The 72089-nt window shown below is 39.6% G+C and overlaps 1 protein-coding gene and 1 pseudogene across 2 annotated transcripts; both read left to right on the top strand.

Annotated features, from left to right (window-relative positions):
* The first annotated feature begins 13073 nt into the window (after positions 1-13073).
* Positions 13074-31149, top strand: LOC114454517 (early nodulin-75-like). 2 transcript variants are annotated; one of them, XM_028435066.1, is made up of 8 exons: positions 13074-13687; positions 28839-28910; positions 29020-29163; positions 29264-29340; positions 29431-30411; positions 30498-30648; positions 30753-30860; positions 30955-31149. In XM_028435066.1, exons 2-8 carry the CDS (start codon positions 28842-28844, stop codon positions 31147-31149), a joined length of 1725 nt encoding a protein of 574 aa, XP_028290867.1. In that variant the 5' UTR covers positions 13074-13687; positions 28839-28841. The 2 variants fall into 2 exon arrangements, with proteins under 2 accessions (XP_028290867.1, XP_028290865.1); XM_028435064.1 differs by lacking the exon at positions 13074-13687 and having other exon boundaries at positions 28426-28910.
* A 32280-nt stretch (positions 31150-63429) lies between these two features.
* LOC114454608 (uncharacterized) lies at positions 63430-63546 on the top strand (annotated as a pseudogene).
* Positions 63547-72089: the final 8543 nt, after the last annotated feature.

The following is a 72089-nucleotide window of genomic DNA, read 5'->3' as shown; positions in this document are numbered from 1 at the left end:
CTTCCGGTCACCAAGTTCCTTTGCAGCAATTTGGTGTGACCATTGATAAGTATTTTTAAAGAACATTTGACCACTTAGAAACGCCGGTAATGCTCTGAAAGTATTTAATATACTTGTGGTAAACTGCCGCTCTTGTGTTGAAACTATTAAACTTGTTTACGCAAAGATATTCATGACTAAGTGCATGCTAACATTAGCCACCAAAGCTACAGCTAACCCTGCTAACAAGCTTCAATGTGCATGCTGACTTTTAAACGAATTGACGTTGTTGTAACTCAGTGAAGTACAAGTGAACAATATTCGATTAATTTTTGGAATCGATAATTAAAACATTATTGATTAATTTTCAGCCTGAAGGCTTTTAAATCATTTTTCTGGGAAGAAATCCCTAAGCCCTAACACAGAGATCACTCTCTCATTACTCCTCGCTTATAAAAGCCATTGAAATAAATAGATGAATTAAGTTTAATCATTTAAACATTTTTCAGAATTTTACATTGGTAATTTTAAATTGTTAAGTCAATTTTATCAGTTAAAACACGTGTGTTATAAATATTAAAATAATATTTAACACCAACTGAAGCAAAAGACAAAACTCACAATAGAATCAAATAAAAACTTTATTCTTAGTCGAATAAACTTGATCATTTTTATTTGAAATCTTTTAAGGTCAAATTTCTAACTGAGCCAGATAAAATCAACAAGAATGTTTTTCAGCTAGAACAGCTACTGGTCTATATTTTAAAGATTAACTTTGTTAATTAAAATAAATTAAGACCTTAATAATTTTTCTTTGTGCTTTGACACAAATAGAAACTTAAATAACTGCTTTGAAATTAATCTCCCTCAAAGTGGAATAGATTTTAACCTTATCTGAAGTGTAAGAACATAAACTTAACTTTGTATGGGAATTTTTCAATATCTTTTAATAAGATCAATTACATAAAGACAGATTAACCATCTGAACTGTTCTTTGAAACTAATGAGTGAACTAACCCTGTACGTCACATTGTGAACTGCATGTGTTTGTCAAAACATTTAAAGATAAACTTAATTAGGTTCACAGAAAATAACCTGATTGTAATCTTTAATTGTGTAAATCAAAAATCTTCCTAGATAAACTGATAAATAAAGCTTCTAAAATTAAAATTGTTCTATTGAAACACCGAACAACATCGTTGAACAGACTGTATTTACTTTAGTCACTCAAACTATTTGCAAATACAAGTCTTAACCACTTTGGATACAACTAAAAGCCAAGATTGTGTTCACCTCTTAAACTCTCGAAGTTTAACTAAACTAAACACCTCTATCACAGAGATTGTTATCGCAGATAAATAAATTCTCAGAAACAGTCAGCTGTAACCTGAATAATTTATTAATCACTGACCTTTTGCGACCCGTTTGCGTTTAACTCCAAGGTTTAACCCACACAGGCACACACACTCATTATATTGGGCCAAGCTTACACACATCAACACTAATCAAAATGGATTCCCTTTCTCCTAGCAGTCCAAACCTGGACACCAACCTCCTTTCACAGCTGGAAGCTGCCCTCAGGGGGGCACTCCAAACTTCTAGCTCATCCCCAGAGCCGATAAGTAGTACACCAACGTCTACCGAACTCAGCTCGCTTTTAAATCTCATGTTTTCCTCTGATTTCAACAGGTCTAATGCAGACCTGACTCTTGCTTTTGGTAAGTTGGCACTCTTAATGACGTCACAGCTGAAACTGGCCCAGGAGCAGAACCAGATGCTTCAAAACGAGCTTCAGAACAAGTCTGACAGGCTTCAAAGCAACCCAAAGACCAGCGATGATGAGTCTTTATCCTCAGAACAGGATAAAAGTGAAAATCTGCTCCATGAGAACCAGATTTTGAAAGGTGAAAATGATGCACTCAGACACGAGGTAAGATACATCAAGGAAGATTTCACCGATGTAAATAATCTCTTAAAAGAGCAAACACTGAAACATGAGGCAAATGTTCAGACACTTTCAATCAGCAATCGTGAATTGACAGCTCTTAAAGATGAGAACAGCATGCTAACACATATCAGAGAAAATTATTTATTACGAATTGACTCTCTTGAACGACAGATACGGAATGCGGAAACCGAATGCAGACATGCTAGACTGCTTCAGCATCAAGCTGAGATGGAATCAGCAACAGCACGGCAGGAACTGCATCTTTTCTCTTCACAGCAGGGAGGTGAACCGAAAGAGCCGAAACCACCTGACCCTGTAAAGCTGTGGGATGACACGTTTCATCCAAAACCCAAAGATCTGGATCGAATAGCACGGAACCTCTCAAGGTTCGAGCCAAATCTCGATGATCCAGGTGAAATTCATGCTTATCTCAATGACTTGAAATTTTTCTTGGAACGTTTTCCAAACACTTCTTCACGTGACAAAATCTACGTGATAAAAGCCTCTTCAAGCAAGCAAGTCAGTCTGTTCATCGACAGACAGCCACTTGACATTCGTGATGATTTCGAAGCCTTATGCAAAATTCTGATCGAAGAATATTGTAATAAAAATGAATTCGAAACCGGCTACTTTGCTGCACATTCAATCACCCAAGCAGCCAATGAAAGACCAGGGCAATACTACAACAGATTGCTAAAGGTTTATTTCGGGACGAAAAATGAGCCCATGATGGAAGAAGAACAGTTTTTCAAAGAACTTTTCTTTAAAAACCTGCACAGTTCCACCAGCAGACATTTACATGCAGCAGTGGATCCAAAGAAATTATCCAGCCGTGAGCTGCGTTCCTTTGCCTCCCGTGCTTTCATGCTTAATGACCAATCTCACAGGGAATTGGTCCATCAGGAAGTGTACGCATTTGACACCAGGCCACCCGACGATGACCTGATAAATGATAACAAAACAAGTTCACCTTTTGTTCTTTCAGAAAAGGATCCGCAGCTCGTGCTTCACGGAGGTCACAAACTTCAGGGCACCCGAGAGCATGCAAAACCACGGATCCACGAACACCGCAAACGTTCACGTCTGAAATGCGCGGAACATGGTAGGAATACCACAATAATGACCCAAAATCTGTCTAATCCCAACAGACACGCCTACCAAAATGACAGGGACAGTTGCAGTGACACATGATGATATGCAACACAGAGCCCAAATAGATCCGGCACCGCTGCTGGATCCCACTCCAATCACACCTACAGGTGATGAAAATCCACCCTTCAAACGCATTTTAGGTGAGCTTAGCTTGGGAAATAACAACAGACTTTATGTCGACACTTACCTCAACAACGCCGTTAATTATGAAGCATTAGTCGATTCTGGAGCCACCGTCTCCATCATGCCACGTGAACTTTTCTATCTTATCTGCAACATGTCAAACCCAGCAGATGTTAAAGTTGAAAACTGTCATCTAGAGATCATGTCATATGATCAGACACCTGTCACTGTGAGAAAAAGAATGTTGGTGAACGTCAACTTTGGACAAACAGCCGTTGTTCATCCTGTGTGCATTTCACCTGATCATTCCAGCTCATTTGTTATAGGAAGGGATGTACTGGAACGCTTTGACGCCTTTGTAGATCTCCAGAGACTTGAGCTTTACTCACAACGGGAAACACCCAAACCACTTGAGCTTCAGCCTGATGTCAGCAGAGGCAACTATCCGGTGTTTAAAATAGCCCGACCAGAGCCCGACCAACAGTCGGAACATAGCCTGATAAAATACAGCCAGACTGACAGCAGCCCAACACACGCAAAGCCTCACTGTGAAATACCACCGCTCAGACCCCAGCCACCACCCACTTCGTCTGTACATGCGTACAGCGACATTGAGCATTTGTCTTACAGCTCTCATCACAAGCAAACACCCACACAGCCTTCTCTTGCTGTTTGTGACTCGAAATTCTTCCAAGAGGACGATCCAGCAATTCAATTTATGATTGATTTCCTTTCAGGCTTCATAGACCGTGAGCCATCAGCTCATGAATTCAACTCGTACCCAGATCTTCAAGATCTCTTCGAAGCAAAAGATCACCTGCGTGTTGTTGATGACGTTCTACTTCATACTCATGACAGAACCACTACCTTCACGCTTGTGCTTCCTTACTCGTACAGGGGGGAATTTATGGCGAACGCACACAACACAAGCGATCAACACAGAGACACAAAATCCACAAAACGAGAACTTCAAAAGATCGCTTACTGGCCAAAAATGGGCCTCGACACGGCAGAATTTGTGAAAACATGCAAAGTTTGCTCTAAAAACAAAAGTTAAATTGTCAACTCAGAACTTTGGTATTCAGCTAAAATTTTAAATGGATAAAGTAACCAAGTTTATCCCATTAAGTCAACAAACTTTGAAACCTAAAATGTTAACTTTGAAGACTCACCAATGTTTCTTTGCTGTGCATGTTCTACTAACTGTAACAGGCCAACACCAACACTAGGAGCAGTTTAAAACAGAGCATCGCCAGCGTTGACGCCCACATTCAAACAAAGGGGGGTGAAAAAAGTGAAACAGTTTTTAAACTCTTGTACAAATACACGTCTAACCCCTGTGCTTTGTTTAAGCAGTGCTCGCATCAATGAACAGCTAGCGGTGCCATAGCTAAACCCAACATGTCCTCACAACCCCCAATAAACAATGGGAGGTACCAAAACATAAGGTAACACAAAAATCTGTCTGAAAAGAAATTACTTAACACTTCAAAATGTTTGTGTCATATTAAATAGCAACATGACCTTTACTCAACGATACTATAAGGGTTAAACCATAGTATCTGTTCCCACTGTTAAAAAGCTACAAAAGCATCAACAAAATTATACTCCAGCAGTAAAATCTGATTATGAAAGAAATAATTCAGAACATATCCCAGCATTAACATTGGCACTATAGATACTGGTATTACATAATATATGCGTCTGAACGCAGTCGCTACTATAAGTCTTCCCATGAAGCACGAATTTACAATACACCCATATGCTTTTGTTATTCATTTAAAGTGATAAAATCTCACTTACTGACGAACATCACAAGTTCTCTCCTCGAGTTCTTGTCAATTTAGTTCAATCTTGTAATTTGTCCCAAACAATAGGATCGTTTTGTTCTCAAAATTATCAACCAGTTAGAAACTCATGTCAGACCTTTAGAGTCCTAACAATTCAGACTATCATCAATTGAGACATCGTATCCAACGTAGTAAAACATGATTAATGTGTTAACACACTGTCACGGCCGGTATTCAGAGGCTCAATTGCAGGACAACAAGACACGACAACCAATGATCCTTTGCAGTATTTAATTCAACTCAGATATAAACTCACAAACAGAACTGGGGAATAAAGCTGGCGGTTTGGGTGATGGAGAGATGGTGACAGAGGATCGGGAAACAGGCTGACTGAGGTAGTGGAGGATGATGGCTGAGCAGAGCCGAGTGAGGAAATCCAGTCCAGAGGAGAAGCAGAGGCAGATGGTGGAGTTGATCCTGGGAGATTTGAAGCAGTGGTTACTCTGGCAGATGATCTTGCAGTTTCCAGGCAAGTGGGTAGAGAAACAAAACTGGAGACACAGAGAATGAGGTGAGAGGCTGGCAGCAGAAAGCGGCATGGCAGAACAGCAATCGTACTGACTCTATAGTTGTTAACAGTCTGACACCAGAAAACACACTGCCTGCAGCTTTTATGTGAGGACCAATGACTCCTGCTGCAGCTCACTCCCAGGTGTGTCTCATCCACTGATTAAGGATCTGCAGCAGCCAAGGTAAACGCCCACCTAAGGAGAAGGGAGGGGAAAAAAAAGGAAGAGGGGGAAAAGTACTGCCACTACTTGGTGCTCCCTCTAGTGGCTGTGATAGTACCTCCCCTCCTAGATGCACCACCTGGTGCACAAGGCATCCGGTCCGGCCGACGGCGGTGGAAGTCTCTAACAAGAGTGTCATCCAGAATGGACCGTCGCGGTACCCAGCTGCGTTCCTCCGGACCATACCCTTCCCAGTCGACCAGATATTGGAGGCCACGTCCCCGCCGACGAACGTCAATCAGACATCGGACAGTGTACACCGGGGCCTCATCCACCATCCTTGAAGGAGGAGGGGGACGGACTGGGGGGGCCAAGGGACTCTCCCTAGTAGGCTTTATCTGTGACACGTGAAAAGTAGGGTGGATCCTCATAGAGGAGGGAAGATTAAGACGGACGGCACTGGGACCAACTAAACGTTCAATAGAAAAGGGTCCAACAAAACGGGGAGCCAACTTCCTAGATTCAACCCTTAAAGGCAGGTCCTTAGCCCGAAGCCAAACTCTCTGACCTGGTACGTAGACTGGGGCAGGAGAGCGATGGCGATTGGCCTGTTGTGCCATTCTACGACCAGCCTTCAATAAAGAGGTTCTCGCTCTCTTCCAGGTCCTCTCACAGCGTCTCAGGAAGGATTGCAAAGCAGGGATGGCAATCTCCCCTTCCTGAGATGGGAACAAGGGTGGTTGGTAGCCCAGGGAACACTGAAAAGGAGAGAGGCCGGAAGAAGAATTAGTCAGGGAGTTATGCGCATATTCGACCCAGGGCAAGACGTTACTCCATGCAGTGGGGTTGTCAGAGGTCATGCATCTTAGATAGGTCTCCAGGGACTGATTAGCCCTCTCCGTCTGGCCATTGGTCTGGGGATGGAATCCAGAGGAGAGACTGACCTTAACTCCCAACGCAGAACAGAATGACCGCCAAACCTCCGAAGTAAACTGGGGCCCACGATCCAAAACAATATCCACTGGAATGCCATGGAGTCTGAAGACATGCAGGATGAGGAGATCCGCTGTCTCCCTAGCAGAGGGAAGCTTGGGGATGGCAACAAAATGAGCAGCCTTTGAAAATCGATCGACAATTGTAAGAATGGTCGTGTTACCTTGGGACGGTGGTAGACCAGTAACAAAGTCAATGGCGATATGGGACCAGGGCCGATGAGGCACAGGCAGGGGCTGGAGCAACCCCGCTGTAGGTTCATTGGAGGTTTTATTAGCAGAACAAACAGAGCAGGCGGCAACAAACTCACGGGTGTCTTTGTCCAAGGACGGCCACCAGAACTTCTTTTTCAACACCTCCAGAGTGCGTGCGGTACCAGGGTGACATGTAAGCCGAGAGGAATGGGCCCAGACGAGAACCTGAGAACGAACAGAGTCAGGTACGTACAGTAGATTTGGTGGTCCGTTACCTGGATCAGGGTGAAGCTCCAGCGCCTCTTGCACCCTTGACTCAATCTCCCATGTCCAGGATGCCACCACACAATACTTGGGGAGAATCGGCTCGGGTTCACCAGCAGATTCCCCTGCCGCAAACTGTCGGGACAGGGCATCCGGCTTGATATTTCTGGATCCAGGACGGTATGACAGAGTAAACTTAAACCTTCCAAAGAAGAGAGTCCAGCGGGCTTGACGGGCGTTGAGTCTCTTAGTGGAGCGAATGTACTCTAAATTTCTGTGGTCAGTCCAAACGATGAATGGTTGTTCTGCTCCTTCCAACCAGTGCCGCCATTCTTCAAGAGCCAGTTTCACTGCCAGCAATTCACGGTTAGCCACGTCATAATTTCTTTCCACAGAGGAGAGGCGACGGGAGAAAAATGCACAGGGGTGTAGCTTTTGGTCCACAGGGGACCGCTGGGACAGAACTGCTCCAACTCCCGTATCAGATGCATCCACCTCTACCACAAACTGCAAACTGGGGTCAGGTTGGATCAGAATGGGTGCAGAGACAAAACGTTGCTTTAGATCCAGAAAAGCACGATCCGCCTCAGGGGTCCACGAGAATGGCCTATTGACAGATGTGAGAGAGGTTAATGGAACAGCAATCTTGCTATAATTTCTAATGAACTTGCGATAGAAATTAGCAAAACCTAAGAACCGCTGCAACTGCTTCCTATCCTCGGGTGTGGGCCAGTATTCGACAGCAGAAACCTTCTTCGGGTCCATCTTTACCTCCCCCGGGGCAATGATAAAACCGAGGAAAGAAACTGTGGAAGCGTGGAACTCACATTTTTCGGCTTTGACGAACAGACGATTCTTCAGGAGGCGTTCCAAAACCTGACGAACATGGCGAGTATGTTCCACCTCATTCCTGGAATAGATTAGAATGTCATCGATATAAACAAAGACGAACCGATTAATCATATCCCGAAGAACATCGTTGATGAGATGTTGGAAAACCGCTGGGGCGTTGGTAAGGCCAAAGGGCATGACAAGATACTCAAAATGTCCTAAGGGGGTATTAAAAGCCGTCTTCCACTCATCTCCCTGATGGATGCGGATGAGGTAATAGGCATTCCGAAGATCCAACTTGGTGAAGATGGTGGCATCATGAAGTGCAGTAAAAGCAGAGTTGATCAGTGGCAGAGGGTGAGAGTTCTTAATGGTGATATCATTCATTCTGCGGAAGTCAATGCATGGACGGAGAGTCTTGTCCTTCTTGTCCACGAAGAAAAAACCAGCTGCAACGGGTGAAGATGATGGTCTGATGATCCCTGCGGCCAAGGAGTCTCTAATGTAGGACTCCATAGCCACTTGTTCTGGTCTGGTGAGATTATAAAGGCGACTGGAAGGAAGAGTGGCACCGGGAATGAGATCAATTGCGCTGTCGTATGGACGATGTGGGGGCAGGGACAAAGCATCTTCCTTACTGAATACAGGTGCCAGGTCATGATATTCTCGTGGAACTAACCTAAGGTCGATGAACGGGGCCGGGCTGGTTGGAGAGGGACTTGAAGGAGTCAAGGCGGAATGCAGACAGGTTTCATGACAGACAGGATCCCAGGAGAGAATCTCCTTCTTCTTCCAATCCAACCGGGGGTTATGACGCTGGAGCCAGGAGAAGCCAAGGACCAAAGGAGGATTCGAGTGGTTCATGATGTAGAAGGAGGTGGTCTCACGGTGATTACCAGCTAGAATCAATGTTACAGGAACAGTTCTATGACAGACTTGAGAAAACAGTAACCCATTAAGGGCACATACCTTAAGAGGGGTCTTCAGTAGAACCAATGGAATCTTTAACTGCTGGGCTAACCGGCTGTCCAGAAAATTTTCCTCAGCTTCTGAATCAATGAGGGTCTGGATGGAGCTAGATTGCCAGCAAAGAGAAGCAGAGACTTGCAGACGAGGAGGACTTCCTAAAGATGTGGCTTGGCTCATCAGTACCTTCCCTACTACTGGTGAGCCTGGTCCTTTCCCTGACTTCACTGGGCAGGCTGCAATGAAGTGTCCTGGTTTACCACAATACATGCACTTGTTGGTGTCCCGTTGATGTTGTCTCTCCTGAAGGGAGAGCAGGGTGCGGCCAAGCTGCATGGGTTCTGGTTCAGGTAAAAGATGGGGCAGAGCTGGGGGGTCCTGACGTCCCCCAAGAACGGATCGGACCGATTCGGGTCGAGAGCCCTTCTCTCTGTGGCGTTCTCTCATTCTGTTGTCTATCCGGATGGCAAGAGCGATGGTCTCATCCAGACTGCGGGTTTCGTCGCGTGTGGCTAACTCATCCTTAATGGAGTCCTGGAGCGCCGTATAGAATGCTCCCTGAAGGGCCTCACCATTCCAACCACTAGCTGCCGCCAAGGTGCGGAACTCCACAGAGAACTCTGACACGCTTTGGTTACCCTGGCGGATAGACAATAGCCGGTGACCTGCATCCCTTCCCTGAACTGGGTGGTCAAAAACCTTCTTCATCTCCTCTACAAATGCCGAGTATGCGTTGCAGACAGGCTCCTGTCGGCTCCACACGGCCGTTCCCCATTCTCGTGCTGGACCAGAAAGCAGACTAATTAGGAATGCTACCCTAGCCCTTTCTGAAGAGTACGAGAGTGGTTGTAGGTCAAAAATGAGAGATACTTGCGTTAGAAAGGCCTGACATGAGCTACCATCGCCGTTATAACGTTCCGGTAATGGAACGTGAGGTTCGCGTACTGGCTGGGGCAAGGCAGGGTCAATGTTGGCCAAAATACTTGCAGCAGGACTAGAAACAGCCGCTGCTGCGGCAGGCGAAGCAATTGAAGTGGCTATTTGATTAGCTTTGCTGGTTAAAGAGGAAACTTGTCTCAGTAAGGCATTATTACTCTCCACTAGACTTTGTAGCAATGCTGCGTGTTGTTCCAGAGTAGAACCTTGATTAACAACGGCTTGTTGCAAAGAAATTTCACCTGGCGCTGAATTGATGCCGGTCTCATTGCCTGCTGAGCTCATGTTGGTCAGACTGTGCTGTCACGGCCGGTATTCAGAGGCTCAAGTGCAGGACAACAAGACACGACAACCAATGATCCTTTGCAGTATTTAATTCAACTCAGATATAAACTCACAAACAGAACTGGGGAATAAAGCTGGCGGTTTGGGTGATGGAGAGATAGTGACAGAGGATCGGGAAACAGGCTGACTGAGGTAGTGGAGGATGATGGCTGAGCAGAGCCGAGTGAGGAAATCCAGTCCAGAGGAGAAGCAGAGGCAGATGGTGGAGTTGATCCTGGGAGATTTGAAGCAGTGGTTACTCTGGCAGATGATCTTGCAGTTTCCAGGCAAGTGGGTAGAGAAACAAAACTGGAGACACAGAGAATGAGGTGAGAGGCTGGCAGCAGAAAGCGGCATGGCAGAACAGCAATCGTACTGACTCTATAGTTGTAAACAGTCTGACACCAGAAAACATACTGCCTGCAGCTTTTATGTGAGGACCAATGACTCCTGCTGCAGCTCACTCCCAGGTGTGTCTCATCCACTGATTAAGGATCTGCAGCAGCCAAGGTAAACGCCCACCTAAGGAGAAGGGAGGGGAAGGGAAAAAAAAGGAAGAGGGGGAAAAGTACTGCCACTACTTGGTGCTCCCTGTAGTGGCTGTGACACACACTATTATCATGTATTTTTCTTTCTTTTGTGGAATCCCACGTTATCTCGTAACCACGCTAGGAACGTCAGAAAATTCTACAATCTGAACACGCAGTCAGCTAATAACAAATAAAGCCACCCAGAGCCAGATTGTTGTGCTGTGTTGTTTTTACCTGTCATCACCAGAGTCCACTAAGTTTCCCGGACAACGCCGAAATGACGCTGGATTTCACCGTTACCCGGAAAAGGGGGGAATGTAGGAACCCTGGTCGATGGTCAAAAGGCGGTAAAAACACTGTCGCACGTTTGGAATTTTATTACACTTTTAGGACTCAAAAACAGACAATGGAAAAATGGACCAAGGAACATTTCTTCAAATCCCAGCCCTTCTCCCTGCAGACTCTTTGCTGACACCCATCCTCCCCAAAGAACAGACACCCCACAGAGATAACAGGGATGTAACCTGACACCCTACACCAGAGACATCCTTTCCAACATGAAGATTAAAAGGAAGAAATAAAAATAAAACCTATACACCATCTGATGCTTTAAAGGCAGGACTGTGATTTAAACAAATTTCAGACATGGGACCTCGATTTTAACCATTTGTCTACAGGAAAGAGACTCATCGTGTGCCTCCATCTGACATATTTAAGCACTAATGCAATCACATTTCAAGGGAAATGTTTATAACTTCATATTCCATGATCATTGATCAAAAGTGTATTTGTCCTCCTTTGTTATGCTTAAAGCTAGAAATAATTCAAATCAGTCATTTAAGGGATAATCAATTGAAAGTCATTTTTCAAGGGTTCATGCAATTGGCACACACCCATGCTCCATTTTAGACCTAACATGGTAACACCCTATCTAGTTTTATGACTCTTTGTTTAAGAAGCACATGTGGGAGAGCCCCACCATTTTGTCTTCTTTACAGGAAAGTTAAGCCTCCCGCTTCTTTCTGCCAGCCAATCAGGTTTCACTCATTCCCACACTGCAGATGTGTTTTGACCAATCAGATAACCTCTTGACATGTTTATAAAAGGTCTCGCTCCCCATTTTCTCTTACGCTTCTCTCTTACTTCTCTCTTATGTCTCGCTCTTACGTCTTGCTCTTACCTCTCTCTAGTCCTCCTCTTTGCATCTGACTTAACAGTTAGATGTTATTCAGTTTAGTGATGCTGAATTTTTGAGATATTGATTGAACTTCTCTCCAGTCAGGGAGTGGCTACCAGCCATTCCCACAATGACTAACTTTAAGTTTTATCTCCATTTTTTAAATTAACCAAGCAGTTTTTAATTTTTGGAACAAATCAATTTTTATAGCCTCCCATGAGTAAGCTTTAACGAACTCTAGCATCTTTGATTTGAGAACATGTTAGTTAAACTACCCATCGGCGTCCAGGAGTGGTGCCGTGTAGGAGAACCAGAACCTCAGCCAGGCCGACAGTATCCCGCGGGCCCGTACAGTGAATGAGCGGAAAACGTCTTCGGAAAAACGCAGGAAAAGCTTTTTCCCCACACACTGCTGGTTACGCAGAAGGAGCTGTCATCATCACGCCTGTTCGAAGGAGGGTTAAACTGCACGCACACACAATTCTGGCAAAAAGGTGGTTTATAACTTAACAAATTCTCTCAATCAAAAATTCTAGATTCAAAGTCCATATTTTTCATTTTGGTAAAGTTTTATTAATTTCATTACTTTAACTTTCCATTTTCCTTCTTCCTCTTCCTCAGAGCGTTAGGAAATCCCTATAAATCCCAAATTCACGCAAACATCTAAAACACTCAGAATGTGTAGATACCATACAGCTGTGTTAAAATGTACATTTTGTGTGATACCAATGAGTCAAAATAACTGTGAATGATTGTGAAACTGCCTAATCTATCATCGTGGTAATAGCCTGTAAAATAAACATGTACATATTGTAAACGCTGTGTTTTTATTGACATTTAAACCTTTATTAAACCTCTATTCTGACGTCAAGAACCCACTACAAAAACAGGGAACTGTAACAATTAATTAAAATAAAGTGATCTAGGACACTTAAAACTCAATTCTAGATGGCACCTCTGGCAACGAACATATTAAAAATTAATAATTAATATTTTTGAATATTAATCATCCTTTGTTCCCCTACACAGGTGTCCGGTGGCCTCCCATGAGGCGGCGTTGGCAAAGGGAACTCCCTTGGCCAGACAGACGTGGCCCACTCCAGCGAGACCTCCTCTGGCATGAGAGACGAGAAAACCACCGGCGGGCAGGGCGAGGAGGGCTCAGGCGAGACAGACGGGAAGACCTCCGGCAGGCTGGGCGAAGAGGGCTCAGGAGGGACGGACAGGAAGACCTCCGGCAGACCTCCGGAAAAAACCACTGAAAAATATACAAAATACCAAAAACACAGGACAACTACTAATAGTACAAAAAAATACTGACAAAAAATGACTAAACACCAAACACACACAAGATATATACAGATATACAAAAATATACAAAACAACACCAAAGGTACACAGTGGACGTCAGTGGATGACCTGTGACCCAAGGCTACTAAATCACTTCAAAGTCATTGACATGAAAGGATTTCATAGCAACCCGCATAAACAAACTATTTTATGACTTCAAAGTGGTCACCATAGAAACCAACCATCACTATTAAGGACTGTGTTCCATAGAACTTGCATAAACATACCAACTTTTAACTGAAGAGCAGCAAAACATTGATCTCCAGCGTATATAACCATCTTTCTTCAGTCCATTTGCTTTAGCTTTTCAAAAAGAAAATCACCCTTTTAAGTGTTAATCGCTCGCTGATAGTTAAAAACATTTTTTTTCAAGTTGAAAAAAATTCCAGTCAACTCAAAGTAAGTGCTTTTAAAGAATATGTTTCCAAACGTATTGTGACAGTGACATGATTGTTATGGTTTCTATATAATTATCATAAGTGCTATCAAATATACATAATTTATTATTAACTAAATAATCAATACAAAGAAATGCAATGTAACAGTGTTATGGATGGGATGTCGTTTGATTTGATCATATTATTGAGATTTGGTTAGTTTAAATTATTACACTACAATAGATCACAGTTTGTGTGTAACAATGTTTGTTTCAGAATAAGTGCATTAAAAAAAAAACTTTCTGGTGGTTGAGGTCGGTATCGGCCGCTGGGTAGGTCTGTCCTGCTATCTGCAGGCTTGCGGGTAGGTGGATTCTGCGCCTTTGGCTGGGGGCTGCTGCTCTGCATTGGTTGTGTGCCATTGGGGTGCCTCTCTCCCGCGGTGGCGGCCGCCGGTCGCCGGGAGGGCATTGCCCCGTGGATTGTGCTGTCCGGTGGGGGGCGGGGCCTGGGCTGCTGTTCTTGAGCCGTCTGGGGCTGTGCGGTCTTGCTGGGTTGTGGCCGATTCGTGGGCTGGGGTGGGTGGGCGCCCCCCACGAGGGTTTGGCCCGGGGGCTCGCCCTTGGGGGTCCCTTGTCCTGCAGTGGTGCCCTTGGGGTCCGGCGGGGTGGTTGCGGGCCTTGCCCTACCATGCCTGCGGGTGCGGCACCGGGTGGCCCAGGCTTGGGCGTCACCCTGCGAGCCGGGCTCTGCGGTGTGGCTGGACCATTTGTTGGGGGGGGGGCTGTCTAGGGCTCATCCCACCGGTGGCATCAAGGAAAGGAGATCTGGCACGCTCTGGGGTGCTCGGTCGGTGCGCCTGGGGGCCGGCGGGGTGACTTGCGAATCCCCTTGGTGCCCTCGGCGACTATGGGCGTGGTTGTCGTCCCTGGGAGCGCCGCTCTCGGTGCCGCTTCTGTTCCGGGTCCTTCTGGCCTGGGGTCCGGTCCCTGCTGGCTCTGGGCCCACCGACGGGCGTCCGCCGACTGCCCGTTCGGCGCGGCTCTGGCCGTCTGCTGGGCGTGGACCTTGGCTCCTTTGCTGGGGGTCTCGGGCGAGGGGCTCTCTGGGGAGTCCCCTCGGGGGATTGTGTGCTTGGGTGTCGGCGGGTGGGGGGGTGGGATGCTGGCAGGGGGCCTTGGGGTTGGGGGTTGGGGTCGGTGGCGGGATGCGCTGGGTGCTTGGCTGCTTGGGGATTCCTCAGATGTGTGTGTGGGGAGCGGTGTCTGCCTCTCGGCCTGGGATCTTGGGGGCGTCTGGGGGGCTGCTCGGCCGTTCGGGGGTGGCCTGGGGCTCCTTGGCCCCTGCTCTTTCTGCTGGCCTGGCTGCATCTGCGGGCTCGGGGCAGTTCCTGGGTTTGCGGTAGCGATTTTTGCACATATACTGGTCTACGATGCACTGGCACGCCTTGAGATGTGGGATAGAATTCATACCGGGGCTAAACTTTAGACACGTTAATCCCACATACCTGCTTTAGGTATTACCACTCACTCAATCCCCTTGTCCACAGCCACCAACTTTATAGCTAAGCTTCACACTTGTCACTATACTGGCTTGCTTACACAACATAATAAGCACAATATGTTCTACAACTTCACATCTCACCATCACTGTAAAACAATCTATTCCTCCCCACCGTTTCTATTTCATACCTTAAGTCTCTCCTCACTGCTCCCTTTCCCCTCTACCCCCTTCCACCTAGGTGTAACACTGCTCTCCCTTTTTATATCCTCCCTATAGTAAAAAATGTCTTACCCTTCCTTAGGGAGGGCTGGTGATGGTCAAAATTAAGCAATAAAATAAACCAATGTATTTTATTGCAATAACAAAACATGCATCTGGGGCATGTCTCATAACAATTGCACTTCTTGTAGTTTTGACTTTTGACAGCAGGTGCGGACAAGATTAAAAAAAAAAAACTTTACCCTTTGTTAATATATATATATATATGTTACTGATCTGCTCACTAAACCTATTTTCCTCCCTCAGAGTATGGAGGATATTTATTGTTTTAATGATGAGCCGATGTGAGCCGGAGAAATATACAAAATTAATTTATTAATTAAATTATCAATACAAAGAAATGCAATGTAACAGTGATATGAATGACAACCCCCATCCCCGCTGACAATACCTCGTTTTTTACGTGACCCTCAGATTGCATCACAAGTTAAAGAAAAAAAAATCCTAAATTGTTAAATTGTGCAGTGATATTATGATTATTTTTTTAATGAATTGTTTTCTTAACAATGTAATTATTTTTGTTAATTTAATTTTTGTCTTTTTTTATTATATTTGATTAATTTTAGGGTAGACTGTGCATTGAAACCCTTAGTGTACCGAGGCACTTGACATAAAAGGATTCCATAGCAACCTGCATAAACACAATATTACTTCCATGACTTGAAAGTGGTCACCACAGAAACCATTATCTGTGTTCCATAGAACTTGCATAAACAAACCAACTTTTAACTGAAGAGCAGCAAAACATTGATCTCCAGCGTTGATAACCATCTTTCTTCAGTCCATTTGCTTTAGCTTTTCAAAAAGAAAATCACCCTTTTAAGTGTTAATCGCTCGCTGATATTTAAAAACTTTTTTTTCAAGTTGAAAAAAATTCCAGTCAACTCAAAGTAAGTGCTTTTAAGGAAAATGTTTCCAAACGTATTGTGACAGTGACATGATTGTTATGGTTTCTATATAATTATCTAAAGTGCTATCAAATATACATCATTTATTTATTAACTAATTAATCAATACAAAGAAATGCAATGTAACAGTGTTTTGGATGGGATGTCGTTTGATTTGATCATATTATTGAGATTTGGTTAGTTTAAATTATTACACTACAATAGATTACAGTTAGTGTGTAACAATGTTTGTTTCAGAATAAGCGCGTTAAAAAAAAAACTTTTTTTTAACCTTAAGTCTCTCCTCACTGCTCCCTTTCCCCTCTACCCCCCTTCCACCTAGGTGTAACACTGCTCTCCCTTTTTATATCCTCCCTATAGTAAAAAATGTCTTACCCTTCCTTAGGGAGGGCTGGTGATGGTCACAATTAAGCAATAAAATAAACCAATGTATTTTATTGCAATAACAAAACATGCATCTGGGGCATGTCTCATAACAATTGCACTTCTTGTAGTGTTGACCTTTGGCAGCAGGTGCGGACAAGATTAAAAAAAAAAAACTTTACCCTTTGTTAATATATATATATATGTTACTGATCTGCTCACTAAACCTATTTTCCTCCCTCAGAGTATGGAGGATATTTATTGTTTTAATGATGAGCCGATGTGAGCCGGACAAATATACATAATTAATTTATTAATTAAATTATCAATACAAAGAAATGCAATGTAACAGTGATATGAATGACAACCCCCATCCCCGCTGACAATACCTCGTTTTTTACGTGACCCTCAGATTGCATCACAAGTTAAAGAAAAAAAATTCCTAAATTGTTATATTGTGCAGTGATATTATGATATTTTTTTTCATGAATTGTTTTCTTAACAATGTAATTATTTTTGTTAATTTAATTTTTGTCTTTTTTTTATTATATTTGATTAATTTTAGGGTAGACACTGTGCATTGAAACCCTTAGGGTACCGAGGCACTTGACATAAAAGGATTCCATAGCAACCTGCATAAACACAATATTACTTTTATGACTTGAAAGTGGTCACCACAGAAACCATTATCTGTGTTCCATAGAACTTGCATAAACAAACCAACTTTTAACTGAAGAGCAGCAAACCATTGATCTCCAGCGTAGATAACCATCTTTCTTCAGTCCATTTGCTTTAGCTTTTCAAAAAGAAAATCACCCTTTTAAGTGTTAATCGCTCGCTGATATTTAAAAACTTTTTTTTCAAGTTGAAAAAAATTCCAGTCAACTCAAAGTAAGTGCTTTTAAGGAAAATGTTTCCAAACGTATTGTGACAGTGACATGATTGTTATGGTTTCTATATAATTATCTAAAGTGCTATCAAATATACATCATTTATTTATTAACTAATTAATCATTACAAAGAAATGCAATGTAACAGTGTTATGGATGGGATGTCGTTTGATTTGATCATATTATTGAGATTTGGTTAGTTTAAATTATTACACTACAATAGATTACAGTTAGTGTCTATCAATGTTTGTTTCAGAAGAAGCGCGTTAAAAAAAAAACTTTTTTTTAACCTTAAGTCTCTCCTCACTGCTCCCTTTCCCCTCTACCCCCTTTCCACCTAGGTGTAACACTGCTCTCCCTTTTTATATCCTCCCTATAGTAAAAAATGTCTTAGCATTCCTTAGGGAGGGCTGGTGATGGTCACAATTAAGCAATAAAATAAACCAAAGTATTTTATTGCAATAACAAAACATGCATCTGGGGCATGTCTCATAACAATTGCACTTCTTGTAGTGTTGACCTTTGACAGCATGTGCGGACAAGATTAAAAAAAAAAAAACTTTACCCTTTGTTAATATATATATGTTACTGATCTGCTCACTAAACCTATTTTCCTCCCTCAGAGTATGGAGGATATTGATTGTTTTAATGATGAGCCGATGTGGGCCGGAGAAATATACATAATTAATTTATTAATTAAATTATTAATACAAAGAAATGCAATGTAACAGTGATATGAATGACAACCCCCATCCCTGCTGTCAGTACCTCGTTTTTTACGTGACCCTCAGATTGTATCACAAGTTAAAAAAAAAAAATCCTAAATTGTTATATTGTGCAGTGATATTATGAATATTTTTTTCATGAATTGTTTTCTTAACAATGTTTTTGTTAATTTAGTTTTTGTCTATTTTTATTATATTTGATATATTTTAGGGTAGACACTGTGCATTGAAACCCTTAGGGTACCGAGGCACTTGACATAAAAGAATTCCATAGCAACCTGCATAAACAAATTATTACTTTTATGACTTGAAAGTGGTCATCACAGAAACCATTATCTGTGTTCCATAGAACTTGCATAAACAAACCAACTTTTAACTGAAGAGCAGCAAAACATTGATCTCCAGCGTAGATAACCATCTTTCTTCAGTCCATTTGCTTTAACATTTCAAAAAGAAAATCACCCTTTTAAGTGTTAATCGCTCGCTGATATTTAAAAACTTTTTTTTTCAAGTTGAAAAAAATTCCAGTCAACTCAAAGTAAGTGCTTTTAAAGAATATGTTTCCAAACGTATTGTGACAGTGACATGATTGTTATGGTTTCTATATAATTATCATAAGTGCTATCAAATATACTTCATTTATTTATTAACTAATTAATCAATACAAAGAAATGCAATGTAACAGTGTTTTGGATGGGATGTCGTTTGATTTGATCATATTATTGAGATTTGGTTAGTTTAAATTATTACACTACAATAGATTACAGTTAGTGTGTAACAATATTTGTTTCAGAATAAGCGCGTTAAAAAAAAACTTTTTTTTAACCTTAAGTCTCTCCTCACTGCTCCCTTTCCCCTCTACCCCCTTCCACCTAGGTGTAACACTGCTCTCCCTTTTTATATCCTCCCTATAGTAAAAAATGTCTTACCCTTCCTTAGGGAGGGCTGGTGATGGTCAAAATTAAGCAATAAAATAAACCAATGTATTTTATTGCAATAACAAAACATGCATCTGGGGCATGTCTCATAACAATTGCACTTCTTGTAGTGTTGACCTTTGACAGCAGGTGCGGACAAGATTAAAAAAAAAAAAACTTTAAAACTTTACCCTTTGTTAATATATATATATATGTTACTGATCTGCTCACTAAACCTATTTTCCTCCCTCAGAGTATGGAGGATATTTATTGTTTTAATGATGAGCCGATGTGAGCCGGACAAATATACATAATTAATTTATTAATTAAATTATTAATACAAAGAAATGCAATGTAACAGTGATATGAATGACAACCCCCATCCCTGCTGACAGTACCTCGTTTTTTACGTGACCCTCAGATTGCATCACAAGTTAAAAAAAAAATCCTAAATTGTTATATTGTGCAGTGATATTATGAATATTTTTTTCATGAATTGTTTTCTTAACAATGTTTTTGTTAATTTAGTTTTTGTCTATTTTTATTATATTTGATATATTTTAGGGTAGACACTGTGCATTGAAACCCTTAGGGTACCGAGGCACTTGGCATAAAAGGATTCCATAGCAACCTGCATAAACACAATATTACTTTCATGACTTGAAAGTGGTCACCACAGAAACCATTATCTGTGTTCCATAGAACTTGCATAAACAAACCAACTTTTAACTGAAGAGCAGCAAAACATTGATCTCCAGCGTAGATAACCATCTTTCTTCAGTCCATTTGCTTTAGCTTTTCAAAAAGAAAATCACCCTTTTAAGTGTTAATCGCTCGCTGATATTTAAAAACTTTTTTTTCAAGTTGAAAAAAATTCCAGTCAACTCAAAGTAAGTGCTTTTAAGGAAAATGTTTCCAAACGTATTGTGACAGTGACATGATTGTTATGGTTTCTATATAATTATCTAAAGTGCTATCAAATATACATCATTTATTTATTAACTAATTAATCAATACAAAGAAATGCAATGTAACAGTGTTTTGGATAGGATGTCGTTTGATTTGATCATATTATTGAGATTTGGTTAGTTTAAATTATTACACTACAATAGATTACAGTTAGTGTGTAACAATGTTTGTTTCAGAATAAGCGCGTTAAAAAAAAAACTTTTTTTTAACCTTAAGTCTCTCCTCACTGCTCCCTTTCCCCTCTACCCCCCTTCCACCTAGGTGTAACACTGCTCTCCCTTTTTATATCCTCCCTATAGTAAAAAATGTCTTACCCTTCCTTAGGGAGGGCTGGTGATGGTCACAATTAAGCAATAAAATAAACCAATGTATTTTATTGCAATAACAAAACATGCATCTGGGGCATGTCTCATAACAATTGCACTTCTTGTAGTGTTGACCTTTGACAGCAGGTGCGGACAAGATTAAAAAAAAAAAAACTTTAAAACTTTACCCTTTGTTAATATATATATATATGTTACTGATCTGCTCACTAAACCTATTTTCCTCCCTCAGAGTATGGAGGATATTGATTGTTTTAATGATGAGCCGATGTGAGCCGGACAAATATACATAATTAATTTATTAATTAAATTATCAATACAAAGAAATGCAATGTAACAGTGATATGAATGACAACCCCCATCCCCGCTGACAATACCTCGTTTTTTACGTGACCCTCGGATTGCATCACAAGTTAAAGAAAAAAAATTCCTAAATTGTTATATTGTGCAGTGATATTATGATTATTTTTTTCATGAATTGTTTTCTTAACAATGTAATTATTTTTTTAATTTAATTTTTGTCTTTTTTTATTATATTTGATTAATTTTAGGGTAGACACTGTGCATTGAAACCCTTAGGGTACCGAGGCACTTGGCATAAAAGGATTCCATAGCAACCTGCATAAACAAAATATTACTTTTATGACTTGAAAGTGGTCACCACAGAAACCATTATCTGTGTTCCATAGAACTTGCATAAACAAACCAACTTTTAACTGAAGAGCAGCAAAACATTGATCTCCAGCGTAGATAACCATCTTTCTTCAGTCCATTTGCTTTAGCTTTTCAAAAAGAAAATCACCCTTTTAAGTGTTAATCGCTCGCTGATATTTAAAAACATTTTTTTCAAGTTGAAAAAAATTCCAGTCAACTCAAAGTAAGTGCTTTTAAGGAAAATGTTTCCAAACGTATTGTGACAGTGACATGATTGTTATGGTTTCTATATAATTATCTAAAGTGCTATCAAATATACATCATTTATTTATTAACTAATTAATCAATACAAAGAAATGCAATGTAACAGTGTTTTGGATGGGATGTCGTTTGATTTGATCATATTATTGAGATTTGGTTAGTTTAAATTATTACACTACAATAGATTACAGTTAGTGTGTAACAATGTTTGTTTCAGAATAAGCGCGTTAAAAAAAAAAACTTTTTTTTAACCTTAAGTCTCTCCTCACTGCTCCCTTTCCCCTCTACCCCCTTCCACCTAGGTGTAACACTGCTCTCCCTTTTTATATCCTCCCTATAGTAAAAAATGTCTTACCCTTCCTTAGGGAGGGCTGGTGATGGTCAAAATTAAGCAATAAAATAAACCAATGTATTTTATTGCAATAACAAAACATGCATCTGGGGCATGTCTCATAACAATTGCACTTCTTGTAGTGTTGACCTTTGACAGCAGGTGCGGACAAGATTAAAAAAAAAAAAACTTTAAAACTTTACACTTTGTTAATATATATATATATGTTACTGATCTGCTCACTAAACCTATTTTCCTCCCTCAGAGTATGGAGGATATTTATTGTTTTAATGATGAGCCGATGTGAGCCGGACAAATATACATAATTAATTTATTAATTAAATTATTAATACAAAGAAATGCAATGTAACAGTGATATGAATGACAACCCCCATCCCTGCTGACAGTACCTCTTTTTTTACGTGACCCTCAGATTGCATCACAAGTTAAAAAAAAAATCCTAAATTGTTATATTGTGCAGTGATATTATGAATATTTTTTTCATGAATTGTTTTCTTAACAATGTTTTTGTTAATTTAGTTTTTGTCTATTTTTATTATATTTGATATATTTTAGGGTAGACACTGTGCATTGAAACCCTTAGGGTACCGAGGCACTTGACATAAAAGGATTCCATAGCAACCTGCATAAACAAATTATTACTTTTATGACTTGAAAGTGGTCATCACAGAAACCATTATCTGTGTTCCATAGAACTTGCATAAACAAACCAACTTTTAACTGAAGAGCAGCAAAACATTGATCTCCAGCGTAGATAACCATCTTTCTTCAGTCCATTTGCTTTAACATTTCAAAAAGAAAATCACCCTTTTAAGTGTTAATCGCTCGCTGATATTTAAAAACTTTTTTTTTCAAGTTGAAAAAAATTCCAGTCAACTCAAAGTAAGTGCTTTTAAGGAAAATGTTTCCAAACGTATTGTGACAGTGACATGATTGTTATGGTTTCTATATAATTATCATAAGTGCTATCAAATATACTTCATTTATTTATTAACTAATTAATCAATACAAAGAAATGCAATGTAACAGTGTTTTGGATGGGATGTCGTTTGATTTGATCATATTATTGAGATTTGGTTAGTTTAAATTATTACACTACAATAGATTACAGTTAGTGTGTAACAATATTTGTTTCAGAATAAGCGCGTTAAAAAAAAACAACTTTTTTTTAACCTTAAGTCTCTCCTCACTGCTCCCTTTCCCCTCTACCCCCCTTCCACCTAGGTGTAACACTGCTCTCCCTTTTTATATCCTCCCTATAGTAAAAAATGTCTTACCCTTCCTTAGGGAGGGCTGGTGATGGTCACAATTAAGCAATACAATAAACCAATGTATTTTATTGCAATAACAAAACATGCATCTGGGGCATGTCTCATAACAATTGCACTTCTTGTAGTGTTGACCTTTGACAGCAGGTGCGGACAAGATTAAAAAAAAAAAAACTTTAAAACTTTACCCTTTGTTAATATATATATATATGTTACTGATCTGCTCACTAAACCTATTTTCCTCCCTCAGAGTATGGAGGATATTTATTCTTTTAATGATGAGCCGATGTGAGCCGGACAAATATACATAATTAATTTATTAATTAAATTAGCAATACAAAGAAATGCAATGTAACAGTGATATGAATGACAACCCCCATCCTCGCTGACAATACCTCGTTTTTTACGTGACCCTCGGATTGCATCACAAGTTAAAGAAAAAAAATTCCTAAATTGTTATATTGTGCAGTGATATTATGATTATTTTTTTCATGAATTGTTTTCTTAACAATGTAATTATTTTTTTAATTTAATTTTTGTCTTTTTTTATTATATTTGATTAATTTTAGGGTAGACACTGTGCATTGAAACCCTTAGGGTACCGAGGCACTTGGCATAAAAGGATTCCATAGCAACCTGCATAAACAAAATATTACTTTTATGACTTGAAAGTGGTCACCACAGAAACCATTATCTGTGTTCCATAGAACTTGCATAAACAAACCAACTTTTAACTGAAGAGCAGCAAAACATTGATCTCCAGCGTAGATAACCATCTTTCTTCAGTCCATTTGCTTTAGCTTTTCAAAAAGAAAATCACCCTTTTAAGTGTTAATCGCTCGCTGATATTTAAAAACATTTTTTTCAAGTTGAAAAAAATTCCAGTCAACTCAAAGTAAGTGCTTTTAAGGAAAATGTTTCCAAACGTATTGTGACAGTGACATGATTGTTATGGTTTCTATATAATTATCTAAAGTGCTATCAAATATACATCATTTATTTATTAACTAATTAATCAATACAAAGAAATGCAATGTAACAGTGTTTTGGATGGGATGTCGTTTGATTTGATCATATTATTGAGATTTGGTTAGTTTAAATTATTACACTACAATAGATTACAGTTAGTGTGTAACAATGTTTGTTTCAGAATAAGCGCGTTAAAAAAAACAACTTTTTTTTAACCTTAAGTCTCTCCTCACTGCTCCCTTTCCCCTCTACCCCCCTTCCACCTAGGTGTAACACTGCTCTCCCTTTTTATATCCTCCCTATAGTAAAAAATGTCTTACCCTTCCTTAGGGAGGGCTGGTGATGGTCACAATTAAGCAATAAAATAAACCAATGTATTTTATTGCAATAACAAAACATGCATCTGGGGCATGTCTCATAACAATTGCATTTCTTGTAGTGTTGACCTTTGACAGCATGTGCGGACAAGATTAAAAAAAAAAAACTTTACCCTTTGTTAATATATATATGTTACTGATCTGCTCACTAAACCTATTTTCCTCCCTCAGAGTATGGAGGATATTGATTGTTTTAATGATGAGCCGATGTGGGCCGGAGAAATATACATAATTAATTTATTAATTAAATTATTAATACAAAGAAATGCAATGTAACAGTGATATGAATGACAACCCCCATCCCTGCTGACAGTACCTCGTTTTTTACGTGACCCTCAGATTGCATCACAAGTTAAAGAAAAAAAATTCCTAAATTGTTATGTTGTGCATTGACATTATGATTATTTTTTTCATGAATTTTTTTCTTAACAATGTAATTATTTTTGTTAATTTAGTTTTTGTCTATTTTTATTATATTTGATTAATTTTAGGGTAGACTGTGCATTGAAACCCTGAGGGTACAGAGGCACTTGACATAAAAGGATTCCATATCAACCTGCATAAACAAAATATTACTTTTATGACTTGAAAGTGGTCACCACAGAAACCATTATCTGTGTTCCATAGAACCTGCATAAACAAACCAACTTTTAACTGAAGAGCAGCAAAACATTGATCTCCAGCGTAGATAACCATCTTTCTTCAGTCCATTTGCTTTAACATTTCAAAAAGAAAATCACCCTTTTAAGTGTTAATCGCTCGCTGATATTTAAAAACTTTTTTTTTCAAGTTGAAAAAAATTCCAGTTAACTCAAAGTAAGTGCTTTTAAGGAAAATGTTTCCAAACGTATTGTGACAGTGACATGATTGTTATGGTTTCTATATAATTATCATAAGTGCTATCAAATATACTTCATTTATTTATTAACTAATTAATCAATACAAAGAAATGCAATGTAACAGTGTTTTGGATGGGATGTCGTTTGATTTGATCATATTATTGAGATTTGGTTAGTTTAAATTATTACACTACAATAGATTACAGTTAGTGTGTAACAATATTTGTTTCAGAATAAGCGCGTTAAAAAAAAACAACTTTTTTTTAACCTTAAGTCTCTCCTCACTGCTCCCTTTCCCCTCTACCCCCCTTCCACCTAGGTGTAACACTGCTCTCCCTTTTTATATCCTCCCTATAGTAAAAAATGTCTTACCCTTCCTTAGGGAGGGCTGGTGATGGTCACAATTAAGCAATAAAATAAACCAATGTATTTTATTGCAATAACAAAACATGCATCTGGGGCATGTCTCATAACAATTGCATTTCTTGTAGTGTTGACCTTTGGCAGCAGGTGCGGACAAGATTAAAAAAAAAAAACTTTACCCTTTGTTAATATATATATGTTACTGATCTGCTCACTAAACCTATTTTCCTCCCTCAGAGTATGGAGGATATTGATTGTTTTAATGATGAGCCGATGTGGGCCGGAGAAATATACATAATTAATTTATTAATTAAATTATTAATACAAAGAAATGCAATGTAACAGTGATATGAATGACAACCCCCATCCCTGCTGACAGTACCTCGTTTTTTACGTGACCCTCAGATTGCATCACAAGTTAAAGAAAAAAAAATCCTAAATTGTTATGTTGTGCATTGACATTATGATTATTTTTTTCATGAATTTTTTTCTTAACAATGTAATTATTTTTGTTAATTTAGTTTTTGTCTATTTTTATTATATTTGATTAATTTTAGGGTAGACTGTGCATTGAAACCCTTAGGGTACCGAGGCACTTGACATAAAAGGATTCCATAGCAACCTGCATAAACAAATTATTACTTTTATGACTTGAAAGTGGTCATCACAGAAACCATTATCTGTGTTCCATAGAACTTGCATAAACAAACCAACTTTTAACTGAAGAGCAGCAAAACATTGATCTCCAGCGTAGATAACCATCTTTCTTCAGTCCATTTGCTTTAACATTTCAAAAAGAAAATCACCCTTTTAAGTGTTAATCGCTCGCTGATATTTAAAAACTTTTTTTTTCAAGTTGAAAAAAATTCCAGTCAACTCAAAGTAAGTGCTTTTAAGGAAAATGTTTCCAAACGTATTGTGACAGTGACATGATTGTTATGGTTTCTATATAATTATCATAAGTGCTATCAAATATACTTCATTTATTTATTAACTAATTAATCAATACAAAGAAATGCAATGTAACAGTGTTTTGGATGGGATGTCGTTTGATTTGATCATATTATTGAGATTTGGTTAGTTTAAATTATTACACTACAATAGATTACAGTTAGTGTGTAACAATATTTGTTTCAGAATAAGCGCGTTAAAAAAAAAAAAAATTTTTTTAACCTTAAGTCTCTCCTCACTGCTCCCTTTCCCCTCTACCCCCCTTCCACCTAGGGGTAACACTGCTCTCCCTTTTTATATCCTCCCTATAGTAAAAAATGTCTTACCCTTCCTTAGGGAGGGCTGGTGATGGTCACAATTAAGCAATAAAATAAACCAATGTATTTTATTGCAATAACAAAACATGCATCTGGGGCATGTCTCATAACAATTGCACTTCTTGTAGTGTTGACCTTTGACAGCAGGTGCGGACAAGATTAAAAAAAAAAAACTTTACCTTTTGTTAATATATATATGTTACTGATCTGCTCACTAAACCTATTTTCCTCCCTCAGAGTATGGAGGATATTGATTGTTTTAATGATGAGCCGATGTGAGCCGGAGAAATATACATAATTCATTTATTAATTAAATTATTAATACAAAGAAATCCAATGTAACAGTGATATGAATGACAACCCCCATCCCCGCTGACAGTACCTCGTTTTTTTTTTTTTACGTGACCCTCAGATTGCATCACAAGTTAAAGAAAAAAAATTCCTAAATTGTTATATTGTGCATTGACATTATGATTATTTTTTTCATGAATTGTTTTCTTAACAATGTAATTATTTTTGTTAATTTAGTTTTTGTCTATTTTTATTATATTTGATTAATTTTAGGGTAGACTGTGCATTGAAACCCTTAGGGTACCGAGGCACTTGACATAAAAGGATTCCATAGAAACCTGCATAAACACATTATTACTTTTATGACTTGAAAGTGGTCACCACAGAAACCATTATCTGTGTTCCATAGAACCTGCATAAACAAACCTTCTTTTAACTGAAGAGCAGCAAAACATTGATCTCCAGCGTAGATAACCATCTTTCTTCAGTCCATTTGCTTTAGCTTTTCAAAAAGAAAATCACCCTTTTAAGTGTTAATCGCTTGCTGATATTTAAAAACATTTTTTTTCAAGTTGAAAAAAATTCCAGTCAACTCAAAGTAAGTGCTTTTAAAGAATATGTTTCCAAACGTATTGTGACAGTGACATGATTGTTATGGTTTCTACATAATTATCATAAGTGCTATCAAATATACATCATTTATTTATTAACTAAATAATCAATACAGAGAAATGCAATGTAACAGTGATATGAATGACAATCCCCGCTGACAGTACCTCGTTTTTTTGTTTTTTTTACGTGACCCTCAGATTGCATCACAAGTTAAAAAAAAAAATCCTAAATTTTTATATTGTGCAGTGATATTATGATTATTTTTTTCATGAATTGTTTTCTTAACAATGTAATTATTATATTTGATATATATTAGGGTAGACACTGTGCATTGAAACCCTTAGGGTACCGAGGCACTTGACATAAAAGGATTCCATAGCAACCTGCATAAACAAATTATTACTTTTATGACTTGAAAGTGGTCACCACAGAAACCATTATCTGTGTTCCATACAACCTGTATAAACAAACCAATTTTTAACTGAAGAGCAACAAAACATTGATTTCCAGCGTTGATAACCATCTTTCTTCAGTCCATTTGCTTTAGCTTTTCAAAAAAGAAAATAACCCTTTTAAGTGTTAATCGCTCGCTGATATTTAAAAATATTTTTTTTCAAGTTGAAAAAAATTCCAGTCAAATCAAAGTAAATTCTTTTAAAGATTATGTTTCCAAACTTATTGTGACAATAACCTTCTTATGGTTTCTACATAATTATCATAAGTGCTGTCATATATACATAATTTATTTATTAATTAAATTATCAATATAAAGAAATGCATTGTAACAGTGTTATGGATGAGATGATCTTCATCTCTGCTGTGGTTAGCATGTTGTGTGGTCAAATGTTAGCAACTTTGATCATTTGATTTGATCATATTATTGAGATTTGGTTAGTTTTACTTATTACACTACAATAGATCACAGTTAGTGTGGAACAATGTTTGTATCAGAATATGTGAATAAAAAAAAAAAAAAAAAACTTTACCCTATATTACTAATATATGTTACTGATCTACTCACTAAACCTATTTCCTCCCTCAGAGTATGGAAGATATTTATTGCCTTGAAGATGAGCCGATGTGGGCCAGAGAACAACAGGAGTCAGTTCAGCTGGTAAGAACCTGGTCAAGCCCCCTTCATGTTCTTCTGTACAATTCTCTACTTAATGATGTTGATGTGTTATTGATGGTTCCTAAAATATGGATATTCTTCTGCTTTTCAGGAAGAGGTTCCTAGCGTCATTGCCATATTGGATGCTGATTACCAACCCTCACAGGTTCCTGGCTACTCAAACATGCCCCGCATTCCACATTGGACTGAACTCCTAAACGTAACCCCCCCAGCTAATGCTGGACCTGTTTTCATAGTAAGATCTTTGTTTAACACGTCACTTTATATATATTTGCAGATTTCTGTAATGATACCATGACAGGGTGTCTAACTTTCACGTGGTTTTGTGTCTCCAGTATGATAGAATCCCAGTGAAATCTTCGATCCCAGTGTATGCTCCAAGGACGACTACAGTCCCCACCTTTGGGGGAAAGTAAGTAAAGCCAACAAACAGAGGAGAACTACAATAGACGTTACTTCTTATGTGATATAGTTTCTGATCCAGTGTGTTTTCGTCTTTTAGGAAAGAGAATTACTTTGTGCCCCCAGTGCATCGAGCGCGACCAGTGGAAACAGCGCCCCCAGTGCAGGCAGCACCCCCAGCGCATAGAGCACCCCCAGTGAAGACAGCACCCCCAGCGCATAGAGCGCCCCCAGTGCAGACTGCACCCCCAGGGCATAGAGGGCCCCCAGTGCAGAGAGCACCCCCAGGGCATAGAGTTCCCCCTGTGCATCGAGCGCCACCAGTAGAGACAGCACCCCCAGCGCATAGAGCGCCCCGAGTGCAGACAGCACCCCCAGCATATAGAGCGCCCCCAGTGCAGACAGCGACCCCAATGCAGACAGCACCCCCAGCGCATAGAGCACCCCCAGTGCAGACAGCACCCCCAGCACATAGAGCGCTCCCAGTGCAGACTGCACTCCCAGGGCATAGAGGGCCCCCAGTGCAGAGAGCACCCCCAGGGCATAGCGTTCCCCCTGTGCATCGAGCGCGACCAGTGGAAACAGCGCCCCCAGTGCAGGCAGCACCCCCAGCGCATAGAGCACCCCCAGTGCAGACAGCACCCCCAGCGCATAGAGCGCCCCCAGTGCAGACTGCACCCCCAGGGCATAGAGGGTCCCCAGTGCAGAGAGCACCCCCAGGGCATAGAGTTCCCTCAGTGCATCAAGCACCACCAGTAGAGACAGCACCCCCAGCACATAGAGCGCCCCCAGTGCAGACAGCACCCCCAGCATATAGAGCGCCCCCAGTGCAGACAGCGACCCCAGTGCAGACAGCACCCCCAGCACATAGAGCACCCCCAGTGCAGACAGCACCCCCAGCGCATAGAGCGCCCCCAGTGCAGACTGCACCCCCAGGGCATAGAGTTCCCCCTGTGCATCGAGCGCCACCAGTAGAGACAGCACCCCCAGCACATAGAGCGCCCCCAGTGCAGACAGCACCCCCAGCATATAGAGCGACCCCAGTGCAGACAGCGCTCCCAGCGATTGCCCCAGTTTCACGGTGAGTTGTTTTATTCCTACATGTCTTTCTTGAGTCTGACTCTGGATTGTACTCTTACAATGTGTATTTGTGTTTTTTTTCTTCAGAATGGCGAAGAAGCCTAGGGTGGCAGACGGGCCGCACATCAAAAAGCCTCCGAACGCCTTCATGCTCTTTCTGACGGAGCACAGGAAGTCTGCGGAGGAGGAGCTGGGCGTGAGAAGCAGTGCTGCGGTTAACAAATTCCTCAGTGAACGGGTGAGTTAGTTTGTTCGCCTTCATGCTTTTCCAGATGATCTGTCATCTTTAAACTTTCGTCTCCAGTGTGTGTGACTGACACTTTTGTTGTTGTCCATCTACAGTATAAAATGATGTCAGAAAAGGAGAAAGAGAAGTACACTACTAAGGCCAAAGAGCTAACTTCTCTCCACTCCATTGAGAACCCCGGGTGGAGCAACAAAATCAACTACGTAAGTCTACTTTGCAGACATGTTGACAAAGCAACCTCAAAGGTGACGTGAAAGTGTTTGATCAGCTGACACAGTTTCATGTGTTTGTTTTTAGGGAACGAAAAGGAAACGAAATTGGGCAAAAGATGGAAACATGAACACTTCAAAGAAGCGAACTGGGGATGGAAGTGGTCCAGTGGGGTATTCCATAAAGGCGGATAAACAAACTCTGAGTCTATCCATAAACTCTGGGTCAACATACCCCGCGATGGGAAACTCTGGGTATCGGATTCCATTAAAGCTGGTATGAAGTGGGTCAATCAACCCCGAGTATGTAAACCTTGGGTTACTTATGTGCACGCGCGCGATAAAAAGCCATCATCAATGGCTCAAAGAATACACAAACTGCCATGACAAACCAATGATCTGCATCTACAATGTTATAAAGAAAATTATCGTTATCACAAAAAAAAAAAAAAAAGACGTAAAGCAACACAACATTAGTAATAATGTGAACACGTCTGTGGTGTGTGATGTCACTAATGTGTTTCAGAGAAAAGTGTTAAGGTAAATTAAAGTGTGAAGAAATGGTGATCAGGTGGGCGGAGCCAGGTAGAAACCCAGGGTTTCTTTGATAAAACATGCCAGCGACCAGGTTTAGTTCACGGACAATGTTTCCCGGGTAACATACTCAGAGAAGAACATACCTCGCTTTTTGGAATGGCATACTCAGAGTTTCCCTCATTTGAGCCTGAACATACTCAGAGTTTGAACATAACCCGCTTTATGGAATACCCCTCAGGAGTCATTGACTGACCACCCCACTTCATGCACGGTGTGGGGAGCCAGCCAGCCGCCAACACAAGTTTCATGTCCCTTGATAAAACAAACTGCTTTTGTATTGTTTTGGACCATAATCATGTATTAAAAAATAACTTGAACCTTTAAGCAGCCTACAGTAAAATAATTACATCATTAAAGTGATTTTACAGCATGCAGTGATTTTAATGCAAACAGGTCAGTGATACAATAAGATTTGTCTGACCCACCACCCCAACCATGCTCCAGTGTCCCTTATATTTTAAGACAAGTCTACAGGAAATCTAAAATAGCCACTTGTCAACCACTTACTAAATACATTACTAGGTGATTAGAATCTGGTATGGTATCTTTGTTGACATTGAAATGCTGTGAACATTCTTACCAGGGCTAGACAATATGGACCAAAACTCATATCTAAATATATTTTCTCAAATTGGTGATTTGGTTATTTCAAATAAAGTCCGACTAGAAAGACAATTTTCGGTTAAATTTGCTGATGCAAAATGCCACACAGGCTCATTTATTAACAACCAGATGTACAATATGTACCACTTTTGGCTTTTCACCTGTAAGGGACAGCATGTGTGAGTGAGTTCTGTAGTGTAGTTTGTAATGGGAAAGGTCTGGGTTAGGACACACTCAATACTCAATCTACCTGAGCTTTACATGCTGTTCTGAGGTTTGAAGAGGAGTATGCTTCTGAGCTCCATGAAGGGGGTGGTCCCACTGCGCCACCCATGTCGGAATTCATGGGCCTGATGAAGGACTTTATGGATAATCAGCAGAGGAGAGAAGAGGGTCTGATTGCAGAGATCCGTAACCTCCGTACAACGCTGCACTCACCTTCACCTGCATCCTGAGTTGGAGATCCAGGAAGTTCCGGGACGAGTAGTCCGAGTCCGAGGATGGCCCTGCCAACCCCTGGACCTTCAAGACGACCCCAAGGTGAGTCGACAACACTGTACCGGCCACCAGGGGAGAATTCGCGTGGTCTGGATAATGCGCCACCACTGGACTGGCGACCATACTCTGTGGAGCCAAAGATTCCTCCATTCCAAAGTGGAGAGGACATTGAAAATTACTTGTTGCGGTTTGAGCGCATCGCTAAGACGTGGAGATGGCCAGAGACTGAGTGGGCCTGCCGTCTGGTGCCACTTCTGTCCGGGAAAGCGTTAGAAGCTTATACAGCTATGGACGAAGATGAAGCTTACTGCTACAGAGACTTGAAAACTGCTTTACTAGCAAAATTTGACATTTCCCCTGAAACGCACAGACAGCAGTTCCGTTGTCCCACTGTGCCTTCAGGAGAGACCCCGACGGAGACATATCACCGCCTTAAAAGTTTGTATCGACGGTGGGTTCGTCCGGACCAGCTCACCAAGGAACAGATAGGAGAGCTCGTCATCATGGAGCAGCTTCTATGTGTCCTGCCACCCGACGTCCGTACCTGGGTTCGAGAGCATGAACCAGAGGATGGCTTCACCGCCGCCAGGTTGGCATTGCAGCACCAGAATGCTCGGCGAGGAGGACCTCTACGCTTCACCAGTTCCACGCCAAGACCTCCGTACCAGTCTGCACCTCCTAGACACATCAGAGAGACCAGCCACGACACTCGAGGTACCGCAAGCTCTGCTCCGACTCAGCCAGCGACTGGTAAGCCCTTCGTTTGTTATTACTGTCGGCAGCAGGGACATAAAGCCTCTGTGTGTCCAGTACGCGGAGACAAGCTCACCGGAGTGTGCTATGCACCTCGTGAGGAGGGCCAACTGTTCAGTACTCAGGGTATAAAGGAGCGTACTTTTAAGACTGTGACTGTGAATGGCCAGCAGGTGACCGCACTGTTGGACAGTGGCAGCTTTACCTCGCTGGTGAAGAAAAGTTGTGTGCCTGTAAACTGTGTGGATTATGGATCAAAAACAGACATTGTGTGCGTCCATGGTGATCGTCATTTGTACCCAAGAGCGGAGATCACTATGGTAATTGACGATCAACCATATCTCTTGACTGTTGCTGTGGTCGAAAACTTACCGGTTGATTTAGTTCTCGGTACGGACTTACCTGTTCTCTTGGACCTGTTGCAGAACACTGAATGTAAAATTGTATATGATGATGTGATTAAGATGTCCAGCAAAGTTTCCTGTCCTATAGTTACTAGGGCCCAGGCCAAGGTTGGTGTAGAACCTCTGCCTGACCTAGATAATGAGTTGTGTGAGGGGGGAACTAAGGGTCCTAAAAAGTCTAAACGCCAAAAAAGATTTGAAAAGAACTTGTGGACTGGGAATCCTGATCAGGGGGCGTTAAGTACAAAAATATGGGAAGTGCCAGAGAACATAGGTGCATTACAGAGAGAGGATGAAACTTTGAAGGGCTTACTGGCTAAAGTGGGAGACCGTACCAAGGGGGGCTGTGTGGGGAAGGAAATGATTGTGATAGAAGACGGTGTTTTGTTTTCTATGTATGATGACTGTAAACGTCTGGTTGTACCTGCCACATGTCGACCAGTAGTGTTGCATCTCGCACATTCGCTTCCGTGGGCTGGCCACCTTGGTCGTCATAAAACGTACCTGCGCATTAGCTCACGGTTTTACTGGCCTTCAATGTACCGTGACGTGCAAAAGTATTGCGAAACGTGTCCTGTGTGTCAGAAACTATGCGTTCCGCGCAAAAATGACCGTGCTCTCCTTCAGCCATTGCCTGTGATCTCTGTTCCTTTTCGCAGAATCGCAATGGACATTGTGGGCCCACTGGTAAAGAGTAGCAGTGGCTACCAATACATCTTGGTACTCTCGGACTATGCCACCAGGTTTCCAGAAGCTTTTCCACTTCGCACCATCACTGCGCCCGCTGTGTTGAGAGCTCTGGTCCAGCTGTTCTCAAGGGTCGGCATTCCGGACGAGATCCTCACTGACCAAGGGACTAACTTCACATCGCATCTGATGCAGTTGTTCCACCGCCAGCTTGGAATTGCCGGCTTGAAAACAACACCGTACCATCCGCAAACGGATGGACTTGTGGAGCGCTTCAACCAGACCCTCAAGCGCATGTTACAGCGGTTCGTTGATGACACTGGGAAGGACTGGGATCGTTGGCTGCCTTTTGTACTGTTCGCGTACAGAGAAGTACCGCAAGCATCAACGGGGTTCTCACCTTTCGAGCTTCTTTACGGGTGGGATGTTCAGGGCCCGTTGGATTTACTGAGCAAGATCTGGGGAGCTCCCTCCAGCACGGACAATCCAAAGGGGATTATACAGTTCGTCCTGGAAATGCGTGAGCGGTTGGCGACATATCTGGACCAGGCGGAATTGAATCTTCATGAGGCGCAAAAGACTCAGAAGGCCTGGTATGATCGGCAGGCTCGCCACCGTGAATTCAAAGCAGGTGACAGAGTCCTGTTGTTACTGCCATCATCTTCCCACAAGCTTCTGGCAAAGTGGCAGGGGCCATATACTGTCGTTCGGAAAATGGGTCCGGTAACATATGAAGTTCTTCACCCAGAGAAGAAGAAACAGAAACAGACCTACCATGTGAACTTGTTGAAGCTGTGGAAGGAACGGTCCACGCTAGGATCTGTTCTCATGGTCCAGCAAGGGAGCTGGGATAAGGAGGAAGAGGATGAGGATGTGGACACTACTCTGGAGTCTCTGATCCACACTGCTCCGGCGTCACTTGTTCACCTTACCCCTGAGCAAGCAGCCAGTGTTCTCCCCAGCAGGACTTTTCCAATTCACAGTCATGCCGTTTGGGTTACATGGGGCTCCGGAAGGCAGTGTACGGACGGGATGCCTCTTGTAGCGGCACCTGCCAGTATCCCTTGCAGAGGTCTAGCGTGGCGATGTACCGCGCTGCGCCGATACGTTCCAGGAGGTCATCGATCCTCGGCATGGGGTAGGCATCGAACTCACTGATGGAGTTTAGCTTGCGAAAGTCAATGCAAATCCGCAGGGAGCCATCTTTTTTGAAGACAATGACAACTGGACTGCACCATTCAGAATTAGACGGCTCAATCACGCCCAGCTGCAGCATCTCCTTCACCTCCTCGTGCAACTTCGTCACCAGCTGCTGGGGTACTCGGTACGGTCTCTGGCGGATTGGTTTTGAATCCTTCAGACGGATCACATACTCCCCCAGGGTAGTCTTCCCAGGTTTGGGTGCAATGAAGCGCTCCTCTTCATCCTGGAGTTTTTTTGTTATTGTTCACTTTATGGAATAAAAGCACTAAAAATGTATATCCTGGCTATGCCATCATTTATTTAATCAAGAACCACGTCACAATCATTATTTAATATTGTTTTTTTTTTTATCATATTAGTGTTACTAGATTCTTATTATATTACTTTGTTATTGATATTTTTACTATTAATATAAATATAACCATTACTATAATTACATTACTATTTTTGCTAATAATATTATATCCGTATCATCATCTTTATTATTATCAGGGCTCTACACAAACTTATCCGGTAGTGGCACTGGTGTGACCAGCTTTCTCTGTTAGTCGAGGGAGTGTACAGTATAGACATACATGCTGATGAATAGTTGACTTAACTGGTGTACTGTAGTTTTGTATGAAGTAAAGATTGACAGTGACTCGAGATATATTTGCAAAATGTTTTAGTTTCAATGTTAAGTTTTTCTGTAACAAGCAGTGGCTGAAGTAATTATAATAATGCATATATAATTTTAAAAGACGTAACAAAGACTTTTTTATTTACAGCAAAGCATAACAACAAGTTAACAACAGGCCTATTATTAGGTCTCATAACATCGGTTCTGTCCGGCCTGTCAACATTTTTTCATTATAGCTATAACAACCTTCTTATCCCTTACATGTCCATGCACAGCTGCCTCCACCAGCACCGTTGCAAGATGGCTGCGCTGTAGACCTGTCCCTCCACAGTATGCATCTACGTATGTTATGTTTATAGTTAAGAAAGCTACGCTAAAGCTAATCGCATTGTGCCCAAGGTAGTCTCGCAAGAATTTGTTAGCACGCTTTGCGGCAATTCCATAAAACTACATTTTTTTCAGTAGTAATGTGGTTAATAAATGTTGACATTTTCTATCTTTGACCTGGTTTAGTTCTGCACAGTAGTTAAAAAAACTGTTGTCAAATACTTTTGAACTTATAAAGTTTCGTACTTATACTTTATTCAATTTTTAACGTTTTTAAAGTTAAACCAAGATTTAATCCCAGGAACTCCTGCGCCTGGAGCAATGGTAAGCTTTATGCATTTAACATTCACTCTCTCACATTCAGTAGGAGGTGGGGGGAAGCTAGCTAACGGTTCTCTCAACCCTCACGCTACTCATATTCCAAGGGTGTGCATCCAATATTTTTGACTTTTTTGATGATTACGTTTCAAAATTTTTATTTTAAACTAAACGCAGGTTAAACCGAAAGGGACATGTGAGGTGGGAGGAGCGTCTGAGCCGCATGCACTACCATTACTACTATTACTATTCTAAAAATCACTTTTGGTTGTGTCATGCCAAAAAATCAACATGCAGAAAAAGAGCGGAAACGTGAGGCAATGCACCAGGCACGTGATGCTGAGTCACCTGAAGTCCGAAATGCCTGCCTGGATAGCAACGCTGTGCGCGAGCAACACTTTGTGCAGCAGAAAAGGGCGAAGAACAAAATGATCGCCTGTCAAGCAAAGCTGTGCGAGGCAACACGCCGTGCTGCAGAAACGGGTGATGAATGGATTAATCGCATGGTGAGCAACGCTATGCACGAGGCAACACGCTGTGCAGCAGTCGTGCGTCGTGCACGCGTAGAACAGGCCGTGTAGAACAGGCAGGCAAAAACAATTGCAACCTTGCTCGGTGTGAAAATGGCTCAAAATACACAAAACTAAATATTTATACAAAAATACACAAAACTAAATATTTACACAAAAAATACACAAAATGACTCCTGAATCACACTACAATGGCAACTAAAACAATAATTATACAAAAAATGCACATAAACACAACAAAAAGATACAAAAATGCACGACTCCAAAAAACATACATTACAAAAAAAAAATAGCAAACATTTATGCACAGAAAGATACACAAATACACATGACTCCAAATTACATTACAGAAAAATACACCAAACAAAAAAATATAAAAGTGATGATGAAGTCATGCATATGTCCCATAGAATTAAACCAGGAAAATTGCACCCACATTTTGCACCCGCAAAATATACCCCTTATGCTCCCACATGAATGCATACTTCCGACAGGCACTGTACTAATCTATACTATAATGACAGAAGTGTGTGTGTGTGTGTGTGTGTGTGTGTGTGTGTGTGTGTGTGTGTGTGTGTGTGTGTGTGTGTGTGTGTGTGTGTGTGTGTGTGGAGCAAATACCTCCCCGACGCGGTGCAAGTTCGACCTGAAACTTAGTCGACGGCTTCCAAATACCCCGAGTGTGTGTATCTGTTATTTCTGTTATTTTGGAGTAATTTGGTCATTTCAAAATGTTTATTTTAATGTTATTTCACTTCTGAACAGCCCTGAAATGAAACCTATTCATCTTTTGACCTCAGGGCGTGAGGGGGCGCTTGCGCACCATCTATATCTATTTCACTACACAGCTCCTCACCCGAGCAAGAGTCACGTGTGCGGCCACTCCTCCTCCACTTCCTCCTCCACTTCCTCCTCCACTTCCTCCTGTGCCATGCTATCGTTAGCTCTCTGAATAGGTCATTTGAAACCGTCATCCACTGATGAGTCTTTTGCCCACAAGTTTCCCATTGTTTAAACCATATAACTGTCCGTGTAATTGCTCAGTAACGCGCTGTTTCCCTAGAGTCGGTATTGAACTCAACCCGTTCAATACTCCATCTGGAAAACTGCAGATTCTGTGTGGTGCCGTGCATGGAAGTTGAGCTCTGACCACTCGGTTCGAAGGTAAACAATGATTTTTGTTTTTTTAAAAAAGACAGCCGAACTGTAGATAATACTTTAATATACTTACTCACTCATGTAGTTTGGAGCTTTGCGTTCTGTTTTGCGCAGTATATTTATTCAAAAAATACACAAAATTAAATATTTACACAAAAAATACACAAAATGACTCCTGAATCATACTACAATGGCAAAAAAAAAAAACAATAATTATACAAAAAATGCACAAAAACACAACAGAAAGATACAAAAATACACATGAATCCAAAAAACATACATTACAGAAAAAACACCAAACAAAAAAATATAAAAGTGAGTAAAAAAAACCAACAACAAACACATTTACCATGCACATGTCCCATAGAATTAAACCAGGAAAATTGCACCCACATTTTGCACCTGCAATTATACCCATTATGCTCCCACATGAATGCGGACTTCCGACGGGCACTCTACTAGTTTTCTTATAATTTCCCATGCTCTTTTTTTTTTTTTCTCTAGGGAAGGGGCACCCCCACACCCCACCAGGCCGGCACCGCCTGAAGAAACCCCGCAAAGACAGCCCTCAGCAACACCCCTCCACGCCCCCCAGAGACCCACCGTCCCGCCATGCCCAACTGCACCCCCCCGATCCCTAAACACAAAAAAAAGAAAATATATATAATTTCCCATGCTCACTCATGTGGTTCTCTGGCAATCACTAATGACTTATTAGAAACATTTGTTGCAGACTTTTCATCCTTTAACACTTTTTGAAAGGAGTGTTTTTGTGGCGCTTGTGATTGGTAGATTTTTCATGATGACTTCTGCTGTGGGTAAAATCTCAGTTACAAATTTTACAGAATGTGTATCTATGTCCCATCCTGCTGCTCTTTAGGAAGCTAAACTCTCTGTCCAATTTTCCAATGTATTTGCACAAGTTCTTTGTTTGTTTGTTTTTTTGAGCTGGGATGTCTTCATTCATCCATCTCAATTCTGAGTTGTTTCCGGGTAAGTGGCCGCTGTCAGCACTAATCTCGCGAGGACATTTCAGGTGGCAGTTCTCATGGAGAAGACCAGCGTTTTTGTTCGCGGCAAACAGATCTACCCCGGCCCTTGTATAACAGGCCCATATCTGTTCCACAACGTTCGGGTGAAGCCGCCACTCCCCGTAACATGGTGCAACCCTGGACAAAAGATCTGCACCCAAAATCAGGGCCTCTGAAATGTGCATCGCCCTGGGCAAGAGGATGCGACAGCAACTCCGCAGGATCAACCTGCGAGCCATCAGGTGCAGCTGACGGTAACCAGTCTAAACGGTTGACATACACTACCGTGGTCGTGTTGTTCATCCTCACCAGGACATGGCAGCCCTTGAGGAACGTAAAGAATTGCACATTAAATAGCAAGGACAATGATAGCCGTTAGCATACAGGCTAACGTTATTAATGATGAGCCGATGTGGGCCGGAGAACAACAGGAGTTAGATCAGCTGGTAGGAACCTGGTCAAGCCCCCTTGCTGTTCTTCTATAAAATTCTCTATTTAATGATGTTGATGTGTTATTGATGGTTCCTATAATATGGATAATCTTCTGCTTTTCTGGAAGAGGTTCCTTGCGTCATCGCCATATTTTATGCTGATTACTGACCCTCAGAAGATCCTGGCCCCTCAACCATGCCCCCCATTCCACATTGGACTGAACTCCTAAAGGTCACCCCCCAGCTAATGCTGGGCCTGTTTTGATAGTAAGATTTTTGTTTAACATGTGTCTTTATATATTTTTGTAGAGTTCTGTATTAATACCATGACAGGGTGTCTAACTTTTACGTGGTTTTGTGTCTCCAGTATGATAAAATCCCAGTGAATTCTTCAATCCCAGTGTATGCTCCAAGGAGGACTACAGCCCCCACTTTTGGAGGAAAGTAAGCAAAGCCAACAAACAGACGAGATCTAACATAAACATTCTTCTAATGTGATATAGTTTCTGATCCAGTGTGTTTTCTTTTTTTAGGAAAGGGAACATTGTGCCCCCAGTGGAGACAGCGCCGCCAGTGAAGACAGCACCCCCAGCGCATGTAGCGCCCCTTAGTGCAGACGAAACCCCTCAGCACATAGAGCGCCCCCAATGGAGACAGCACCCCCAGCGCATAGAGCGCCCCCAATGGAGACAGCACCCCCAGCACATAGAGCGCCCCCAGTGGAGACAGTGCCCTCAGTGCAGACAGCAACCCCAGCGCATAGAGCGCCCCAAGTGCATAGAGCGTCCCAAGTGCAAACAGCACCCTCAACGCATAGAGCGCCCCCAGTGCAGACAGCACCCCCAGCGCATAGAGCACCCCCAGAGCATAGAGCGCCCCCAGTGCAGAGAGCACCCCCAGCGCATAGAGCGCCCCCAGTGCAGAGAGCACCCCCAGCGTATAAAGCGCCCCCAGTGCAGACAGCACCCCCAATGTATAGAGCGCCACCAGTGCAGACAGCACCCCCAGCGCATAGAGCGCCCCCAGCGCAGACAGCACCCCCAGCCCATAGAGCGCCCCCAGTGCAGAGAGCACCCCCAGCGTATAAAGCGCCCCCAGTGCAGACAGCACCCCCAATGTATAGAGCGCCACCAGTGCAGACAGCACCCCCAGCGCATAGAGTGCCCCCAGCGTATAGAGCGCCCCCAGTGCAAACAGCACCCCCAGCGCATATAGAGCGCCCCAGTGCAGACAGCACCCCCAGCGCATATAGAGCGCCCCAGTGCCGACAGCACCCCCAGCGCATATAGAGCGCCCCAGTGCAGACAGCACCCCCAGTGTTTAGAGCGGTTTCAGGTGAGTCGTTTTATTCCTACATGTCTTTCTTGAGTCTGACTCTGGATTGTACTCTTACAAAGTGTATTTGTGTTTTTTTCTTCAGAATGGTGACGAAGCCTTGGGTGGTAGACAGGCCGCACATCAAAAAGCCCCCCAACGCCTTCATGCTCTTCCTGAAGGAGCATAGGAAGTCTGCGGTGGAGGAGCTGGGCGTGAGAAAGAGTGCTGCGGTTTACAAATTCCTCAGTGAACGGGTGAGTTAGTTTGTTTGCCTTCATGCTATTCCTGATGATCTGTCATCTTTAATTTTTCGTCATCAGTGTGTGTGACTGACACTTTTCTTGTTGTCCATTTACAGTATGAAACATTGTCAGCAAAGGAGAAGGAGAAGTATACTCCTAGGGCCAAAGAGCTATCTTCTCTTCAGTCCATTAAGAACCCCGGATGGAGCAACAAAATCAACTACGTAAGTCTACTTTGCAGACATGTTGACACAGCAAAACCCTGTAAATTAAATGAAAAAAAGTAGTTTTTAATCAAATTTCAATTCAATCAAAAAGAAAACAACAGAAGTAGTAAAGCTGTATTCAAATGAAGTAAAAAACACTTCTATGGATTCATCTATGCAGGGATTCCATATCCTACAATGCAACGTGCCAAACTTTTCTGACAATGTCAATAACCCGAACAAAACAAAGTTTTGAGCAGAAGTTTCATCCTTTTACAGGGATGTTTTTTTTTTTTTTTTTTTTTTTTACTGATCTTTGATTTATTGATTGACTATGTCTTTATCTGATCAAAAAATATTAAGATATTCAATTAAAAATCTTGAGCAGCTTTAAACATCTTGGTTTTCTCACCTTATGATGCTTCACTAGAGGCGACTCGTGATAAATTAAAGCTCGCACTTCTGGGATGACGTAAACAGAGCTTTATTGGGGAGGCCATGTTGGACTTCCTGCCGTGGAGGAAGGAAGTAATCGCTGCACAGCCTCCTACAAGCTGTTAGCTATTGTCAAGTCCAGGGTAACTTATTGACAGGAGGATGGATTTTCTGATTGATGGAGCTCGCCACCATTGGCATTTACTGCTGCCGACATCATTTCAATGTGTGCGTGATCAATACCTCCATCAGCACTGAGTGTGTGTCCCGCTGTGGCGCTGCAGGAGGTTTGTCAGAGTTTATATTCCTATCAGAGAGATAGCAGTACGATCAGCAGGGCGTACAACACCAGGAAGACCCAAAGACTTTCAGAGCTCCTAATGTGGATTAGTCATATGTTACATCTGAGGAGATTGATTAACGAGGTCGCAAAGTGTTCACCCCGATTCTAATTTTAGTCCTTCGACCAATTTTGATTTGAGTTTTTAATTAAAGTTCTATTTAGCTTTGGTCTCATCTCAGGCAAATACATTCACGTTGAATTTTGTTGAGTGAAATTACTTCCATTTCCAATCTGTTGTGTGTGTATACCTGCCAGCTCGGCACATCTAGCAACCTCTACGTCTATCAGACTATTATACTCAGTGATCACCATTCATTTTGTTTAACAACCTCTCTTTCAGTTACAGAAAATCATAAATACATTGACACGCAACTGTGGGAAACTTTACAATGCGCAAAGTAAGAATGAACGCCATCGAAAACACTGAATTATAGAAGTAAGAAAGATGGAATTCACACGTGTCAAACTAATGACCCGGGGGCCAAATCCGGCCCTTTAGAGCATCCAATTGGGCCTGCAGAAGAAAGTAAAAAATGACAGAAAACATTAATCATTGTGTAAATTAAATGCAACAATATCTGCAGGTGTTCACAGTTTTCATGGTGTTTATATTGCATGATTGTAATAATTTGTAATGTTAAACTGTTGAGAAAACTCAAAATTCTCAAAAAATCCTTTATTTTCCTCAAATTATGACAATATTTCACTAAATTTAATAGAAATTGGTCACAAAATCCAGGAGATTTTAAAATGAAGATTGTAATATCTAAGTACAAACTAGGGAAGAATAATGTTGAAATGACTCAAACTGCTCGATACTTAGCCCCTGAACTGAAATGAATTTGACACCCATGCCATAACATGAATAAATATGAAATATTGTGAAAGCACCATCTATCAAAGTAAAGACAATTCGTGGAAGCGTCAACAGTGTTTTTGAAGGATACACAATGTTGTATGTGGTTATAAGAGATTCATTTATATGATATGTACCATTATATATGTATATACAATGTAAGATATTGTATTCAGAAAGATTTATGTAAATATTTTGTACAGTATGTGTAAATTAGGGACAGACTGGTTTTATTTACATTTTTTACTCGTACAATTTTGTTGGACCCCAGAAATAATAGCTACAGCTCTGCTGCAGTTAATAGAGATCTTAATTTCTAATCTCCACTTTAAAATATAACCCGTCCCTGATCCGTCCTTGGTGTTGTTCCAATGAACTCGCCTTCAGGAATTATGTAAAACTCACTAACGTTAACCCTGAATAATCTATAATATATTATTATACAGTACCTCCTCTGACCAACTTACAGATGCTCATGTTTAAAATGTAGAGTGAACAGCCAGGTACTTGGAATAGTGCATGCATTTCTACACCCAATTGTTACTGAGTAAATTATTTATTTTGGTTTTAAAATGATCAACAGACATTATGAAACTACAAAAAATGAAATGACCAGACAACAATCAAATGCATCACATCATAGCCGACCAATCAGATTAAACGTAATGCACGGCTCCGTTATTTATTTTTTTTTAGTTTGAATTGAATTTATTGGTGTTATTTTATTCAAAAAAGAATTGTACATTTTGACAAACCTTTTATTTTATACAGATGCCTTTATTGAAAATAAATTAAATTCCAATTGTTTCTACATGAGATTTTTACTGAATGCAAGGAAACCGTACCAAAATGTATTACCAACAATAAACATGGGGGTGAAAGTAACTAGCAACTTTTACTTTGATTACTATTTAATTGAGCTAATTTCTACTTGTACTTGAGTATTTTATGTATGGCTTGCTTGTACTTTCAAATACATATCCAAAAAAAACCTTTTAGGGTGTTTCCTGGGTTGAAAATACATATACAAAAAAATAAACATTTTAAGGTATTTCCTGGGTTAGAGATAAGGTTAGGGTTAACAAAAGGGGTTAGCGGGCTAGCTGAAAATAAATATAAGCTAAAATAAAACTGACGGAACTTTAAGTCACGTGGTGATATCACGTCACCTAAACTGGCCAATGAGGGGCGCTCCATATGAATAGCTATTCATACGTTTTCGTCTGAATAGCCACGGCCTAATACAAATGCATCACTATGTCCTCTTGTCAAAGCCACTCACTCACATATGATGCTATGAAAATAAAACACATCAGCATCAGTATAATCTGGCAAAATTAACCCACTACATTAGAGTGGGAGGGAAGTGTCCTGCATTTTCAGAAAAAAATAAATAAGCAAACACTTTCAGAGCATCCAGTACTTATTGCCAACACAAATGTATTGAATTGATAGAGCCATCACAGAGGAAGTCCACAGACAAGACACAAAATAAAAATCCATAATCTGATAGGATCAAGTACTATTTTGTTCCTCGGATCATTTTAAACAGAAATCACCCAGTTACCTTAGAATTCAAGAGGACAATCATTATCATACCTGTCAAGTTTTGGATTTGAAAATAAGGGAAATTTTTCTGGCACCCACTACGAGCCGTCCCACCACCCAACCAAGCTCCAGTATCCCTTATATTTTAAGATAGATGTACAAAAAATCTAAAATACCCACTTGTCAACTACTTACTAAATACAATTATATGATTAGAATCTGGTAGGTTGACCTTTATTAACACTGAAATGCTGTGAACACTCCTACTAGGGCTGGGCAATGTGGACCAAAACTCATATCTCAATATTTTTTTCTCAAAATGGTGATATATGATATAAATCTAGATAATTTTATCAAATGAAGTCTGACCAGAAAGACAATTCTGGGTTAAATTTGCTGATGCAAAATGCCACACAGGGACATTTATTAACAAACAGCTGATCAATATGTGCACTCATTAATCATCTAACTGAGCTTTACATGTTGTTCTGAGAAGTAAAAGCAGCGACTCCTAAAACTAGTATTTTGATACAGAATAAGCTATATATATATGAAATATTAGAGTTTTCTATATCGCCAAAATAGAAAACTCGATACATCTTGAGTCTAGATATATCACCCAGCCCTAATTCCTAAATTATAAAACAGCCTAAATAAAAACATAAAAGGGTGTATGAAGCACGTGTTTATTTAAAACACCCCTATGACGCAGACACTGGCTTTATATTTTCTACATTTCTGATCGCCCACTCAGCTGCCTCTCCATGTTTACATTTTTTGAGTTGCGTAGAGGTTGATTTGCGTCACCTGGCTTTGACCCACCTGGTCGCCTCTCATTGGTCAGGGGCTGGACAAAAACTGTATTTTTGTAATTATGATTCTTTTTAAAATTAAAACACCATCACACAATCTCAAACAACTGTATTTAATACTTTCACTTCCTGAAATATAAATGTAGTTTAATAAATAGTTCATTAAATAATGTTATTTATTATCCTGGCTGCTCAGGGAAGAGACAAACCTACAGAAACTTTGGGGCATTAATAAATAAATGTTTGAATTGAAATTGAAAATTAAATACAAAAATAATTCTAAGTGGGGGAAAAATACAAAACTTAAAATATAAACACATCATTAAATAAACAAACGCCAAATAAATAAATAAATACAAATATTATTGATTTTTATTTTATATTTGTATTCATTTAATCATTGACGTTATACATATAAAACGTTTTGATTTTTTATTTGTTTTTACTTTTATTAATTTATTTTTTGGGTCACAACAAAATATTAATGTAAATGAGGGGGCTTGCATTAGCATTTTTTTAACTTTTGTATTTTTTTTTTCCCGCGCATATTCATTCATTTTTCAAATTTTCTTTTTTGTTATTTTTCATGTTTGTTTAGCTATAAGATTTTATTTGTAAACTTAACATGGAACAGAGTGCAACAATAATAAAACAAGGTCATGTTATCGTCACGTGTCGCATGTCTTTGCTTGGTTTTCTTTCACTCATTTCCCTCACCTTTGCCATAATATCTAGTTTTACATGTTAAGTTTTCACAGGCAATGCTTTGGGTAAGTTTCACTCCAAATTAAAAATAATAATAATAATATTGCGCAATAATTTGTAAAGTGGGTTCAGTTTTGCCTTTTTCATAACACTTTGCTTCCATGAAGTAAAGTGTTATGGCATTTTCAAAAATGTTTACTGCTGTTTCAGCCTTGGAAAAGTCAGTAAGCCATTTGAAATCTGTGTCGTAAATATTCCAAATGGTTCCCAGTGGGTCGCTGCGGAAATATCAGAAGATTGCAAAATATGATCACACACTTGCTTAGTGCTTGGTAAACTGTCTCAAGAGCAAGATGCAACTTGTGAGATGAAAAAAAAAAATTAAAGGGGGCCTGGGGTGCATGTTAATGTTGTGCAGTAGCTGCACAGCTAGCAAACAGTTATATATATATATATATATATATATATATATATATATATATTTGTGTCTTTACATTATATACTGCATTTGTTTGGTCGCTGCAGAAATAATGTCACTTTCACCAAAATTTTATCCGAAGAAAAGAGAAATTCCTGATGTAGAAATTATAAATCTGTAAGAAATGTGGTGATATAAATGATAATATACAATTGTTATTGTAATCATTTAATTGATAATGAATTACAATTACTGCGTAGATATAATTGTAACTTTAAAAATCTGTTGCTGTAGTAGTTGTAATTAAGTTTAGATAATTGACTTTGTAATTGCCATGAAAATTCTATAAAAATTGTCAAATATATTTTAACACTATGGGGAACCATTTTACAGTTCGCTAATGTAGTTGTGATTGATTGATTGATTGATGATTAAATGAATTACATTAATGATTAAAATATGTTTCTTATCAAGCTTTCCCACATTTTACCACTTAAAAAAACATTAATCTAGGGGCAAAGTAACACAAAAAAGGCACATCTAAAATATCAAAACCTATGTTTTTTATTGATTAGGAAGCCTAACAAGGTAATTAATAGATAGGAAATTAATTAGATGATAGATATTAGTTTTAGTGTATTTTACAGCTGATTTAGGGATTTTAGAGTGTTAAATTGTATTAGGTTGTTTATTTCAGGCTCAGTAATTGTGATTAATTGTAATCAAACTTTAGAAATTGAGAACATAATTGTAATTGACTTTTTGACGATACTTGATAATACAGTATATCTAAAAAAACATGCAAATATCTGTAATGAAGGACAATCAAGGACTGATTCATCTATAATCACAACTTTCCCATTTACTTCACACACTCAGGCATATTAATTCAACAGCTTTGGGCAGCACACGTATGTATATTTACATCCCAGACTGAACATTTAAAGGTGAACATATTGACATATTTCGCACACACAGAGCTGAGCGACCTATACATCAGCCTGTAATAACGGGGGCTCCAGCCCTAAGTCTGGCCTCTGCTTTGACAAATGAGCGAGTAAAGAGTTTGAATGTGCAGATAAATGATCCCCATGATTGGCCGCGATCTTAATAAAACACTCTGTCAGCTCTAATGCTGTTACCTATTCTTTGCTCTGCCAGATGCTGCTGGGCGGTTGCCCTGCTCGGAGGAGGTTTCCATGAAACCATCTGGAGACGAATCCTCAACATGTGGATGGAACCCAGCATTTTTATTCAACCTGCAGCAGGAAAAAGAAGGAACTTTAACTGTTGTTCTTAGTCAAGCCGGAGGAATTAATGGAACAGATTTTAATATCACAAATATTGCAGTAAATCTGGTCAAAAGTAAAATTCACACACATTTTTTAATTTTAAGTTGCCGTTTATTTTAGGATGGTCCACTTTCCAGTGGTTGCCCCCCCGAGCTGCAGAGCTGCTCCCTGTGACCCATGTTTTAGTGGTGGCTGCTTGTAGCCAATCAAAAGTGGTTTTTCATCTTCTGCCATCGCTTTGTTACATTTTTGATGAGTTGCTGAAAGAAAGGTTTCTTTTTGGGACGATCGTCTGTCTTGTCCTTCAGCTCAGTGTGAAGCTGGAGGATTATCTTCTTGTGTTCCTCCTTTGTTTCCAAGAAGCCGTCCCAGTCTTTCTGCCTCCGCCTCTGCTGGTCCTTTAGGGTTTGTTGGACCTGGACCAGAGACTCTTTGAGGACTTCCATGTCCTTCTTCTGTTGGCCAAGGAGAGAATCAATCTCATGTTGGTGACTCATGAATTTGGTCTTCCACTGGCTCTGTTGGTCCTCTAGCTCTTGGATCAAAATCACCCTTTGGGTATGTAGACTCTTCTGATCTTCTGGTACCTGGACCAGTGAAGAACTGAGCAGTGTGAGCTCCTGGGTGGAAGTTTCAGATTCTCCATGAAGCTCCACCTGGTCCTCAGGGTGTAGGCTGGGGGTTCCATGTTGTTCTTGAAGCTCCACTTTGTCCTCAGGGTGTGGGATGAAGGTTCCAGGTCCTTCATGAAGCCCCACCTCGTCTTCAGGGTGTGGGGTGACGGTTGCAGGTTCTTCATGAAGCCCCACCTGGTCTTCAGGTTGTGGGGTGAAGGTTCCAGGTTCTTCTTGAAGACCCACCTGGTCCTCAGGGTGTGGGATGAAGGTTCCAGGTTCTTCATGAAGCTCCACCTGGTCCTCAGGGTGTGGGATGAAGGTTCCAGGTTCTTCATGAAGCCCCACCTCTTCCTTAGGGTGTGGGGTGGAGGTTCTTCTGACCCATCGTATCAGTTGCTCTGTGATTTTTAAAAAAAGATATTCTCTTCTCAGGCTGAGCTACTGTTGTGTGTGTGATCAAAGTCAAACTGAAGCCTGTACTTGAAAGGAAGCTGATTCTAACATGAACCTATGCTAGCCTAACTGCCCTAGATGGCATTACTCTGGCACAAAGCACAACTGTTAGAAACCTTGGGGTTCTATTTGATCAGGACTTATCCTTCAACACTCACATAAAACAAACTTCAAGAACTGGCTTCTTTCATCTCCGTAACATTGCTAAAATCAGATCTATCCTGTCTCAGGGCGACGCCGAAAAACTAGTCCATGCTTTTGTTACCTCTAGACTGGATTATTGTAATTCTCTTTTAGCAGGCTGCCCGAGCAAGTCGCTTAAGACACTTCAGCTGGTTCAAAATGCTGCAGCACGTGTACTGACTAAAACTAGGAGAAGAGATCACATTACTCCTGTATTAGCCTCTCTGCATTGGCTTCCCATAAAATATAGAATAGAATTCAAGATTCTTCTTCTCACTTATAAAGCCCTAAATGGACAGGCACCAGTCTATCTCAAGGAGCTTGTAGTGCCATACAATCCCCCCAGAACACTACGCTCTCAAAATGCTGGACTACTCGTTGTTCCATTTGTCTCTAAAAGTAGTATAGGAGGAAGAGCTTTCAGTTATCAGGCCCCACTTCTCTGGAACCATCTACCAACCACGGTTCGGGGGGCAGACACCCTCTCTACCTTTAAGGTTAGGCTCAAAACATTCCTCTTTGATAAAGCTTTTAGTTAGGAACCAGCTCATAGCTCATAGTTGAGATGCAATAGGCATAGACTGCCGGTGGGGGGGTCTGGCATGCTCGGTTGGAGAGAGGTTGGAGAGGGCGTCAAGAGAGAGGTCATTTAGGTTAGAGAGGGACCGGAGAGGGTTCCATTCCTCTCTCAAACACTCCCTCTATGTCTGCTTCTTCCCTTGTGTGTTTGCTCCTGTACTCCTTCTGGCTTTTGTCTTGCAGGTCCGTGGGATCCTCAGTGTGGAGTTACAGAGTCTCAACAACTCTGTCTCCACCCTCTCCTCTGCACACACCCAACACAGCATAACGTGGATGGCTGTTCATCATAGGAATGGGATCCACACAAGGTTCCTGCTGCTTAACAGAAGGTTTTCCTTGCCGCCATGATGAATTCATGTTGGGTGTGGGATACATATGTATGTGTATATACGTATATATGCATATGTGTGTATCCATGAAATGAAGAGTCCGTCCTTAAGACTGCTCTACTGTAAAGTGTCTTGAGATACCATTGGTTATGATTTGGCGCTATACAAATAAAAGATTGATTGATTGATTGATTGATTGATGAAAGAATGTTTACACGGGTCGCGATAGCGACAGTTCCAATTTTGACTGAAACGTCCTGTTAACTTCAAAACAAGAGCCATGTTTACAAAAGTGTTAAAAATCAATGACAAGAAGATATGCTTTTATTTTGAAAAGGGGATGTTTGATTTGTAGCTTGAAGCCGGTGTCACGGTCTGAGTTCACATCGTACTGAGTTCCTCTTGAAATCTCAGTACGTGACTGCTACGTACTGAGATGTACTCATACTTGGTTATACTGATTTTAAAAAATAAAGCTACATTATGTTAACTGTTTTTTTTACTGCAATGTATTTTATAATTATGTTTTTTTGGAAAATAAATTATTTATTTTCATATAGAGTTTTATTATAATCATGTTTTTTCCAACATGTGCTTTATTTTTTGTCAAAACAGATAACAAGTAATAATAATAAAAACTGCATAGAATAAATTTAAAACATATTTTTAATACAAACTCAAAACATTTCTCCTGCCTTGTATATTGAGCAGTTGTACATTTTTGTGCAAGAAAATCAGCCATTCAGCACTCGTTAAATAACATTAGCTTTGAACCTTAGCTTTTAAATTAATTTTTTTATCTCAGCACGGCAGAAGTAGAAATAAGCGAAGGGGAAGTAGCATGAATTCATTTTCCGGTAGTGCGCATGCTCATAACCGATCTCAGACCGATGTGAACTCAGACCGTGACACCGGTCCTAGGACCATTTTATATTCAGCTCTAATTTGCAACTTTTAACCAATTTCTGTGGTTTTTCAAAATCCCATTTCACCACCTTTTCCACCATTTTCGCTCACTTCTAACCATTTTATTTCTGATTAAAACAAACATTTACATCTTTAAGATGACTATGTACTATGTACGACCAAGTAGAAAATCATCACGCGCTCATTTGATCCATAAACTTCACGTAAACACATTTTTGTAGACACATTTTTGGAAACTGATTGTGACAAAACAAGAGCCCTATTTACAAGTGTTAAAAAAAACGCTAATGGAAGACAAGAGATACCTTTTTCTTTGGCTATTTTGGAACTTTTTTGTCCCATTTTTGACCCTTTTCCAAAAAAAAAAAAAAAGACACTTTTTTGTTTTTTTCTTCAAATTTTGGCTTAATTTTGCCAATAAATATCCCTTTTTTCCTAATTTTTGTCCATTTTTGTAAGTTTTTTTTTACGCTTTTATCCAATTGTCTTATTTTTGGCCACGCTGTCATCACTGGAAGTGGTGAGCTCTGCTCCGAGGCTGCTGCTCACTAAAGTTAAAAAGGACAAACAAAAGAAGTATAGAGTAATTTGCAGGTGAACCCTTCTCCTGCACTGAAGCAGAGGAACATTTCTCTTCTTGACATCATTTCAAAGGTCTCCATCCATCAGGAATTAAATGATTAAATGGCAGACCATGATTTTAAAAATAAAATTACCAAACCATCAATGACATCAAGAGGAATATAACATAAAAAAGGTCATGTCAAATTCACCAATTTTCCTGTCTTGTTTTATGGCAGATATTAAGATTACATTAAAGCTTGACACAGAAACATCAAATAGCAGAGCATGATACAACAGAGCAGTGGTTCCAAACATTTTTTGGCTCGTGACCATATATTGACATCACAAATTTCTGGTGTTATAGTGTTACAAGTAGCCAGGATTAGAAGATTAGCCAGCTCAGATATTATTATAATGTTTTTGTTTTTTTAACTAGATTTATATTTGAAAAGGTGAAAGTATAGAACACAGTTTTTTTATGATATTGTATTTTCATTTTGAAATAAATTTAAATATAAATAAAAATTAAAGACTATTATTAAACATTTAAAAATTAAAAATGGAATGAAAAAATGGAATGTAACTTAAAAATGTAAAAATATGATTTATAATATATATATATATATATATATATATATATATATATATATATATATATATATATATATATATATATATATATAAATATAAATAAAAAAAATTTTCTATTACTAAACATTTCAGGTGACCCCATTTCAATTACAGGCTAGTACATATGGGGTCACAACCCTGAGGTTGACAAACTCTGTATTAGACAGACTTGAGAATTACTTTGGCATCTCAGGCCAGGTGCTCCAGTGGTTGAAGTCATACCTGTCACAACGATCTCAAAGGATTGTATTTAATAACATGTTCTCTGAGTCCTGTAATGTCAATCTGGGGGTCCTACAGGGATCTGTTTTCCCTCTATCCGACACCGCAGGGTCAAATTCTTCACTCTTCTAGGATCTCTTCATTGATTGATATTCAAATAAAAATGGAAAAACTAAGTCAAAAGGTGTTGACAACATAACTCTTAAATTCTACCCTTTTCTGCGGCATAGAAAAAGACACCGCACCAACTTCCTTCCTGCTGAGCGGACTGTTGCACAGCTAAACAATAATACAATAATTTTTTGAACAGGACTAAATTGACTCTATTTTGTCATTGTGATATATCATTTGGCTACGCTCAGGTCCTACATTTTTCTGTTATTCTGTCATACAAACTTATTTGGTATTTAGCCTTTTTGGCTCTAAGACATATTTTATATCTTATTACAATTACATTGAAAATGTATTTACAGTTACATTTTACATTTCCACTCATTTATTTTAGGACGGCTGATTGAATGTTGTAGTCCCAGGGGATTGTTTTGCAAATGTTGCACATTTTAAAGCAATGATTATATGCTTTCATTGTTAAATAGGAAGATCAGAATCAGAAAGGATTTTATTCTCCAGGTACAGTTTAAAAAACAGCACAAGGAATTTAACTTGGCAGTTGGAGCAAAGAACACACGTCAACACACCGAGGCAGCCATCAGCGGCACCATCATGTTTAGATGAAAAGTGGGAAAAACAGGAGGAAAGGGTTAAAAAAAAAAAAAGGCAGGACCTAAACTCCTTTTCTCCACCCGAAAAGGAAAGGATTGCATCCAGCCGCTGGGGGGCGCGCACATGTAGCCTATTGTGGGCGCCACACTCGCCCCTCCTGCAGCCTGCAGGGAGCGAGGGTGGATGGAGGGCCAATGAAGGCGTTGAAATATAATCCCTTTGCTTCATTCTGATACAGTAAGATGACGTGTGATGACCTTGGGTAGAGCTGTTTCAGAAAACAAAGTTCCAGGTGGTTGAAGAGGAAGAGGGGGGGGAAGCGTCTTTCTACACAAACATCTTGGTGAATAGATGAGACAGCCTTGAACGACTGACTGTGGGGAGTCAATGATGATAAGCGATTTGATTTTGATTCAGGCTAGCACAATTTTGGTATCCTTGAGCATTTAATTTCTCCAAGTTGGATTAAATTCTGCGCAAACGTTACAAAGTAGCCTCTGCTTACTTTTGAGTTTGTTCATCAGCCCTGCTCCATCCATCAGAAATGACTGACAGCCTTCCCAAAACCGCTGCCATCATAATACGGACTTTGCGATAGGTCAGATTGCTGCCAGCTCCAATCACCAGCATGCCTGCTACCAGAATTCCAATCATGTAGATGTCAACCTCCTTCACGAAAAGAATGGACAGCAACAAACGTACCGTCCAGACAGGCGGGCTCCCCTCTGCCCGTTCTTTTTGTCGAGAAATGTGGTTGATTGCATTGAGAGACAACTGATCAATTCCATAATTTCCGTGTTTGAATGAAGTTGTAGAGAGAGGCTCATATTAGATTCACAAGACAAGACAAAACCAACAGGATATCTGACCGCCTTCGTCGAGTACAGGAAGAATGCGATCGTTAAGGTGTTAAGATGCCGACGACTGATTCAAAGTTCAAAAAAATATTTTAGGGAAAATGAATGCATTACATTTGTAGACATTAATCTGTAAGAGTACCAGTGTAATAAGATTAGTATTTTAAAGTGGTTTCACATTACATAAATGCCCTCTATAAATAAATGTATAATTATCATGATACAATAGAGCTTTGTTAGCTTAGCAGCTATTGGGCGTGATCCCAAACTTTTTCCTCTATATTTTTTTTTTAACATATCAGTTGTAATAGATGCTCTCTTTTTAATCCCTTTTCAGAGCCTTTCCCATGAGTGCTTCTGCTTCCACCCTTTCATGGTTATTTTAAACTGAGCCACTGAAGTTTTTTTCATGGCGGCCAGGTCGCTTCCCATTCGTAGAAATGCTTTTGAACTGCAAAGTGAGGCTCGACTTTAAACGTGCGTGACTGCGTAGAGCAGCAGACATGGAGGAACGTGCTTGTAAAAAACATCAGCTGTAGCTTCACACATGAAGGGAATGAGAGCTAAACTCTCCTCTCTATTCTGCAAAACTGCTTTTGAAACATCTGCCCACATCATTGCGACTGGGAGTGAAATAAATCCTAAAAAACAAGTGACATTACTTCAGCGTAACAAAAGGCTGGGCTACAAGTGAAGATTTCAATTTTGAGGGGGAAACAAGCTTATAGAAATGACTGAAAGCAAAGAAAAGATAAAAGTGAATGAATATGATTAGATTAATAATGTCTTTAAAGCAAACTGTATCATTTTCTACAATTTATCCATCTTTTCTGCAACTAATCTGAGTATATTTCAATCATAAAAAGGGAGATCAATGTTAAGGTTCTACTTTCTTTTTCAAATCTGATACAAATCCTTTCAGTGTGATTTGGGCATGGTTAAAGGTGGGAGAGCAAACATTCATAAAACTGTTGAGGTGAAGTTAAACTTAAAAGACTCACACACAGAGTGAGGATAAAGACTGAGAAGAAAAGCAAAAAATAAAGTGCGTGAAGTGAAGAAGCAGCAGGAGGGACATTCTTAGGAAGGAAATAAACAAACAACATACAGAACTTTTTTCTGGAGCACAAGTTGGTAAATAAATTAAAGCTGTTGCAAACAATACATGTTGATCAGTTTAGGATATACGTATCATAGATGGAAAAAGATCATTTGCTAAAAAATAAAAAGCTTTGTTTGCTTTGATCTCCACTATGAACACTCTGTTATTGACATTGTTGGAAAAGATTAGTGCACTGCATTGTGGGATGTGGAGTCCTGTAGACAAGGGATTCTCAACATTGGGGTCGGGACCTCATTTGGGATTCTGAGACCATGGGAGAGAGTTGCCAGATTCCTTCAAGAAACTAAGAATATTTTTTTAACAATTTGAACACATTTTTGCTTATTTTTACCTTTTTTTCTGTAACTACACCAAACTTGCCAAATCTTAGACACATTTCTTAACTTTTCCTTGCTGTAGTTTTGCTCCTTTTAATGCATTTTTGCTACATTACTCCCATTTCTGACACTTCTCCATCACATTTTAATGCCTTTTCTGCACATTTTTTCCACTTTCAAGACATATTTACAGAATTTAAAAACCCTTTGCACCACTTTTCACCATTTTTGGTTGTTTTTAACCCATTTTATTTCTGATTTAAACAAGGTTTTCCATCTTTAAGATGACTATATTATTAATAAACTTCCTGGATAACAGTGGATATTATTCAGATGAATAAATAAATGTGGTTATCACAGATTCATAGAACAATGAACCATCATTTTGCTGACTTCATGGATGAACCCCAAAAATCTCTCCCCTTTATTCCCCCTTATAGATGGCCCTGTCTCCACATGACTGTTCTTCAATGTTCATGTCCATGTTCAACCACATTCAGCTACTGTGGGGCTCCCCTCTCTCTGGGACCTTTATTTTTGGGGTCGTGGGCTGAAAAGGTTGAAAACCACCAATTTAAACAATTGCATAGAAGCGTTTTTACTTCATTCCTACCATGATTTATTGTGTTTGCTTCAAAAAACCTCTGCCAAAGTGACTTTCCAAAACATAGTGTTTTCACTGGAAGTCGCAACAAAACATTTTTTTTCTATCTTATATACACGGAAAGATCTGAATCAGTCAATGTATTTTTTTATAAACGATGAGGAATCAAACAAACTCAGCAATTTCAGATCAGTGTAATCGTAACAATAAAAGATTACTACATTAACGTTTGAAAGCACAGCCAATTCAAACGACAGTAAATATTCAACCCTGGACATAAAAGGAGTTTTAAATGAAGCGTTCCTTATCTCACCACAGCTTACAGGAGGGTAAATTAATTTATATTATTCTGAACATTTTGCTTTTACTTGATCACAGTCTAATAAAACTCTCCTCTTTGTTATCAGCCTTAAAATGTCAGCTTGTTAGGAGAAAATGTGCCATTTTGCCAAACGTCTGAGTGGATTCATTTGCAATTTATGAGCTTTTTTTCTTCCTTTCAGGAAGCTATTACACTATCAGCTCCTTTTTGTGAATGCATTGTCGTAAGCAGACATGCTGAGAGCTCATCCTTTAAACTGTTGCTCTCTTTCAGTCCCACTCTGGCTCCATTACAACAAAATGTCACTTTAGCTGCTGTCAGTGTGACTGCAGCGAGTGCTCGTATTCATAGAACAGTGAAGGTTGGGATGAATCCATCATTTCCATTACGACTAATGGTTCATGTGTTTTGCTGATCAACAAAAAAAAAAATCCCTCCAAGCCCATTAGGTGAACAGAGGGAAATCAATTCTATTAAACACAGTGTGTAAAGTAAGATAATTTACCCAAGAAATGCATCATATGACGAATTAGCATTAGCTTAGCAATAATAAAGGATTTTTTTTAATACTAAATAACGATGGCAGTCCACTCACAAAGGTTGTGTTGCTTTATGTCTCTTAGTGATACTGCAAGTGACAAATTCATTGCAAAGATACAGAAAAACATATTTATGATTTAGTCCAGGCATGGGAGACTGGTGGCCCGGGGGCCACAAGCAGCCCTCTGAAAAATATTGTGGGCCCCCCCAAAGTAGATGCACAAATTTAGTCCAAAAAAAATACACAAGACATGCACAAATATAAATACACTTAACGACGCCAAGAATTCACAAAATGACTCCGAAAATACACAATTTTTTTTGCAAAAATGACACCAAAACACACAAAATTAGAGAAAAACTTCAAAAAGACTCTACAATTTCTACAGAAATACACAAAAAAAACTCCAAAAATATACAAAATGACTCCAAAAACACACAAAATTAGAGAAATGTTTACAAAAACGCTCCAAAACCCCAGCAAAAATACACAAAATGACTCCCAAAATACACAAAAAAATTCAAAAAGTCTCCAAAAATACACAAAACCCTCAAAAATAGAGAAACACTTACATAAAGGCTTCAAATATAATCCAAGAACACACAGAACCACAAAAAGTACTTCAAAAATACACAAAATACAAAAACACACAGAATTAGAAAAACTCTCACAAAAAGGCTCCAAAATCACAGCATGAATACACAAAATGACCCCAAAAACACAACAAACGATGACAATAATCTTTTATTGTTCCTTCTTATAATGATATTCAGACTGTGATTATTAAATGCTGACATGGATGTTGATATTGCGGCCCTCCAATCAGTGAATCCCATTTTTTGTGGCCTTGATAAGAGTTTCTGTCTCTAAAAAGTGGTTCAGTTGTTTATGTTGCTTTGAAAACTCTGCTTTAACTGCACAGTAAAACACAGCAAAGCAACAATTGAGTAACTAAAGGACATTTCATTTTGTTTTATGTTTCCTTAATGAACAGGTTGGCACATCTGTTCTTGTTCAAACCTTCATATTGTTAATGACTAAAGTTGGTCTGGAGTTTCACGGATGTAATTGCTTCCTTTTCTCTGGAATCTTGGAAGCGACGACAACTTAAATGATTACATGATCGATTTCATGAGCGATGCAGTTCAATCCTCACTCAGGGGACTGGTGTTGGGAAGGGGGAGGGGATTGGGTGTGGGAGGGGCTGAGTGGGGTCAGCAGCAAACATTCTGTCTTATGCAACTGTGTTGAAATAGGAATGAAATATTGCTACTGTAATTCAATGGTGAACATGTGTATACTTAATAATATATAAGATTTCACTGTGGAAACCAAGTTAAATGCAGTCTAGTAAAAAATCTACATAAATTACACATTGGATTCTCCTTGAAACAGAAAACATAAATCCCTGCTTGGCTTGTAGCCATAATGCCGTAACTGATCGGATTTCAGCCATTTAGTCTAATGGCTACATGACATGGTTTATACTGCTTAATTATAGCTCGATTATTGCTCGTCTTTGCTGTTTTGGGGATGAGCATTGTCAGCTTTTTCTGCCACGAGACTCAGGATTGCAGTTTGAATGGATGTTAAGTGTAACATATGGCGAGCTGCTTTCCCAGTGGAATAATCCAGCTATTCTCAGAATATGAACATATAAAAGTGCTGGGTCATACTATTGACGTGCTACAGGTAAACAGTGACAAGGTAAAACAATGTTCTCACGTTTAAAAAAGTTGAGTATCTGGGTTATTCCATGTCATTTCAACAAATGATCAATGCACTTCAGTCTAGTTACCATGAATTGAAAAAAAAACACCCCTGAAAAATGAGAAAATGTTGAACAGAATTATTTTTTCAAACGATTTATATATATATTGGGGTCCAAAATAAAAAAAAATGTTGCATAAAGAGAGAAAACTGCCTTTTTATTATGAATTAAAACTGTTTTTTTTTTTCTTCTAACATTCTCACATGCAGTTATGGGACACTGAAAATAGTAAATAAAGTGTTTTTTACATATTTCTAGAGCGTGTCACCCAAGAACCCATGCATATATATGACTAATCATTAGTGATGTGAACAGTCTATGTTCATAGCTCTAAATGGTAAATGGTAAATGGACTTGATTTTATATAGCGCTTTATCACCACACTGAAGCAGTCTCAAAGCGCTTTACACATCAGCTCATTCACCCAATCACTCTCACATTCACACACCAGTGGGACAGGACTGCCATGCAAGGCGCTAGTCGACCAGTGGGAGCAACTTAGGGTTCAGTGTCTTGCCCAAGGACACTTCGACACATAGTACTGGGATCGAACCCCCAACCTCTCGATCAGAAGACAACCCACTACCACCTGAGCCACGGTCGCTCTAAGCGTATCACATTACAGGAAGCTGAGGAAGTTATTTACTGAAGACCCAAACATGTTCCAGACCCAAACACACACTCATTTTGTGACTATTTAGAGGAGCTGGCATGTCCACCAGATAGGATGTATAGCAGATGTTTTTGTATATTCTGAGAGAGTAGGAGAGGCTGTATTACTATATAACATTTATCTTGCTGTAGTTCCTCAGATATATGGCTCTGTATGTCTTCATTTTAATTATTATTTCTACAGAAAACATTAAAACTATTATTTTCTACCATTTTGCAACTTCCTACGTCCCATTTTTGCCCCTTTTCCCAAAAATTTGACATTTTTTTCAGATTTTAGCTTCCTTTTGCCAATAAATTTAAAATTTTTCAAATGTTTCCATTTTTACAAGTTCTTTTTGACAAATCCATATTAGTCGATTCTTTAACCATTTTTTTTTTTGCCACTTTTCATCCGAATAAGCTACTTTTTACCCAACAAATACCACTTGTTTCCTTTTTTCCTTAAATTTTGCCTCTTTGTTCCACATTTTTGCCTTTTTTTCACTCGTTTGCCACATTTTGCTCATTTAAGCTACCTTTTGCCATTAAATACCACCTGTTTCCTCGTGTACCTTCTCGGAACGGCGGCGTCGTCAAATGGTTGGCTGTGATTGGCTGATCACCAATCAATCAATCTAACTGGACCAATACGTTTGCAACAATGAGGGCGGTTAATTTTAGTTTTTATGAAAGTGTGTGTGTTGCATCCCCCACGGGCGAGACGCGCCTGGCCATTTGTTGAAATGACATGGAATGACCAAACAGATATTTTCATTACATGCAGTAAAAATAGTGAATGTTTCAGATATTTTTTAGGGAGACAATAAATGAATTGGCTGCGTTTCCATTTCAAAGATGTCAGCGAGCAATTGAACCTTTGCAGGTGTGATGAGGGGAAAACAAGAAGTGACGGCCACGGCGGCGAGCCAAACTGCAGGCAGAAGCCTTCTATGTATTCAAGGTTGATTTTCTCCTTGGGGACCATTAGGAACAACCTTTGAGAAGTAGTGATTGGATGGGAAGAGGCGCTCTGCATATCAACAGGAAGCGCGTCCCTAGAGGGTGGTAGTCTGGTCACAAAAGGTGGAAAGGGGAGCCACCAAATAAATGAGAGCAAAGAAGGAAGAAATCAAACGAGGAGCAAAAGAGAAACAAGCGTTCAAAGAGGATCTGGAGAATTAAAAACACATTCAGGATAAAACAGGGTGAAGTAGTTGTGAGGGTGGGAGTGAATAACAAATACTGGAATACGTCAGGATGGATTAATATGGATGTTAGAGCCACACAGTGAATATAACCAGGCCAGCGTGGTGGAGGTGAGGAGTGTCACAGCAGGAAGTAGAAAATTTCATTCCACATGTAGCCTACTAATGCTAATTAATGCTAACGCTATAGCAGGAGGCAAAGTTGGCTGTAAATTCAGGCTTGTTGCATTGGAGAGTACAGAAGTTTATTGCATTCAATGAAAAAAAAACCTAAATTGATGAGATAAGATAAGTAAATAATGAAATTCGTCCCCAATCTTTTGTTTTTATAGGAAATAATCTTAGTTTTTTTGATATTTTGAGATAAAAGTAAGTACATAAAAATTTGCCGTTTTTCTGTTTTTATAGGATAATTTTGGGGTTTTTCAGAACTAATGACATTTTTTTAACTAAATATTTTTCATTTTTTTTCTGAGTTGACGAGATACGTTTTTATAGGAAATTCTGAATAACCGAAAAATATTTCCTTTAAAAACTTCTCATTAATTCCAAAAAAACAGCAAATATTTCCTATAAAAACAGAAAAAACAGGGTAACATTTTTTATTTACTTATCTCACTTCAGAAAAACTGAAAAAACAGTTCCTATAAGAACAGAAAAAACAGGGCAAAATGTTGGATTTACTGTGTGTGTGTGTGTGTGTGTGTGTGTGTGTGTGTGTGTGTGTGTGTGTGTGTGTGTGTGTGTGTGTGTGTGCGCGTGTGTGCGTGTGTGTGTGCGTGTGTGCGTGCGTGCGTGTGTGTGATGAACCAGCTCGAACAAACATGGAAGTGAAATAATCAATGAGTCTAACTCAGCGAGTCAAGGAGTAAGCGTGTGTGATGGACTGGAAGGCAGAAACAAAGAAAGAGAATAAAAAAAATCAGAAGCAGTTTGTAAAGTGTGCTAAACTGTTTTATAACTAAACACTTTTACTTAAAGCAGTTAGAGATTATCCTTATTTTGTTTGTAATCAGATAAAGTCATAATGTAAGCCTCATAGATCAATAAATCAAAGATTTGCAAGAGTAAAACATAAATCTAAACATATATATATATATATATATATATATAATTTATGTCCTAGTATATAGTCGTCTTTAAGATGAAAATCATTGTTTTATCAGAAATAAAATGTGTTCAAAGTGTCAGTATTGGAACCATTAGTTTAAACTGGCAAATAGGCATGACAAATCATGAATGTGGTTAAATTCAGGAAAAAAAAACATGAAATATAGTGAAAAGAGGTTAAAAATGACAATAATGGGTCAACATATGTGGCATTAGGTAGAAAAGTGGTGTAAAGTGTTTATAAGTCCTGAACATGTCTTGAAAGTGGGAAAAATGTGCAGAAAAGGCATTAAAATTTGATGGAGAAGTGTCAGAAATGGGAGTAATGTAGCAAAAATGCATTAAAAGGAGCAAAAATGTGGCAAGAAAAAGTGATGAAAATAGGTCAAAACATGGCAAATATGGTGTAGTTGCAGAAAAAGGGTAAAAGTAAACAAAAATGGGCTCAAATTGTAAAAGAAAAGTCATCTTAGTTTAGTGTCTCGTGACCTTAAGGTTGAAAACCCCTGCTGTTGACAGATACATAGAAGTGTTTTATTTCATTCTTACTCTATTGCTTGTATTTTCCCCTAAATATTAGTCTACATTTATTTCTATCCCACTCTCTATGAGCATCACTGACACACTAACTGAAGTCCATACTAATTAAAATGGTCTTACATTTAATATACAGCTACACTGATTGAATAATTTACACATTTTATAAACAATTGGCTTTTAAAAAATACAAAACTCAACAATTCAATACAATGAATACACAGGGTAATGCAGTTGAAGCCAAAATAGCTGCTGTCCCCTTCAGCACCATGGACAGCGGCTGAGAGAGTAAGAGCTGATTTACTGCAGCTAAATAACACAAAGACACCGACCAGCTAAAGATCATGTTCCACCTTTTTGAAAGTTTGTTTTGATCTCCACTGTAAACACACTTATTGACATTAATGGAAAGGTTTGGTGAGTTGCATTGTGGGATGTGGAGTCCTGTACACAGATGAATAGAAGCATTTTTACTTTCTTGCTGTGATTTATTGTGTTTGCCCCAAAAAACTCAAACAAAGTGACTTCCCAACACATTTCTGGAAAAATAATGGTGGATATTTATCTTGAGGTTTACACGAAATGATCTGAAATCTGGCCAAAATTGAATGTGTGGTGGAGTGAGGTGATGTGACGGGGAATACTGGGAACAAACTGCAACGAAAATGGAGTCAAACCAATCACTGTATAACTCGTCAGGAGAAGAAACACAAGTAAGAATAAAGTAAAACATTTCTACAGCAACACAAATTTTAGAGAGACAATTTTAACATTTTACATATTTTTTTCAAAAAAATTACCTTGGATTTATTGATCTACAAGGCCTACACTTTGTTCTGATAAAACTATTGTCTCGAGCAGTTTTTAACTGTTTTAATGACTCGGCTCTTGTATTTCAAATTTGATTCACGAGCAATAGCTGTTTGATCACTAAGATTTCTGTCTTTCTTCACTGACTGTTGAGCACTGGCCATACCAGCCTGTCATTGCCCGATCCCATTAGATCTCGGAAGCTAAGCAGGTCTGGGCCTGGTTAGTAGTTGGATGGAGACCACTGAGAATTCCAGGTGCCACAGTGGGGTGGCAGTCACCCAGTGGTATCTGTCATTGCACCCTTGGGCAAGGCACTTCACCTACATTGCCTAGTATGAATGTAGTGTGTGAGTGAGTGTTGGTGGTGGTCGGAGGGGCCGATGGCGCACTATGGCAGCCTCACTTCCGTCAGTCTGCCCCAGGGCAGCTGTGGCTACAATAGTAGTTTACCACCACTAAGTGTGGAGTGAAAAAATAATGCCTTAATTCTGTAAAGCGACTTTGAGTGTTTATGATAAAGCGCTATATAAAACTGATGCATTATTATTATTAACCCCCATCCCCGCCGACAATACCTCGTTTTTTTTACGTGACCCTCAGATTGCATCACAAGTTAAAGAAAAAAAAATCCTAAATTGTTATATTGTGCAGTGATATTATGATTAGCTGTGGCTACATTAGTAGTTTACCACCACTAAGTGTGGAGTGAAAGAATAATGCCTTAATTCTCTTTTTTTTTTTTTTTTTTTTACTTGTCTGCACATGCTGTCAAAGGTCAACACCACAGGAAGTGCAATCATTATGAGGCAGCAATGCATATTTTGTTATTGCAATAAAATACATTGATTTATTTTATTGCTTAATTGTGACCATCACCAGCCCTCCCTAAGGAAGGGTAAGAAAACTTTTATTAGAGGGAGGATATAAAAAGGGAGAGCAGTGTTACACCTAAGTGGAGGGGAAGGGGAAAGGGGAGGAGAAAGGGAGCAGGGAGGAGAGACTCAAGGCAGGAAATAGAAAAGGTGGGGAAGAATAGACTGTTTTGCAGTGAGGGTGAGATGTGAGGTTGTAGAATATATTGTGCTTATTATGTTGTGTAATCCAGCCAGTACGGTGACAAATGTGAAGCCCAGCTACAACGGTGGTGGCTGTGAACAGGGGGAACGAGTTGGTAGCACCCAAAGCAGGTACCCGGGACCAACGTGTCCAAGGTCAAGCCCAGCATGAGTTCCATCCCATGTCCCAAGGTGTGCCAGTGCATCGCAGACCAGTGTATGTGCAAAAAAAAAAAAAAAAAAAAAAAACCGCCACTGCAATCCCAGGAACTGCCCTGGGCCCGCAGATGCAGCCAGGCCAGCAGAAAGCCCCAGGCAACCCCCCAGATGCCCCCAAGATCCCAGGCCGAGAGGCAGCCACCGCCCCCCCACACACACATCCGAGGAAGCCCCAAGCAGCCGAGCACCCAGCGCATCCCCCCACCAACCCCAACCCCCAACCCCAAGCGACTTTGAGTGTCTATGATAAAGCGCTATATAAAACTGATGCATTATTATTATTATTATTATTATTACTTCACCACTGCTGGACACTTCTATAGGAGAGAACGCGCTAATAAAATGTCATTACGACCCATCGAGATTAAGTTTTCTTAATACAAAATACTAGCTGCCCTCGATATACTGTGTTGCATTTATTTATGTTATACAACTGTGTTAATAAGTGAGTGTATGTAGCTCTGTGCCTACAGACGCATCACATGCCCAACACCGGACTTTTCGATGCAAAGTAAACTCACCGCGGCTGTTGTAAACAGGAAATGACGTGTTTATGCACGTTTGTGTTGCTTGTTCAAATTTTATAATTTACAATCTGTACTATAATTAATGAAACAATGAACACGTGTGTACAATATGTCTCGTTAAAAAAAACAAAAACTCTTTAAATAGCTTCAACAGGGCAACAGGGTGCCCCCCTCCACCAGGGGGCAGTGTCTCAGCACCTTTAGGTAGTTCAGTGTTGGTGCTTGTGTGACAGTTGGTTGTGTGTGAGTGTGTGTACTCAGGTATATAGTCTGTCTTTGTGTGCATCACTCACTGTCAGTGCCTGTGTGTGTACGTGTCCCTGCTGGTCTGTGTGCGTCTCGTGTTCTTTATGGGTCGTATGGGTGTGAGTGATTGGTAGATCAGAGAGGACTGTGTGTTGTATGAATGTTTGAGTCCATCAGCAGTAGAAAAGGGGGGACCTGTTGCTGTGGCTGGAGGAGCGCCCGTTTTCCTTGGGGGATCAGGTCGGTGGGCGGTGCCTGATGTGTGCACCTGTTCCTTGTTTGATCTAATTTGGCGGTTTAATATTAAGTATGGGTGAACGACGCTGGCAGGGGTCGGTTCACTTCTTTACTACAGTGGGTTCAGTCAGTCTATGGTTGGTTGGACACCTGCTCAGTGTGTTTGTCCATCGCTGTGTCCAGAAGAGGAGTAGAAGCAGAGCTCTTCCTCCAGCCTGTACGATATCAGTCAACCTACGAACTATTGTTTGAATAAAACCTGCATCAAACCCTCTGTGTCAGCCTGAGTTCCTGTGTCTGGGTCCTACACGGTCTGTTTAACCTCGGGACACGGTACCGATCCTCTGCGATTGAGAAAGAAAATGAAGCAACAACCACTACATTAACCACTTGTAGAAATGGTTAAGATACAATAAAAACAGGGTTGACAAGGGGAAAAAACACATAACTTCCTGTATACAAATTGACCCCTGCTGTTTTAGCTGTGTAAAACTTATCTGCGTGTGACCTTACATCCCCACAAAAAAGGTTTACTGTCAATGATTTTTTGGAACAGCTCTTTCACAGTTAAAGTGTCAGAGGAGGATGTGTCTGAGGAGGGCTTTATAATGAAAAACCACAAATGTTACAAAAAAAAAGATAAAATAAGTAAATAAACGTGTTTATGAAATGAAAGGGGGGGGGGCACCAACAATCAATATGGTTCATATCCCAAATTAGAAAAGATTTGGATGGAAGATTTTCAAGATCTACTAACTTTAAAACTGAAAGTTTGACCTGATGGTGGTGCTGCAGGAAAGGTCAAAGGTCATATCATCACCATAACCAATAGGGTTCATCCTCTTGTCCTCATTAATGTCAGCAAATTTGAGAAGATTTGGGTGAAAACTATTCAAGATAAATAAATTACAATTTCAAAGTTTGTCCTGATGGTGGCGCTAGAAAACAGGTCAAGGTTCATTTTCAAGGGTCTATTTATGGATTCAACAAATAAATGAAAGTGTCTGACACAAAATCTTGGTCAATAATAATTATATCCCTGGGGTCAGGTTGACACTAAGGGTAAAATGTGTTATCAATATTTTAGGATAATAGTTAGGTTAATTAAATGTAACACCAAGTGAAATATATCCTGAGTGGAAAAAACAAGTCCTTAAACAGACTTTTTGCAAAAAGTGTTTTTTTATCAACAGCTTATTTTGAGTCAGGACTGGAGGAAGAAACGACACAACCATCATCTCTGTCATTTTCTATCAAACATCTGGATCGGAATCAGGGGATGGATGAAAAGGATAAATATGTAATATATTGAAGGTCGGCCTGCTGTGCACGGTGGAGTTAACTGAGATCACAGGTAGTATAAAGACGCATTGTTTCTTTGCTCAGAGACATGGATTAAAAGCGTGAAGACATTTATGGAAAAGAGGCTTCCTTTCACAAAATGAATCACTGACTGCACTGCTATGTATGCTGAAGTAGAATACATAATGGTGTATTTACTGATTGTTCAGGTGATGCAACATCCTGTGAGAGCACAAACCACATTACTGTTTATAATCCACTATTCATTCTGTTGAGAAACTGACACTTCATCACGCCTTTTAGTACAAGACTTTATGTCAAAACAGAGTTCAAAGACAAATTAAAGAGGAAAAACGTAGAAACATCAATCCTAAGACAGAAGGAAACTAGAACAGTGACACTGGAATGATCGCGATCAAATGATTAAAGTATGAATATAATGCAGTTTAAAAAAATTGACAAAATAAACATCTTTGAAAATTCAGAAATGAAGGAGAATGTCAATTTCACAGATGCTAGTGGCGCATGTTCATTTTGTTGTTTTGTTTTTGTTGGTTTTCTTAATAGCTCGAATGGAGTATTTATTTGTATCGTCCATTTAGTTTATTTTATCGGATTTATAATTTGTTAATGGTGAAAAATGGAGGTTGGACCGGACAAGCCTAGACTTCTTCCTATCTCTTGATGAACAAATCAAACGTGTTTTATATTGAAATTGACTTTTTATTTTATAGAGATTCTGTTGAGATGAGTTTATTTGTTCTCATTTATCTATTTTTTTTATTTGTTTGTTTGAAATAAATGTAGGAACCATGTAAGACGAGCAGGAGTTCATCTTACATTGTAGTTTTGAGATACACATCTGTCCTCCTTACCTTAGAATCTAAGTAAAGTATAGGATATTCACAAAATAATGGTTAGACCAACTGCACTGACTCATGTTTTTGAGAAGTCCAACAATCAAAACTAAAAAAAAACATGGCTTTTTTACGTAACATTTTTTTGATAAACATGTCATATTCAGTACATTGTTTTGTCAGAAATGGTTTATCTTTTGTTGACTGAAGTCTTATTGCAAAGTGATAAAAACGTAAAAAAAAAAAAACCAAAGCTTTCTCAAAAGTTTACAACAGATCTTTACCTGGATTATCACCAGTGACCTGATTCTAATCTTCTTTGGACAAGTTGCAGGACATTAATGCAAAGGTCAATCACTTTCAAACCAGCAAACAAAGCTTAGAATAATAACAAATACAGATGAACTCCGGCAATAGTAGTCCATTTACATTTCATATATTCAAAATAAAAAGTCTGGGTTTATCATATTTTTCATGGACCACTGATGATATTTGACACAATTGAACATGTTTAGGATCCTTAAAGAGGATTATTTAAATTTGTGTCAAAAGTCATTGGACAGAAAACTGAGTTTCAAACATATTTGGAATATATTCAAATGTTCTTATGTTTGTTATTTTATTAAAGTTGTCCTGCTCAAGCCATTCAAGTCCATTTTTTGTTATCAAAATGTAACAAATGCATTAAATTTAGACATCCTATATCTAATGCACATTTCATATTTCTGTGGATTAATAAAATACCTACTGTAGCGTGTTATCTAATATGTCCAGGGAGTTTGGATTTTTGATCACGAGAACTGACCAATAAAAAAAAGTGTCATTATGTACATATTTATGGTTATAAATATGACTGAATATGTAAAAAAACCTTGTCATTGAAAAGTTCGGTAAAGAAACTCGAAACCTAAACTAGATAAAGTTACGGAAAACTCATCCGAGCTGTAAAAGATACCCCTGCGGTCCCTCGCCTCCACCGGACAATGCGAAGGGGGGCAAGTGACAGCCCGCAATTAATTGACATGCCTCCAAGAGGTTGTTCTCTAATAACATATTGATCCAACAGGCCTGATATGCAAAGCATCTGCCAGCGAGCGACGCTGGCGAGGTGAGACAAATGTCCCCTGAAAACCTTTCTACGGCCTGTGTGTTGATTAAGAGACGTTTTAGAATCTGTGATCACACGTCACGTTTTCTACACTGAACTTTAGCACATTACATATTCCACATTTACAATAAGCAAAAGAAACTGAAATAGTTCCAACGACAGGTCGACAATTCCAGCTTTTTGTTTAGCAAATGTCACTATTTTCTATCGCTCAATCAAAGCAGAAGCTATCCAAGAAGTGTACACCACTAACACCTTCTCCATGAAGGTCACACTGTGCTTTAAATGAGACTAAAGATGCAGAGGCTGAGGTCTGTGTTTGCTAAACTGACTGCGAGAGTTTGACCTTTGATCTCACTCAAGATGAACACGACTGCAGAATGTGAGAAGAATCTCCAGCAACTCCTGACTTCATGTCAATGTCATGTGAAGGTTACAGTGATCCAACGTGTGATTTTATTTTAGATAAAAGTGCTTTATTATTAATGTTAATTTAGAGAAAAAAAGTTGCTTTCCTCTAGTAATGTGCACAGAATGCTGTGCCTCGGCGGCTGAATGTAAAAGAGCAAGACTTTGTTTATGAACAGATTTAAATGTTTGGGGTTTAATTCTTTTAAATATTGTATTAAATTACTGTGCAGATCTCACTCATGACCATTGGAATTGTCTAAATATGTAAGTTAGATTCTTTGTGCAATTAATTTTTATTGACTATCTTGGTTATAAGTAGTATTTTTGGCAATAACAGATTTGCCTTTATTTTCTTTCATTTTTTTGGTTAATTTGTCCTTATTTTTTTAACCTGGAAGTCTCATCGAGATTAACAATCTCATCTTCAAAGGACAACTGGCACATCAGATTGGCAGCCGCAAGTGTTCAAGCATAACAATATGTTACAATTGTTAACAATGGATGACCAACTACATTTGACACATGCCAGTTTCTAGCATTCAATTAAACTTAATTTATATAGCGCCAGATTTCATCTTGTAGCGCTAATCGAAATATAAAATTCTTAAGAAAAAAAACCAACAATTCTGCATTAACATACATTCGCTATGTGAGAAGAATCTCCTGCAGCTCCGTCAATGTCATGTGACACTTACAGTGATCCAAAATGTAATTGTATTTTGGCCAAAGTGCTATAATGATTATAATAATAATACTTTGGGTTGGGAATCGGAGGGTAGTCAGTTCAAGTCCCGTTGCGGACAAAACACAAAAGTTGCTCTGGGAGCTAGAAGGGTGCCAGGGCACTCCCCGAGCACTGCCAAGGTGCCCTTGAACAAGGCACCAAATCCCAGTACCGCTCTGCAACATTGTTGATCCCAAACGTATCAACCCTGTTGTTCCTTTGGAATAAATCAACTAAGTTGAGAGTGGTTAAGTGCAAATTAGGCAAAGCACTTTCTCCATACGTCCTGCGCCCAGGCATTTAGCTTAGCTTGAATATGCTGAATCGACCGTCTGCATAGATGCAAAGAGCATAACCAGCCTGTCATTGGCTGATCCCGTTAGATCTCTGAAGCTAAGCAGGTCTGGGCCTGGTTAGTAGTTGGATGGAGACCACTGAGAATTCCAGGTGCCACATTGGGGGACAGTCGCTCCAGTGGTATCTGTCATTGTGTCCTTGGGCAAGGCACTTCACCCACATTGCCTAGTATGAATGTAGTGTGTGAGTGAGTGTTGGTGGTGGTGGAAGGGGCCGATGGCGCACTATGGCACCCTCGCTTCCATCAGTCTGCCCCAGGGCAGCTGTGGCTACAATAGTAGCTTACCACCACTAAGTGTGGAGTGAAAAAATAATCCCTTAATTCTATAAAGCAACTTTGAGTGTCCAAAAAAGCGCTATATAAAATTGATGCATTATTTTTGTAATTTGGAAAAAGAGGTGCCTTCCTGTCGTAATGTTCAGACTGCTGTGCCTCAGCAATTGAATGTAAAAGAGTAATAGTTCTGAACTGAATTAAATGTTTAGGGCTTAATATATTTATTGTGCACTTCCCTCATATTAACCCTGGAATTTTTTAAATTATAACTTTGAATCTTTGAGCATTTCATTTTCATGGACTATCTTGTATATAAGTAATATTTCTGGCCTTTATGTAATTTATTTTTATAAGTTTAACCTTTTTTTTTTTACCTGGAAGACCCATTTAGAACAACAATCTCATCTTCAAAGGACAACTGGCACACCAGATTGCCAGCAAGAAGCATACAAGCACAAGTACATTACATTGTACATTTGATACATGCCAGTTTCTAGAATTCAATTCAACTTTATTTATATAGCACCAATTACAATAACAGTCATATTGTAGCGCTTATCAAAATATAAAATTCTTAAGAAAAAAACCCAAGAATTCCATGCACTTGCATCAGCTATGTGAGAAGAATCTCCAGCAACTTTGCAAGATCTAGGAGTCTTCATGTCAATGTTATGTGACACTTGTAGTGATCCGGAATGTGATTTTATTTTGGACAAAGTGTTATAATAATAATTATATTATTAATAATAATAATAATTTAGAAAAAGAGCAGCTTTCCTGCAGCAATGTGCAGACTGCTGTGCCTCAGCAGCTGAATGTAAAAGAGCAATAGTTTGCTTCTGAACCGATTTGAAAGTTTAGGGTTTCATTTATTTTATCAATTTATTGTACACTCATATTAATAGTGGAATTTTATAAATCTATAACTTTGATTCTTTATGACATGTGGATATGGTGATAATGTAATTAATTTGCTGCAAATTATCTCAAACTTTATAACTAGCATGCTTTAAGAACCGTTTCACAATTACAACCTAAAATAAGAACTAACCGTAAATAAATATTTATCTGTGCACACTGATCGACAAACGATGGTACTTCTGTTTTATGAGTAATACAATCATTAGCTTTACTACGGTTACACCATTTGTTTTGTGAAGTGAAAGAGATTAAAATCAAACTATCTCATAATAAACATCTGATAAACACACACAAATGTAATGTCCATTAAAGCAGTAAAAAATAAAACCCACCTACACCAAGAAAATCACTGCTGTAATAACAAAGCAGTAAAGTCATTATGCCAAAAGAATATCACTGATAATCAGTCATACCCAAATAATAATCAATGTTTGTTTATTAACACAAATGTACCCACAATTCCGATGGTCATGTATCCAATGCTTGGTTCCTTTGGCTTTAATGACAAAGACAGATCAAGCAGCCAATCTGCTGCTCCTGGCTACGATGCAAAGCACATAAATTAATG

The sequence above is a fragment of the Gouania willdenowi genome, chromosome 20, assembly GCF_900634775.1.
Source record: "Gouania willdenowi chromosome 20, fGouWil2.1, whole genome shotgun sequence".
Classification (NCBI taxonomy): Eukaryota; Metazoa; Chordata; class Actinopteri; order Blenniiformes; family Gobiesocidae; genus Gouania; species Gouania willdenowi.
Note: the sequence above shows the minus strand (reverse complement) of the source record. Positions and strands in the feature narration are given on the sequence as shown.

Bases quoted from the DNA above. Each gene is read 5' to 3' on its own strand.
- LOC114454517 (XM_028435066.1), top strand. From the start codon at position 28,842: ATGGAAGATATTTATTGCCTTGAAGATGAGCCGATGTGGGCCAGAGAA. The intron at 29,341-29,430 runs GTAAGTAAAGCC...TTCGTCTTTTAG, and splicing joins GTCCCCACCTTTGGGGGAAA to GAAAGAGAATTACTTTGTGC. The intron at 30,861-30,954 runs GTAAGTCTACTT...GTTTGTTTTTAG, and splicing joins GGAGCAACAAAATCAACTAC to GGAACGAAAAGGAAACGAAA.